The 71,250-nt window shown below is 47.1% G+C and overlaps 1 protein-coding gene across 1 annotated transcript; it reads left to right on the plus strand.

Annotated features, from left to right (window-relative positions):
• Positions 1–8,782: 8,782 nt before the first annotated feature.
• On the plus strand, positions 8,783–43,701 carry LOC116437377 (transitional endoplasmic reticulum ATPase). Its single transcript, XM_032095043.1, has 16 exons — positions 8,783–8,888; positions 11,326–11,498; positions 14,947–15,089; positions 16,613–16,743; positions 18,464–18,595; positions 19,023–19,125; positions 22,871–23,004; positions 23,269–23,404; positions 24,390–24,502; positions 25,047–25,211; positions 25,322–25,444; positions 36,256–36,468; positions 39,430–39,738; positions 41,273–41,428; positions 41,774–41,928; positions 43,304–43,701. The coding sequence occupies exons 2-16, from the start codon at positions 11,332–11,334 to the stop codon at positions 43,407–43,409; spliced, it is 2,286 nt and encodes a 761-aa protein (XP_031950934.1). The 5' UTR covers positions 8,783–8,888; positions 11,326–11,331; the 3' UTR covers positions 43,410–43,701.
• The last annotated feature ends 27,549 nt before the right edge of the window (positions 43,702–71,250 follow it).

A 71,250-nucleotide genomic window follows, 5' to 3' on the forward strand; every position in this document is an offset into this window, starting at 1 on the left:
GTAGATAGCCTGAAGCGTTCCCCTGTCACACAAACACAGCAAAATAAGTAGTGAAAGCTTTGCTCAATCATATAATACCAAGATTTAGAGTTCCTTTGGGAATGTCATCAGATAAGAGACCACATTTTGTTGCAACAGTAGTTAAAGAAGTTAGCAAGATTTTAAGACTTACCTGAGACCTGCACACACCATACAGGCCCCAGGCAAGTAGTAAAGTTAAACACATGAATGAAACCCTCAAAACCCATATTTGCAAAATTTGTCAAGAGACATCCATGAGATGGGTTCAAGCCCTGCCTATAGCCTGCTAAGAATCCGCATACAGCCAAGGCGAAGGGACAACATCAGTCCCTATGAAATATTATATAGCAAGCCATACCAAGTTCCACACATCCCAAAAGAAATTAATATGAAAAATAAAAATGATTTACAGAACTATTTAATAGCTCTGAGTTTCATTTTGCAGAAGCTCCAGAGATTCGTCATGTTTTCCAATAAGATTAAACACACCTGGTCATCTGTTCCGGCCTAGAAATTAGGTCTACATCAAGTAGTGAGACAGTGACCCCTTGCAAGCCAAGTGGAAGGGACCATTCCAAGTTTTGCTGACCACTTTTACTGCAGTCAAAGTTACTAGCAAGAAACCATGAATTCACTACTCCAGAGCGAAGAAAGCTTCTGCTCCCAAAATCACCAAGAAAACAGACTGATACAAATCAGAAAGATGCAGTTTAAACTGTTTTTTACGTTTTCTGTTTACCCAACTAGTAACCATAGTTCAAAGTTCACCCCATAATTTGCATAAAACTGTAGTCCAAAATGTATCCAAAGTTCTTATGTAAACCAAAGTGAGAAAATGGATAAAGATTTAGATGAAATTTAGAAAAAGCCTCAAATTCTACATAAAGTAGCTTCTAGAAATAACACCTTAAAATTTGATCATATTTTTGATACCCTCACCTCATAGTTACCAAACTGGGCCTGAGTAAAAAAAAACATTTACAATAGCTCTAATTGTAGTTATTATCTGCATAATAGAGTGTAGAGCAGCCAGTTGTATAAAACGGTTCTGTGAGTAATATAAAGACTAAACAAAGTAGAATTTTGTTAGTCTCTAAAAGGGTGGAAATGATGCCATGATGATTTTTTGCCTTTTCTTTTATACCCGTTATACCTTTTTTACAACTTCTGTATTCTTAGTGCTTTTTGCCTACATTCTTGGACTTGTTTGTTAAGCTAGAAGACTAAACATTTTAGAAGCTTTGTAGGTAGAGGATAGTGTGCCTCAGACCCCAAGGTCCTCTCCAGAACACATTCTGTAAACTAAGATAGAACCATCCAGGGGAAGGTTCCTTGGGGAGGGGGCTCATTCAAGCCTCTCATTGGGGAATTTTTGATAGATATGCTAATCAGTAAGACCTATAATGTTATACCCGATCTTTTGGGGGTGTGCATTGCGGTGTGCATTTCGGTTCATTCGACCTGGACGTAGTGCACCTAAGGATCCTTAAAATAAATACCAATGTAAAATCCCTCTTTTTCCTTTCTAACCATGTTTGACTCTTGATTTTAAGACCAGGAAAAGGCATCATTGGGACTACAAGCCTGGACCCTTTGAGCTAACCCAGTCAGTCTCCCCATCCCCAGCTGCTGAAGTCTCCCTGCACCAGGTTGGCATGAGGCCTTTAAGGCCTACAAGACTCAAAATTACTCCTGGATAAAGCTGGATTCCCAAAGGAGTGAAACAGACTAGATCTCCTTCTCTGATAGAGCTGAGGCTTTATTTTAATTTTACTGTGCCCTTTTTCCAGAGTGAACATTTGCAGTCATGGCCTTGATGCTGCCTAGAACTGCTGTGAGCCTGTGGGCTATGCCTTGGGTTTGCAGGAGATCAAGGGCAGAGATGTCCTCATTCCTTTGCTGCTGTATGCAGTGGGGCCAGCTCTGTGCTCCCTGCTCCAGGGAGCTGGTGTCAGAGCCAGACCATCTCATAATGCAAAGGGTTTGTCAAATTATCTGTCCTACCTGTGCTTTGTATACTGGTGCTTTACTTGATCACTGTAGTTTGGAGCCCAGAAAAGTGGTTTTGTCTGAAGCACGCAGCTCTAGGTCTGACTTCTATCACCTTGCACTAGCCAGGGAAGGTGACAGTGTTGAGACCTGTGCCTGTGTGTCCCCTCTATCTCCGGCGGGGGGGGGGGGGTAGGGGTCTGTCCTGACCACACTGCATGACTCTGGGCCCCTTTGTGTGACAGTGAGCAAGGGTGAAGGGGCACCTGCTCCCACCTGGTGTTTGGTGCAGCTAATTTTTATATGAGGAAGGTTCCACAGCCACAATAGCCAAGCTTTTGGCAAGCCTTCTCTCCCACAAGAGGGAAGAAATGGTTGGGAACTGCAAGGCAAAGGGTGAGTTGAGGGAGAGGAAATAGGACATGACAGAGAAGTGTGAGGTAGGAGCTGCTGTGGCCTCTGAATGCTGAAGGGGCCTTAAGTGGACTTTGCCCTGCAATTCCTTCAGAAAAAAATATCTCGGACAGTGAGGGATGAACAGAGGGGATTGAAAACCCAGATGTTGGAGGACAATGCTGTCCTAGTTCTGGCCAGGACAGGGTTAATTTTTGCAGTAGTCGGGAGGAAAGTTACTCTATACCACCTCACATCATTGCCGGGGGCCGGGGAAAGGGACTCTTGCTTCCAATAAGGGGTTCCTCCGGGTTGAGAAAACGTGGCAGACTCAATGGTCTGGCATTTGTTTATTGTTGGGGGCTCTCCATGTAAATTGTTTATTTTCTTATATCTTTTGTTATTAATATTGTTGCTGCTACTGTTCAGTTTTCTTATTTCATTGCTGTTTCCAGTAAATTGTTATCTCAACCCTTGATCTTCACCTTTTGTGCCTCCATTTCTCAACTCCATCCCCATGGTTTGGGAGAGTCTAGGTGGGGACACTTAATTGAGGCGTACCATTCCTAAACCACGACAAATGCCTTGCTGGGAGAGGTTTAATTCAGCAGAGACAGACTCCGCTGGGCTGGAAGAGTCCCACAGCTGCTCTTCTTCAGTCCCACCTTACTGCTTGGGCTTTAAAAAAAGGAGGGTAGAAGAGAGGAGGCAGGGATTAAGTACTAGTCAGCTCTTTGGAAGAGAGCACCAGGTAATTAAATTATTCATAAGCATCTAGGAGAAAACAAGGGAGTGCCTGCCAGCACTGGATGGTTGAGAACAAGCATCGTACATTTCTGATTCCTCCTGATATGAGCAGGGCTGGGGCTGTAGATGCAATGCCACTTGGCTGCAGCAATGTTTCTAGCCCTAAGGAAATGCCACCCAGATGGGGATGTGAGAGTCCAAAAAGACCGAGAAGTGCTTGTGGAGGGGTGGCTGGTGATGAAAGAGCTGTGGGATGGCTGTTTCAGGTGGTTCAAGGGGAACTAGAGCTTCAAACCCCTGGTGAAACAGGGTCTGTGCTGGAACGAGTGGCTAGGAACATGAGTCCTGCAGTGGGACCTGGTGGGGTAGTCCAGTCCTGCCTAAAAAATCAATCAGGGAAAAGAAAAACCTGCAAAAAAAACTTGAAGAAAGGAGTCCTGCAGGTACCTTTGGGTGGAGAGGAAGGGCTGGGTCCCTACACACATCCTTTCACTCAGGGGGAAATCAAGCCTCTGGGGCATGTCCCCCCAAAGCCTCGCCGAGGCCGCAGAGACCACCTTCTACGGGTCCAAACCTGCCTCACTGCCCGAGCCTACGCACGCAGTCCAGTCAGCTGAGCCCGGGCGCGCAAAGCGCAGTCGAGCTGCTTCCCGAGCACTCGCCTCCCACCCCTCCTGCTTGGCTGCAATCCTCCCCACACGTTTACCTTTCCTCGAGTGCTAGCCAATCGCTAGGCAAGAGTAGCTCGATAGCTATCGCGGTGGGACTTTCCGCCTGGATTTTCGCGTTGGTGGATTTTTGCCATTGGCTGCTCGACCCATATTGCCCTGTAGAACAGCTACGGCAAGGAAGGCGCTGCAATTGGCTGATGGGTGTCGCTATTGGCTCGTGATGATTGGGAGGGGAGGAGGGAGAGCGTGCGTTCTTTTTTTTCCTCGTCCCCTCGCTTCCACCTTTCCGATTGGCTGACATGGTGGCCGGACGAAATTTCCGATTGGTCAGCGCACGCTGTTGTTAGGCAGGTGAGGCAGCGTGAGGCGGAGTTTTCTCTTCCGATGAGTCGGTTCTGAGGTTCAGTCAGCGTGAAGCGCCTTGACGTACCATCGCTTCTGCGAGTCTGTCTGAGACCTACCATCACCCGTTTTGAGGAGCTGCTGCCGGCCGCCTCGCCTCTTTTCCTCTCAGCGCCATGGCCTCAGGATCCGAGTAAGTGTAGGCCGTCCGCCGGCAGGCCGCGGCCTAGGCCCTGCTGCGGTGGCCATGGGCCCGGCTCGGCCTAGCTCTCCTTACCTCGCCTTCGCGCGGCGCTACCCAGGCTGGGCCCGACGGCGGGCCCAATCTTCCTCTCGATCCCGCTGTGTCATTCAGGTTCTGAGGAAGTGGGGGTGGGGCCGGGAGGGGGATGGGCATAGGCCGCTCTTCGTGTTTGCCCAGCCAGGAGCTTGTCCGCAGCGGGGCCCTGGGTGCTGCCGCCCCTCGTCTGCCGGGCCTCCTCGGAAAGTGTTGAGTAACGGGGGCTGAGGCCTGGCCGGGGCCGTCTCGCCTGGGCTAGGCCTCAGCCAGAGAAGGCTTTGTTTTCCAGAGCCCGGAGCGCTGGGGCGAGCGGCTGGCCGGGACATGAGAGGGAAGAGGCGTGTCCTGGTCTCCTCCCCGCAGGTCCGCAGCGGCCCTCAGATCGGGGCTGGAAGAGACTTGGCATTAGAAGAGGAAGATCTGTTATACTGGACTGGCCCCTGTGGCAGCTGAGGCAATCAGCTATATTTTTGTCTCCAGTGTCTTGCCTCACTGTATTCAGTTCCAGTCTGAGGGTCATATTTTGTGCTCCTCAAAAGTCAGTTGAGTAAATACTGGCCTCTCTGCTCCCAGCCCACGTGTGCAAGTCACTTCACAGTCCCTTGAGAGGAGTAAAAATAAAACCTAAAGCTAATTTCCAAATCTAAGAATACTTCAAGTGACTTGTTGGCTTAGCTAGAGGCTCTTTCAGTCCCTTTAGTGTCTGTGGTTTATCTTCTCCTTTTCTTTTGCAACTTCTGTAATTTAGACCCACTTGGTCTTATTAAGTCAGTTCCAGCAAGGCATGCCAAGAATTTAACGTCAGTGGTAGAGCTTGTGATGGAAGTGATGGTCTCAAAGGTGTATTTTGAGTCTGAGGTGAGCAGTTTTTAAAAAGAAATTTATGTTTTTGCAAAGTTGTTCTCACCACAGAGGAATCAAAAAAAAAAAGTTCCTGTACAACTGAAAACAGTTACTTCTTAGTTACAATTTTTGGGTCAATGCTGTTGGCAGCCATCTTGCTGAATTGAGCTTTAGCACAGAGTATAGCATTGCAAGACCTAATAGAGTGTTTCTGAAGAGATTATTGGATTTGTGTACATACATGTCTGAAACTGTATTTGAGAATTTGGCATCTTGAGCATGGGTATGAACTCTCTGATTGTCATATGGTGTTCCAGTAAGTGGCTGCAATCATCAGATATTCCACTCATTTGCTTCAAGGGATTTTTTTTTTTTAAATACTTACCCAAAGAAAGTAGTTCAGACTGTAATATGGATGTTCAGGGTGGTAAAAAATCACTGACAGATTTTATCTAGGAAGTGAGTTATGAGGGTATTGATAAAAAGGTAGACCAGCATACAGGAGGCATGACTGTTTTCACTTTTGTTACTAAAGCTGGAATAATTTTGAGTCGGTGACTTTTCATTGTATATTTAACATAGATATGCAGGAACAAGTTAGTTCCCTACTTTATGTGGAGCTTTGACGGTTGGTAGTTGTTTTCAGAAGAATCAGTAATTACTTTCTGATCTCACTCTTCATACTGACTACCACAATGCATAGCCTCTGGGTATTATCACATGCTGAACAAGGAGAGCTCTGACACAGAAAAGTGATGAAGTGATGTAATTGTAGAATTACAGAATGGTTCGGGTTAGAAGGGACCTTAACGATCATGTAGTTCCAACCCCTCTGCCATGGGCAGGGACACCTAGACCAGGTTGCTCAATGACCCATCCAGCCTGATCTTGAACACTTCCAGGGCCAAAGGTTGGAACTATATGATCTTTGAGATCCCTTCCAACCCAAACCATTCTATGATTTTATGAACCCCCAGGAGAGATGCAATGATAGCAAATGGTGATAATAATATTCTAAATTGCTATTGGAAGATGGGTAGTGCTTGTCTGTCAAAGTCCTTACTCTTGTCTGCAAGAGAAATAACATCACTTTCCTGTGTAGCTGTCATAATTTCTTAACACCTTTGTCAGCAGAACTGTTAGGTCAGATAACTGAAGCTGACCCCATGCGTTTAGATGCTTACATGCTGTGTTTCTTGGAGAGCTTTATTCCATTCTTAATGCCTCCGAGCTTTTCAATTGCTTTAAGTGCAGCAATGTACTGACAACATTGATCCAGTTTTTGCTTCTTACTTAGGAAACTGCAGATTCAGTTCTTCAGTACTAAAACTTTTTTTCTCACGTTTAGCAGAACTAAGTGGACATCTTGCTGTGCTCTTCGGCACTGCTGTTGGAAGGTATCTGAACTTTTTTTCCAGATATATATAATACAACTTTTGATTTATTGGAAATTTTGGTCCAAAAGCTTCCACTTGCTGACCAGTTCCTCTTCCATTAATTTTTATCTTGTATCCCAGACCATTTTTAGGCTGTACAGCAATTTCTGCATCCTGAGGGACAGCTGCTCAGTTTCAGTGATGATTTATATAGCCAAAGTCTGGCAGTGGTTTCTTATTGAAAGGCCTTTGGATCCACATTTCATGTGCAGAAGGATATGGTTTGCATTTACACTTTGAATAGGTTAAATTGTTTTTCTGGTGTCCCTTAGCTCAAGTTTTAAAATATACATGCTAAATTAATTTCCAGTGTCCAGGAATGTTGAGGCAATGTCCTTACAAGTAGGTGGTTGTTTTTATCCAGTGTTTTAACCACAAGATCCTGTTTGGCCTGATGATGTATTGGTTTCAGTTTTCTTTTGCACTCTCAGTTTTCCTGGAAATCCCGAACCTTTTAGAACTTTACCAGGACCATGTTTTAGGTTGAAGATGGAATGAATTCATGAGTTCCTCCTTGGATGTATCCAATAGCCTTTCTTGTGTCTTCTTTGGGTTTAGAAAATGAATCTGTAACATTTCACATGGTCATTGAAAGGGATGGATGTTGATTTCTCACCTCTTGCATTCTTTAATGAAGAGAGGGAAAAGGTGACTTTTAAAAATGCAGTGATCATGTCAAGTGATGCACTGCTGATACAGTCTGTTTATGCTGTGTAGCTGCTTGCTCTGTCACTTCCATTCAAGGTTTGATTTCTTCTGGTTATTTTGTCCCTAAAACAGCAAAATGGAGCCAAAGTGTACATCCAACACCATTGTCCACAAAGCTTCCTACTCTTTGCTGGTGCTTGCTGCTTGCTTGGGACAGAGGAAGACTTTATTTTTTTTCTTTTTGGTGAGAATCAAACCAAACTGTGCTAAGTTTCTGTTTCGACCTTAGTCACTGGCACATCTGGACTGCTTTGAGAGAGTAGTCAGATGCCCACCAAGGCAAGTTACAGTAATCTGCTGCTATTGTGGCTGGCTAATGTACAACTTCTAAGAGCTCCCTAGGAATCAGTTGGTTCAAGTTCATATTTCTTTTGTAAAGTGAATAATTTGCTATATTAGATTTTGAAGTAAATCAATTAATCTGCCTTTCTTCCATTTCCTTGTTGTTTGGTGTGCTCCATTTTGTCAAGGTAAACGAATTATCTGTCACATATCTTATGGCATAGTAGGCTAGAGCTGCAGTGAGTCCTGTGAAGGTATTATGGAAAGGTGCTTATATCTTAAAAAAAAAAAGTAAACCCCATTTTTCATGAGCACTTGAATATTTCTACTGGCTTGCTAGGTTTAACTAATAGGCTTGGACAGGCTAAACTCTTACAACTCTTCCTGTCGGGGAGCTACAGCACTGTCCTTTAATTCCCCTATTTATCTGGGATTTGACACTAAATAGACTTGAACTTTTGTTTCTGTGGCAGCAGTTATATGTGATTTCAGATGAGTCTGACTAATTCTTTTAGGCAAAGCATCTTAGAGTCAGCAGCATCTCACTAACCACTTCTTTTTATAGATAGATTCATAGCTTGTATCCATTTGAGTAGTAAATTGACTGATGCCAGACCCCCTTTCCAAACCCAGATTGGGTCCCCTTCCAGGTCCCTCCCCCCAGTTTATATACTGGGCATGATGTTCTATGGTGTGGAATATCCCTTTGGCCAGTTCAGATCAACTGTCCCAGCTATGCTCCCTCCTGGCTTGTGCAGCTCCTCACTGGCAGAGCATGAGACACTGAAAAGCCCTTGACTCAGGGTAAGGACTGCTCAGCAACAACCAAAAGATCAGTATGTTATCAGCATTATTCTCATACTAAATCCAAAACACAGCACTGTACCAGCTACTGAGAAGAAAATGAACTCTTATCCCAGATGAAACCAGGACACTTGTAAACAAGTATAGTTTCTAAAAGACAAGACAACAAAGAAACCTGTAGAAAATGGAGAACAAAACAGGGGTGGGTGTGAAAGGGGGAGCAATATCACTTGGACTTGTTAACTTCTGTTTTCTCTCAGCTCTAAAGCCGATGACTTATCAACTGCTATTCTGAAGCAGAAGAACAGGCCTAATCGGTTAATTGTTGACGAAGCCATCAATGAAGACAACAGTGTTGTGTCACTGTCCCAGGTGCGTCACCTATAAAAGCAAAGCATTTCATCTGGCAATTTGCAAGCTGTTGCTGTCTTTTAACTTGAAATGTAATTTTGCAACATGAATATAAGTATTTGTCAGAAGCTGCAGCAGTTACAAGTGAGGGAGTTGGGTTAAATAAATAATCATATATAATAATTATTAATAAATGATAAAATACATTCTGATTGTAACTTTTAGGATTCACTTGAGCTCATGCCCTTAGTCTGGCTTTAGGATTAGATCTTGACTAGTGTAGTGAAAACCCCATCTTTGTAGATCTAGTATATCGCTTCTAAGATGTAATTCTCCGAAGTCAAGTAACTCTCCTTCAAATGCTTGAATTCGTAGAATCATTAAGGTTGGAAAAGACCTCCAAGATTGAGTCCAACCTTTGACGAAACACCACCATGTCAACCAAACCATAGTACTAAGTGCCACATCCAGTTGTTGCTTAAACACTTACGGGATGGTGACTCCACCACTTCCCTGGGCAGTCTGTTCCAATGTTTAACAACCCTTTCCATGAAGAAATTCTTCCTGATGTCCAACCTGAACCTCCCCTGGTGCAGTTTGAGGCCATTTCCTCTTACCCTGTCACTGGTTGCCTGGGAGAAGAGGCCGACCCCCAGCTGTCTGCGACCTCCTTTCAGGGAGTTGTAGAGAGTGATAAGGTCTCCCCTGAGCCTCCTTTTCTCCAGGCTAAACAACTCCAGCTCCCTCAGCCACTCCTCATATCACTGACTCTCTAGACCCTTCACCAACCTTGTTGCCCTTCTCTGGACATGCTCCAGCATCTCAATGTCCTTCTTGTGAGGGGCCCAAAACTGGACACAGTACTAGAGGTATGGCCTCACCAGTGCCAAGTACAGGGGGACGAACACTTCCCTAGTCCTTCTGGCCACACTATTTCTGATACAAGCCAGGATGCCATTGGCCTTCTTGGCCACCTGGTCACATGCTGGCTTGTGTTCAGCTGCTGTTGACCAGCACCCCCAGGTCCTTTTCTGCTGGTCCACTTTCCAGCCACTCTTCCCCAAGCCTGTAGCGCTGCATGGGGTTGTTGTGACCCAAGTGCAGGACCTGGCACTTCATCTTATTGAACCTCTTACTGTTGGCCTCGGCCCATCAATCCAGCCTGTCCAGATTCCTCTGCAGAGCCTTCCTATCTTCCAGCAGATCAACACTCCCACCCAAGTTAGTGTCGTCTGAGAACTTACTGACAGTGCAGTTGATCTCCCCATCCAGATTATCAATAAAGATATTAAACAGGACTGGGCCCAACACTGATCCCTGGGGGAAACCACTGGTGACTGGCTGCCAACTGGATGCAGCACCATTCACCACCTCTCTCTGGGCCAGGCCATCCAGCCACTTCTTAACCCAGCAAAGAGTGCACCTGTCCAAACTGTGGGCTGACAGCTTTTCCAGGAGTATGCTGTGGGAGACAGTGTTAAAGGCTTTACTGAAATCCAGGTAGACAACATCCACAGCCTTTCCCTCATCCACTAGGCAGGTCACCTGGTCAGAAAAGATCAGGTTGGTCAGGAAGGACCTGCCCCTCCTAAATCCATGCTGGCTGGGCCTGATCCCCTCATTGCCCTGTGTCTGCTGTGTGATCACACTCAAGATGATCTGTTCCATAATCTTGCTGGGCACCGAGGTCAGGCTGACAGGCCTGTAGTTCCCCAGATCTTCCTTCCAACCCTTCTTGCAGATGGGTATCCCATTGGCCTGTGGAAGGTATCTTTTCAGCTTTATACCAGCTAGGCTAGTACTTTAATGCCTTAGAAAGCCTTGAGCAGCCCAGAGAGGTAGCACGGGCGATCTAGCACTTTAGTAGCTCTAAAATCGGTACCTGTATCAGCTGCAGAGCAAATACCATCAGCAGAAGCAAAGAGGGAGAAATATAGCTCCCTGCTCGCTCAATTTCCTGCAGTTAGAAGCTTTCAAATGAGACAGACAACCAGAGATGTTCACAGGAAGATAGCTGAGCCAAGAGAGGGTGGGGCCTCCTTAACGATCTCTTTTATTTGGAGAAGGGGAAAGGGGAGGACTGGGGGCGGACCCGGGGTGACCGGCCAATCAGACACTGCTAAAGAGTCTGAGTTACATTTGGTTTTGCCCGCGCTTAGAACAAAGGAGCTCAGAGCACATGGCAAGAGCAAGTGTCTTTGGGAGGGGGAGGGGAAGCTCTGAACAGGCAGCAACATTGGCCAACCTCCAATCCTTTGGGACCTCCCCAGTTAGCCACGACTGCTGATAAATGATAGAGAGCAGCTTGCTGAGCTCTTCCACCAGGTCCATCAGTACCTTCAGGTGAATCTCATCTGGTTCCATAGACTTGTGAGGGTGTAAGGGGCTCAGCAGGTCTCTAACTGCTTCCTTCAATTGTTTTGCCAAAAGTTTGTTCTAATGCCATTATTGGTTACAGGCAAAAATGGATGAACTGCAGCTGTTCAGAGGAGACACTGTCCTGCTAAAAGGAAAGAAGAGAAGAGAAGCAGTCTGCATTGTTCTGTCAGATGATACCTGCTCAGATGAGAAGATTCGCATGAATAGGGTTGTTCGAAACAACTTGAGAGTGCGCTTGGGTGATGTCATCAGGTGAGGACTAGTTTGTTAAATGTTGTGTATCCCTGGGTTGCCTAAATAATTTGTGCCCTGGCTTTGAATTGTTTTGGTCTGTAGCAGAGACAGGGTCCTGCAGGAAGTATTCTTGCATCTTCCAGAGGAGGTCACAGAAATGTTTTCAAGTGTGTCTTACATCAGGGATCTCCGTTAATTTTTGCTTGTGTTTCTGGCTGTATGCATATTCAGATTAATACTAAAAAATTATGCTCAAGATTCTTGAAGACTCTTTGGGACCTTCACAAGCCCTGGTCCTGTCATTAAATTAAGTAGTTGAATTACCCCACTGTTGTTATCTTATTCTTCCCAAATTTACATTATCAAATTAATTCACAAGTTTTTTCCATCTAAATTTTTAATGTTTGCAAGATAACTGTGAAAACTAGTAAGCAACATTGTAATTGATCTTATAGTATGGTTAGCTCAAGCACTGAGCTCCCCTATAACAAACAGAAGTTAAAACTTGAAGCAGTCAAATATCAAGATTAAAAATCCCTGAAGGTTGTTTATATTCCAATTTTTGTTATAAAATAATTTTAAAATTAGGAATGCTTGAAGTGTTGCAGGAATTTTGTACAACACTTGCAGAAGGTAGCGGGAAAGCACTGAAGGATATGTTTTGGCTCACAGGAGGCAGGTTCCATTATATGATGGGAGTGGAAAGAAAAAATATGTCAGCATTTCTTAAACATAAAAATGCTAATTTGCAGGTTTAAATATGTGAGAGCTGACAGTTCTTTCTCCTGAGCATTTTTCTAATCTGGAATATTGTGCATGTTCTGGGAAAATTGGAGCCTGGTTTCTGACACTAGACTTCCTGGGGTGATATCTGAAATAATCTTTAAATACAAAATGTGTTTCATATGAACTGTAGAGGAGAGGAACAAGTCTGTTTCACCCATCTCTCTACCACTAGAAAATGCAAGTTTTAAACATGACTATAGTTGGAACAGAACAGTGCTTTGAGCTAGTCTGTGGATTTAAAATAAAGGTGAATCCTTACTTTAATCCTATATGAGGTTACTGTTGGAGTAATTTCTAGTGTGACAGTTCAACTGGTGCTATCCCCTTCTCTGCTTGGACTGTGTCTGTAGTGGTTTTCAGCCTTTCAGATGTGTTAGTGATTGTCTTGGCTTCATTGCAAGGGTCAGAGAATTTTCACACCTCTTGCCCTCAAAGTTTTTCTTGCTGATCTTTAAGTACTTATTGTGTTAATTTCTTTGGCTTGGTTTCTGCCAAAATTCAGATTCATGCACTAATTGCTTCCTGCTTGTAGTCTGTCAGCTGTTTTCCTTCTGTGGGTCAGTCTGTCTTTTCATTTACCCTTCTGCTATATCCTCACTGTAAAGCACGTAGTTAAAGAATCTCTTAATAGTCTCTAACTATGGCAGCTGGTTAGGGGTCAGTAGCTCTGACTGAGGAAGCTGCAACCGGTCAGGAGAGATGGTCCCAAAAGGAATTGCCTTCCCGAGGCCCCGTGTCTTCCCTCAGCTGCTAGCTAGGAGGGCCCCTGCAGAAGCTGTCAGCTCTTTAGTGATTATCAGCTCGTGATTTCAGCTCAGCTCTGCAGGGCAGCCTCCAGGCCAGACCAGGGAGAGAGGCAAGAGGCTCGTGTAGCTGGTTCTGCATGAAGTAACTTTATTGGTCCGTACTCCGGCGAAGGGAAGGCCAGGGACGAGCAACTCTCTCCCTCGCAGGGGTAGGGGGCCAGCTTTATAGGGATACAGGAGGTGGGTGTCAGAGGGTAAGGGCCAATGGGTTACAAAGGATCTGCATAGGGTCTCCCAGAGGATTCTGGGTTTGTCTTCTTCTCGCTGTAACTGAAGAGTAGCTCCCTTTCCAGGGGAGTTCTGCTGGGAGATTGCTCAATCTCCTTATCTCAGCAGACGTCCCTCCAGGGCAGTGGCTGGGCATACCCTACATCTAACAAACTAGCATATGAAACTTGTGTGCTCAGCTGCAGTTGCATGTAGGCTTTTTTTAGCTGGCAAAGCCAGTTTGAGCTTTCTGCCTCTGCCACAGCTTGATGCTCTGATGTGTTGCTACAGTAGGCTGTTGGCCTACATTGTCAAATAATAGCTGAAATTTTTATTTAAAAAGGGGGAAGGGGCCTTCAGACTTTAACCTAAGTGTTAATTTCCACAAAAAGGGATTGACAGGCACCTGGCTATCCCTGGTTGGTACTGAGAACCTTTGTTCAGAATCAGGTTTATCAGCAACAGGAACTCTATTCTAAGTTATGAGGAAGAGAAGAAGGAACAAAGATTTTCCCTCAGCTCCCTTTCCCTTACAGTTAGTTCAACAGTAGCTCATAGAATCACAGAATGGTTTGGGTTGGAAGGAACCTCAAAGATCATCTAGTTCCAACCCTTCTGCCATAGGCACTAGACCAGGCTGCTCAGAGCCCTATCCAGTTTGGCCTTGAACACTTCCAGGGATGAGGCATCCACAACTTCTCTTGGCAACCTGTGCCAGGGCCTCACCACCTTCACAGTAAAGAATTTCTTCCTATTATCCAATCTAAATAATCTCTCTTTCAGTTTGAAGACATTCCTCTTTGTCCTGTCACTGTATGCCTTTGTAAAAAATCCCTCCAGCCTTCCTGTAGGTTCCCTTCAGGTACCAGAAGGTGCTATAAGGTCTTGCTGGAGCCTTCTCTACTCCAGGCTGAACAGCCCAAACTTTCTCAGCCTCTCTTCATAGGAGAGGGGCTCTAGCCCTCTGATCATCTTTGTGGCCTCCTCTGGGCTTGCTCCAACAGGTCCATGACCTCCTTATGTTGGGAGGGCCAGAGCTGGACACCATATTCCAGGTGGGGTCTCATAAGAGCAGAGAGGGAGAATCCCCTCCTTTGACCTGCTGACCATGCTGCTTTGGATGCAGTCCAGGACACAGTTGGTTTCTGGGATGCAAGTACACATTACCAAGTCATTCATGTCAAGCTTCTCATCCACCAATACCCCTAAGCCCTTCTCAGCAGGGCCGCTCTCAATCCATTCTCCACCCAGCCTGTACTTTTGCTTTGGATTGCCCTGACCCAGGTGCAGGAGCATGTGTTAAAAGTTAGCTCATGACTCTTAGAGGTCTTGAGGCTACATTAGTAGCTTGGGAATGTATCTTGGGGACAGCAAAGGGGAGCTACAGAAGAGCAGTGGGGAGATAGTGTGAAACCCCCCCCCCCCCCCCCCAGCAGTTTTGGATAGGGCTGAGAGGAGTGAAGGAAAGCATGTGTTGTGAAGACTAGCTCTTTGATGGATATGATTTTTGCCTTGACAGCGTTCTTATGCACGTGGGCAGTCTCACCAGGGCTTTGGAGGGTCCTTTCTGGCATTTATACTGGCCTGAGAAGGGACATCACTGCCTTTCCCAAACTTGGGTTTAAGTCCAGCATGATATGGTTAACTTGAGTTTTCTTCTGTTGCAGCATCCAGCCTTGCCCAGATGTGAAATATGGCAAACGTATCCACGTGTTACCAATTGATGACACAGTAGAAGGGATCACAGGGAATCTGTTTGAGGTCTATCTCAAGCCATATTTCCTGGAAGCTTACAGACCCATCAGGAAAGGTAATAGCACCTGTTATTGAAGTCCTGATGGCAGTGAGTGCGAGCTAGTCCTGATACTGAATAAAAAGAATTTCTGGAAGCTTGCACAGATCTCAATGGAGCATTAGACTGACAACTGTAGAGTAAGATTTTGCTGTTGTGGATTTAATTTTTTCCTAAACCTCAGAAGAAAGAGTGACATCTGTTGCTGGCTGGTAGAGCAGCTTGCTAGTTCTCTGTCATGGTTTAATCCCAGCCAGCAACTAAGTACCATGCAGCTGCTCGCTCATACCTCCTCCCTCCTCCTCAGTGGGGAGGAGGATTGGAAAAAAAGTAAAACTCATGGGTTGAGACAAGAACAGTTTAATAATATTAATTATAATAATACTAATAATAATTGGAGGGAGGGAGGGAGGAATAAAACCCAAGAGATACAAGTGATGCACAATAGAATTGCTTACCACTTGCTGACTGATGCCCAGCCCATCCTCAAGATGCAGATATGTGGCTCCTGGCCAATTCCCCCCAGTTTATATACTGGGCATGACATTCTATGGTGTGGAATATCCCTTTGGACAGTTCAGATCAACTGTCCCAGCTATGCTCCCTCCTGGTTTCTTTTGTACAGCTCCTCACTGACAGAGCATGAGACACTGAAAAGCCCTTGACTCAGGGTAAGGACTGCTCAGCAACAACCAAAAGATCAGTGTGTTATCAGCATTATTCTCATACTGAATCCAAAACACAGCACTGTACCGGCTACTGAGAAGAAAATGAACTCTTATCCCAGCCAAAACCAGGACATTCTCTTGTGGTTTTTTGCTATGTGGGAAGGGAGGACATCAGAAAAGGCTTAGGTAGAACTCAGTTTAATGAGATTTTTCTCCTGAGTTGCTACCACTTGATGGGATTGGGGAGTTGGCCACATACTAATCAATGGGTTAGATATACTAGCTGGCACCCTGACTAAATGCACTTTTTCCAAAGTAATTTAATTAATAACTGGGAAAGTGCATAAAAAACAAATATACATTTAGAGTTGTGCTAGTAGCACTTCTGCTGGAATTAATAGGTCCTAATACAATATATACACAAGTTGAATTTATCCAGCTTCTGTAGTCCAGTTTACCCAGGTGCAGTATATATATGGTACTGCACTATGGTATATGGTATATTATTCTGTTTCTGGAGACAACCAGTCTAGTTATTATAACTTCAAAATAAATCTAAATTTAAGTCAAGGCTTTTTGCCATTTTTAGAAATGTTACATTGAAACTGGATAGAAAAGAAACATGATTCCTTGCCTTTGTGTTTTGTATTTAGGCAGAGTATTATTTTTCTATTGTTTGCTGTTTGTTTCTGGATGAAATTTGATGGTGCTCGAGTGGTCACAGTACATGCAGCTCTTGAATTTAAAATGCAGAGCAGTGTTAAAAATGCCAGCAGTGTATACCTGTGTAACCCGCTTCCTTGTCCTCTGGGGTTGATGGTAGTACAAGGGTTGACATTTTGCAGCAGGCTACTGAAATGTGGGGTTTTATAGGTGACATCTTCTTGGTGCGTGGAGGGATGCGTGCAGTGGAGTTCAAAGTGGTGGAGACAGATCCAAGCCCGTACTGCATAGTGGCTCCGGACACAGTGATCCATTGTGAGGGAGAGCCCATCAAACGAGAGGTGAGCAGAATCCTGCTGTACAGTTCTACTGAATCCCCTCTGTCTGAAATCTGTTTTAGTGACACTCCTTAAGAGCAGCAGTGTTTGCAGTTCCTGTTTTGGCATTTCGTGTATTGAATGCAATGATTAAAACCTCTGGTTTCAGGATATGAGCTGCTGCTGAAGATAGAGAAATGTGCTTCCAGTATCCTTCCTCATATGCTGAGATAGCACCAGTGTGTAGGTTTGCTGATGAGATGCCATACTTTGGCAGCAGCTCTTTTGCATCTGCGTCCATATATATCTCATACTGGACTTAGATTCATCTTTTAATTCCAAAGTTCCCCTGATGCATAGCAGGGAGGGCTTACAATGTTGCTAAATTTCATGCCGTGTGAAAAGAAAGCAATTGGTACTTTTTCAGTGAGAAATTTGAAATCTAAATGATGGATTTTTTTTTTTTTTTCTTTTCTCCTCCCTGTCCCTTAAGGTGTCTAGCCTTGAGTGTCCCAAGCTTGAGGCAGCCTGAGTGGATTGTCTGTCAGGGCTTGGCCACCTTACTGTTACAGAGTAGGAAATCTCAGAAATGGGCTAAGGTCATTGTATGCTTCATAAAGAAAGTGCCTTTTTACTGCCTGCAGATCAGGGTGAGTCTTAGTTTGTAGTTAGCTCTGCCTTTTGAAAAATTCACCTCTATTTGACACTTGTGAGGCTGTGTCTGGGCACTAGATGAGTCCAGTTTGGGTTCTTCAGGACACAATAGAGACAGATAGGAGCAAGTTCAGCCAAGGCCATCAAAAATGATGAGGGAGCTGGAGGTCAGAATGAATGAGGAACAGTTGGGAGTGGGTTGATGCAGCACGAAGAAGGGAAGGCAAAGGTTCAGGCTTACCGGCAACTGCCTGATGGGAAGGTGTGCATAATCAGGCTCTCCCAAGAGCTGCACCCAGAGACAGGACTAGAGGCAACACAAGCTGGATCAAGGAAAATTCCCAATGGAAGAAGGTTTTTCCAAACCCTGGAACAAAGCCTGGAGAGGGCAGGAATCTCCAGACCTGGAGACCTTCAGCACTTGATAGGGCTAGACCCTGAGCAACCTGCTTGAAGTGTAGTAGTTCCAGTTTGTGGGACTTGGACTGAGCCCCTCTGAGATTCCAGGCTGTGTTATTTTATTTTAGCATGGCCTAATGTTACAGATAACTAAGGCCAGTAGAAATTTGGACAGCCAAATGAATGGATGCTGTAGAGCTATACTGAAAGAGTTGGTTACAGGTGGTCTTATCTGCACATCTGGATCTTAACATTTTCTGTTAATTTTAGTCAATCCCAAGAGAAAACACTATGTTGGAGAACTGTATGGTAGCTAGGGTATGTCAGGTAGTTAGAAATGCCACTTAGAGTTTAAGGAATAAATATATTTTATACTGGGCTTCATTGTCTTATCATCTTTGCTAGCTAAATCAGAGGGTCACACAACTTGTTTTACACTAGAGTCTGTAGGGGCCCTGGCAGCAGCAGAGGCTGTCATTCAAGAGGGTAGGCTTCAATGAGGCATTTCCCTCTGCATGTCTGGGAAGAGAGAGCTAAGAAACAATTGTAGAAGACACCAGGAAGACTTGAAAATGAGAATCTTAAGACATCAAAGAAATGGCAATGAGCAAAAACCTGGGTTCTGTAGACCAGGATGGATTGTTGAGCTATTGTTTTAACTCAGATGTTTAATCTATTTCCTCCTGGGTAGGATGAAGAGGAGTCACTGAATGAAGTGGGCTATGATGACATTGGTGGCTGCCGGAAGCAGCTGGCTCAAATCAAAGAGATGGTGGAACTTCCCCTCCGACACCCTGCTCTCTTCAAGGCCATAGGGGTGAAGGTACGTCCCCATGTACACCAGGTGGATGAGTGGGCTTGCCCTTGAGGATGACTTGATGTCAGAGGTTCATGAGGTATTGGGAGGGGAATAAGTAATTTGGGGATTTTTGGGGGGGTTTTTGGTTTGCTTATATTTGGGGTTTTTTTAAATGCTGGTGTTAGGAAAGTATTTCCTTACATGTTTTGGACACATTAAAGTACTGACAACTTGCAAAGCAGAGTGATGCTTTGAATCAGCACTGCTAGTTACTGGCAAGCTTTTTGTTGTGTGTTGTGTGAAGTAGTAAGGGTATTGATAGCAGTGCTGACATGGCAGCTGTTGCATGAGTTTGCATCACAATTTCAGACTGGCGTTATCAAATGCTTACAGATTTGCTGTGAATCTACTTAGGCATTCAGATACTCACCACCCTTGCCTTTGTCCTCAGCCTCCCCGTGGGATCCTGCTGTATGGTCCTCCTGGCACTGGTAAAACACTGATTGCCCGAGCGGTGGCCAATGAAACAGGGGCTTTCTTCTTCCTGATCAATGGTAAGTTTTGTGGCTGCTTTGGCCCCAGATCTGATGTGTGCTCATTTGTCCATCTTATGGTAAGGAATGGTGTTAATAGGGCTTGTAGAGCCACTTGTCTCCCTGACATCCTTCCTTACCTCTTTGAAGTGTGCATCTGGGGACACTTGGAGGCCATTTGTGTGGAAGTGTCTGTAGTGGCACTTCCCTTAAGCTTGACTGTTTTGTAGCAGGCTCGTTGGAAAGACAGCTTTGTAATACAGGGACCTGGAGTCTGTCTGGCTGAGTGTTCATTTATGTTGGTGAGGGCAGAGCTGGGAGTGGTGAGATTATTCTATGAATATGGGTGCAGGACACTTGTTTCTGTTGCTGCCAGCATGTTCCATTCAGAAAAGAAGCTGATCTGCTGTGGATTTGTTTTTCCCTCAAGTAAAGCACAAGACCTGTTCTGTTTAATATAACATTAATTGTGAGGAACTGTCCTGAAAGCTATGAGTACCTTGGGACTTAGTTACAACTGACAGAACCTCCTATTGATCACTCTTCACCTGTAACAGTTGAGGTGGATAATGGTTTATGTCCTGTAAGGATCAGACTGTGACTTCCTCAGTGCTTTTCTGTGCCATTTTACATTCAGTGTTGGAATAACTGAACATTTGTACTTAAGGAGTGACACTTCTGATTTCAACCACTTAGACCCATGAAGGTGAAAGCAAAGACGTATATAGCACAGTATAGCAGTGAACAGCAGTAGGGAAGGGACTTGCTTTGTATCTCAAGATATCAGATATAAATTGACTGTTTTTAACCATATGTTGTCCTTGTCATATACTTTCTAAGTGTGTGGAAGGTGATACTGCATGCTAATGAGCTGGACATTTCTTTAGATACTTGTATTTCTATTGCATAATAAAAATAACATTGTCAGAGTTAGCAATGCATTCTGTCTGCTAGTCCCAAGCATGGAGCTGCAGTGTTATAGACAAAGCTGGTATGAATTGGTGAGTTGCCTGTAATGAAACAGTACCTGCCCGTACCAGTGGCTCTACAGCTTGCCCGCTTCAGTCAGCGGGCAGCCTTGCACTTCCAAGGGTCAGGTTTCTTTTTCTTATGATGCCTTTTCCTGGTCTTAAAATCAAGAGTCAGACATGGTTAGAAGGTGAAAAGGGATTTTACCTTGGTATTTATTTTAAGGATCCTTAGGTATACTACATCCAGGTCGAATGCACCTCAATGCCCACTGCAATGTGCACACACCAAAAATCTGGTATAACATTATAGGTCTTACTGATTAGCATATCTATCAAAAATTCCCCAATGAGAGGCTCGAATGAGCCCCACTCCCCAAGGAACCTTCCCCTGGATGGTTCTATCTTAGTTTACAAAATGTGTTCTGGAGAGGACCTTGGGGTCTGGGGCACACTGATCCCTAACTACGAAGCTTCTAAAATGTTTAGTCTCCTAGCTGAACAAACAAGTCCAAGAATGTAGGCAAAAAGCACTAAGAGTACAGAAGTTGTAAAAAGGTATAACAGGAGTATAAAAGAAAAGACAAAAAATCTTCATGGTATCATGTAGTGGTTTGGTCCAAAATACTCATTACTTATTTACCCTCTGTGAGATAAGAATTAGGAGAAAACAAAGCAGGCACAAAACTTAAAAGGATATAAAGAAGTTTATTAACAGACCTAAAAGAAAGGAAACAAAAGGGAAAATAAAAACAAACCACACCTTCAGAACACTTCTCCTCCCCCCACCTTTCTCCCTTCTCCAAGTGACAATGTAAAAAGACAACCCTTGAGATGTTCAGTCTGTTTACCACTTCCATAATAACCTTGTTCAGTTCATTTAGGGAGAGGAGTCTCTTGCTCATGCTAGGGAGACATCTCCACAAGAAGTTCTCTCATGGCTCAGTATCGCAACGAGACAGCTGCCCATGTTGGTTCTCTGCTCGCATGTGAGAGTCCCTTCCCCCAACTTACAGCTTTCCCCATAACTGCTTTCGAGGGTCCAATCTTGAGCTACTGGGGTACCATTTTAAGGTTGAGCTGTTCAAAACCAAAAGTTCTCTTCACCCATCTCTGGGAGCATCTTCATCTCTAAGACTATCTCTGGGAGTATTTCTAGGAACAGAGGTCTTCTTCCAATTGGAGCAAGTGTCCTCATCACTTCCATCTCTCCCTGTTCAAATTTCTCATCAAATTACAGCTGCTTCAGCATTTGCTTATTTCAGCACAGGTGCTTTTGCTCACAAGTACAAGTTGAACACTCCACCCCCCATGGTTTCATGAAATTACAACGGGTACTCTGATATATTATAGTCCATCACCACCATAGCTTTACAACAGAATTTCAGCTTTAAGCATCTCCTCTTTCTCCTCCCTCAGGTTTTCAGCTCTTCTTTCTTTACTTAATGTCTGCAGCACTTTACAGCACTAAAAGGGTTAATCTCACCCAGCCCTGCAGCTGAAGTAAACTTATTGCTGTTGATCACATGATCTTGGCGGGGGGGAGGGGGGGGAGGGACCAGGCCACGATGTCTGCACATAACAGGGCTGGGCTGAGCCCAGCTGGAAGCAAGACAGTGCTTTCCTGGAGTTTGTCCATTCTTAAATGTGGACCACAGAGGCGGTCAAAATTTTAAGTGGCTTAAAAAATTGTCAATATTCAAACTAGCCAGTTGATAGATTCTGTCAGGTCATAGAGGAAGCTGTAAGCACCTCTTTGCAAGAAAATCACTTCTGGGACTATGCTTGCTAACCCATGGCACATCACTTGGATCCTTTAGAAGCATACTTTTTCTTCATTACCACTGCCTTCAGCATGATGGAAAATCTGTAAAAACAGAATAAATCTGTGAGCCTGCACTAGTGTTCAGCAGTTGTAGGAGATCTCAGAGGAATGCTGCCCTTCCTCCTGGGATTAATGTACTTACACATTTTTATTATTTATTCTTTGAGAGGAGATGGGGTTTGGGGTGTTGTTTTTTGGTGGTGGCTTGTTGGTTTTGGTTGGTTGGTTAGTTGGTGTGTGAATCAATACAGACAGGCATCCAGGGCAACTACAAACCCATGGCTAAAACATAGAGTAAATTTATTTCCATTACCTCGCTAACTGAGGGATTCCTGAAGCAATACCTGGGCAGGGGCACACAAGCAGAGACATGGGCACTGTTATTAGTTCATGCCAGAGGATCACTAGCTACTGTTCACACAGGCTTATCAAGGGTTATTTCCAGCTGCAAAGTCACTTGAGCACTCACCAGTGTTTTGCTTTTTAACCCATTCCTCCCAACAGTTGGGTTTTTTTGGAACTCATTTATAAAATCTTATAGAGGTAAATATATACCTGTGTAATGCATGCTGAAGACAGCTTTGGTATCTTACAGCTTTTTCTTTCCCTACCCTGCTAATTTGTCACCATATAATTTGATTGCTTCCCTTGCAAGCATTAACTGTGTGTGGTGGCACGTTACAGAGAAGCTCACCAAGTGTGAAATAGGGTAAGGGAAGAGGCAGCTAAAGGTAGCTCATCGGCTAGTGTTGCATTCTGTTAGCGTAAACTGAAAACAGCAAAATTATGATAGAAAGTAATTCTGCATGCTGGTCTTGCCTGTTCAGATGCGAATTTAATGAACTTGGTTGATAGTATTTTCTTTGGCTTGAAATATAGATACATGTGAACCTTGTACTAAAAAAAATTCAGCTGCATGTTTTGGGGGCTAGATGCCCCTCTTCTGGGTGCTACAGTGTTGCTATTTTTTTAGGTCCCGAGATCATGAGCAAGCTGGCTGGTGAGTCTGAGAGCAACCTGAGGAAAGCCTTTGAAGAAGCAGAGAAGAATGCTCCTGCCATCATCTTCATTGATGAACTGGATGCCATTGCTCCTAAAAGAGAGAAGGTAAAGAAAGCCTTTAGAAGATAAAGGAGTACATCCTTTTTGGTAGCAGCTGGCATGAGTCTCTGCATTTGACTACAGAGTAAAGCAGTATTTAACTTAATGCTTAAAAGCAGTTGGATGTCAGAATTTGGGTATCAGAAGAATCTGATGTAGTTCACAATGTTTCTTAACAGCTCATGTCTGTTGTATCTGTCTGCTCTGGTGCAGTACTAGCTCCTGTGCTGTGTTTTAGAGCTTTTGGTCTAATTATTTCTTTCTCCACAGACACACGGAGAGGTGGAACGTCGCATTGTGTCTCAGCTGCTGACTCTTATGGATGGACTGAAACAGAGAGCACATGTGATTGTTATGGCAGCCACCAACAGACCTAACAGCATTGACCCAGCTCTCAGGCGATTTGGTAACCATGATTGCCATCTCTTTTTTTGTGTATCAGATACTTTGTTATGGGCTGTGCTTCAGGGGCCTTGGAAAGATTGAGTAGAAATTAATATTAAACATCTTATGTGTTATATAAACTTCTCTCCAGCTACTTGTTTGGAATTAATTTCTAGATTTCAGCCTTTAGTATCATTTTTGTGCTTTATTAGATTAGAACTTGTAGAAATAATGAAATACTTAGAGGGTAGCACATTTTTTCACTTCATCAATTAGGTGAGGCTATTTCAGGACTAAATGCTTAAGGAGTTGTTCGTGCCTTAGGTTGCAGGAGGCTCTGAATTGTCCCATTTATCTTTTATTGATGAGAAGTCTGGTAGTTTCTGAGATTCAGGTTTTCAAAACTTTGCAGTGTAAATGAATGTCTGTTGTATGACCAGTTGGTAAAATCAAATTTGCAGGAAAAATGGCCTCTTAATGGTCTAATGAGGCGTTTGAATGCACAGCTATAGCTGGAAGAAAATTATAGATGTACATGCCCTAGTTAATATTGCAGTAATACATGAGTTTCCTGCCTCCTCAGATATTGGGGCAGTTCATGTTTTTCACCACTTGGGTACTGCTGTGAAAGTTTTGAAAAATTTAATCTCTCAGTATTTGTGGACACAAAGGTAGGAATAAATAAAAATGTCCCATGGTGTGTTGGTTAGGATAGCATATTTTCCTATAAATGAGGCTTGGAAAAAACAGAAATTCTCTGTGTTTATATAATCCTGAACTCTACTTAATGCAGTAGTCTCACTTTCCCTAAATGGCTATAAGCCTTTCTGCCTTCTCTGATCTGACTCTGCTACTGTGCTGATTGATGCTGCAGAGAAACCCAAAGCTCTGGCATTTTCTGAAATTGTTTGTGGCTTGTCATCATGTTCCTGTGTCAGAGGAAGGCAGCAACTGCAGCTCCTTTAGTTTGCAGAATCAGCAACTCAACATGTGCTTGTACTCCCCAGGTCGTTTTGACAGAGAGGTAGATATTGGTATCCCAGATGCCACCGGGCGCCTGGAAATCCTGCAGATTCACACAAAAAATATGAAACTGGCTGATGATGTGGATCTGGAACAGGTGAGTAGCATGCTATTAGAAAAGCTTGTCTCTGTTTAGGACAGCAGGAAACTGGGCAAATATGTGATCTCTGGGCTTCCTTCTAACTAGCTTACCAGTGACCAAAAATCCTCACTTGCTAGTTAGGAACACTGGGGCTAAGTGAAACAAATGTGTATCAGTCCAGTCTGGAAGTGCCTTGCCACTGTCCCGTGTTTGTTTGCTGTGGCATTCTCTTTAAAAATAAAGCAAGCCTGAAACAGCACTCACAGAGCTGGCTGAACATTGTGGTAATCTCTGTCCTGAATGAAGAACTGCAGCCCTCAGGGTTATCTTTCTGCGCACTATCTATTCCAGTTGCAACTTTGTTCTCAAGTAGGAGGTGGAACAGCAGTGTCTTTGGCTGCTAAATGTGATAGCACTCATCTTGAATTTGCAGCAAAGCACTAATGTTTCTGTCCTTCAGAGTTTTGTTGCACCTCTGAATGAGGGACCAGAGCATGCATTGCCCTTGCAGAGCGCTTGCTTGTATTCCTGAGAGTCATAATCAGTGCTCTGCTTTCAGGTGGCAAACGAGACCCATGGCCATGTTGGTGCTGACTTGGCTGCTCTTTGCTCAGAAGCTGCTCTTCAGGCTATCAGAAAGAAGATGGATCTCATAGACCTAGAAGATGAAACCATCGATGCTGAAGTGATGAACTCGCTGGCTGTGACCATGGATGACTTCAGGGTAATGCAGGAGTGCCCTTCTTTCTTTTGTGTGCAATGTCTAATTGCTTATCTGAAGCAAGTGAACATAAAAAGTTAGAATTGATATAATGCTGTTTCTTCTAATGACAGTGGGCTCTGAGCCAGAGCAACCCATCCGCTCTTCGGGAGACTGTGGTGGAGGTGCCACAAGTTACCTGGGAAGATATTGGTGGTCTAGAAGATGTAAAAAGAGAACTCCAGGAACTTGTACAGGTAAGGGTTTCCAACAGATTTTTGCCTAGTCAGCTTGAAAAATAGTAATTGTCATGGTTTAGGAATGGTATTCCCCAATTTAGTGTTCCCACTGAAACACTCCAAACCACATGCCACTCACTCACTCCCCCCTCCCCTGTGGCAGGATGGAGAGGAGAATTGGAGGCACAAAAGGTAAATATCATGGTTTGAGATAAGAACAATTTACTGGAAACAGCAATGAGATAAGAAAATGAACAGTATTAATAACAGTGTACAAAACATGCAAATGATTCACACGTGAGTGCTCACCATGCAGAACATGATGTTACCCCTGATTGCTTGCTTCATGCTACCCGACCAGAAGGGACCCCCTCCCTTTGCCCCCTGCATGACATGAGGTGGTACCCTGTCCTGGCCGGAACCAGGACAATAATAAAATTCAGAACCTCTGCACATTCCTGTTTGGGCTGTGACCAGGGTAAATGCAAAGTTTATATGGTATTTTCGTGTAATGGACTGAAAATATCATGCTGTTCCATCTTAGAGAACCTGGGGAGAGGGAGGTGCTGGGAAGCAGCATTAGACTTTCCTGAGCTGAGTCTACAGGGACATCTTTGGTGGGTGTTGTGCTACATGCAGGAACAGCAGCAGTTCTGCTTCTCTTAAGTGGAGACTAGCAGTAGCACTCCTGCCAAGAATCCTGTTATGTGATGGCTTTAATATGCTAGAAAGTAGATGAAGATTCTCATGCAGAGAGCCTCTGAAGTTTGACTTTGCATCAGTGTTAGCATAGATAGAGGTGAGAAGTAATTGTGAAGCCTACTATGAAAGGAGAAGCTGGAACAAAGTCATGAACGGTCTGTGGAATTGGTGTGGTTTGGGTTTGATACATTCCTGCTTTCAGTTGCACTGTAGAAACAACCCGTCTGTGAATAAAAGAATCTACTTTTCAATCTAACTTCTGGCATTAAAATCATCACCTATCTCTGATCGTGTTGGAAGGATAAATGCTTACATCAGACATCTTGACTGTCTTTGGAGGGCAGAGAAAATAGGTTAGATAATGAGCTAGCTGTTATTTGCTTTTGCAGGGCAGATTGAAGTTGGGGTTAAATGTGCTGGAAAACTACCTGAACTGGTACTTAGTTCATAGGCTTTACAATTTAGCTGTGATGCTTTTTAAACCAGTGCCCATTTAAAAACACCAGTGGCACTGAGCAGGCAGACTCTTGTGTTTAACCCACCAGAAATCAAAATTATTTGGGTTGGAAGGGACCTCAAACATCATTCCAACCCCCCTGCCATGGTGTAGTGGGTTGACCCTGGCTGGATGCCAGGCACCCACCAAAGCCGCTCTCTCACTTCCCTCCACAGCTGGACAGAGGAGAGAAAATTTAACAAAGGGTTCATGAGTTGAGATAAGGACTGGGAGAGATCACTCATCAAATACCATCGTGGGCAAAACAGGCTCTAATTAGAGTATGAATTGAATTTATTACTAACAAAATCAGAGCAGGACAATGAGAAGTAAAATAAACCCTTAAAAAACCACCTTCCCCCCACCTCTCCCTCCTTTCCAGCTCTACCTCCTACCCCAGCAGTGCAAGGAGACAGAGAATGGGGGTTTTGGTCAGTCCATTACCCATGGTTTCTTCCACTGTTCATGGAGAGGTGTCGTTCCCTTGCTGCACCGTGGGGTCCCTCGCCACGGGAGACAGTTCTCCATGAACTTCTTCAACATGAGTCCATCCCATGGGCAACAGTTCTCCTCAAACTGCTGTAGCATGGGTCACTCTTGCATGAGGTGCAGTCTTTCAAGGACAGGCTGCTCCAGCAAGGACTCCTCTCTCCATGGGTCTCCCATGGGGTCACAGCCTCCTCTCAGGCATCCACCTGCTCTGGCATGGGTGTCCTCCATGGGCTGCAGGTGGATCTCTGCATCCCCATTGATCTCCATGGGCTGCAGGGGGACAGCCTGTTTCACCATGGTCTTCACCCACAGGATGCAGAGGAATCTCAGCTCTGGTGCCTGGAGCACCTCTTCCCCCTCCTTCTCCACTGACCTTGGTGTCTGCAGAGTTGTTCTTCTCACATATTCTCACCCTGCTCTTCTCTGGCTGCAATTACATCTGCGCAATAGCTTTACTTTCTTCTTAAATATGTTATCATGGAAGTGTTACCACCATTTCTAATTGGGCCGGCCTTGACCAGCAGTGTGTCCCTCTTTGGAGCCACCAGGGATTGGGTCTGCCAGACATGGAGCAGCTTCTCACAGAAGCCACCCCTGTAGCCCCCCTGCTACCAAAACCGGGCCATGCAAACCCAATACATGTGGGCAGGGACACCTTCCACTAGACCAGGTTGCTCAGAGCCCGATCCTGCCTGGCCTTGGATACTTCCAGGGATGGGACATCCACAACTTCTCTCGGCAACCTATGCCAGTGCCTCACCACACTCACAGTAAAGAATTTTTTCCCAATATCCAATCTAAATCTACCCTCCTTCAGTGTGAAGCCATTCCCCCTTGTCTTATCACTACATGTACTTGTAAGAAGTCCCTCTCTGGCTTTCTTGTAGGCACCCTTTAGGTACCGGAAGGCTGCTCTATGATCTCCCCATAACCTTTTCCAGGCTGAACAGCCCCAACTCTCTCAGCCTCTCTTCATAGGAGAGGTGCTCCAGCCCTCTGATCAGCTCCCTGCTGGGCTTGCATCCAGCAGGTCTACATCCTTCTTATTTTGAGGGCCCTAGAACTGGATGCAGTACTCCAGGTAGGGTCACACAAGAGCAGAGCAAGGGGGCAGAGTCGCAGAATGGTTGAGATTGGAAGAGACTGCAGTGGATCATTAGGTCCAACCCCCCTGCTCAAGCAGGGTTATGCCAGAGCACATGGCACAGAATTGCATCCAGATGGTTCTTGAATATCTCCAGTGAGGAAGACTCCACAACCTCTCTGGCCAATCTGTTCCAATGCTCAGTCACCTGCACAGTAAAGAAGTTCTTCCTCATGTTCAGGTGAAACTTCCTGTGCATCAGTTTCTGCCCGTTGCCTCTCGTCCTATTGCTTGGCACCACTGAGAAGAGCCTGGTCCATCCTCTTGATGATCCTCTCTTCAGATACAGATACACATGGATGAGGTCCCCTCTCAGTTGTCTCTTGAGGCTGAACAGGCCCAGCTCCTTCAGCCTTCCCTCATAAGAGAGATGCTCCAGTCCCTTAATCATCTTTGTTACCCTCCACTGGACCCGCTCCAGAAGCTTCATGACTCTCTTGTACTGAGGAGCCCAGAATGGGACACAGCACTCCAGATGCAGCCTCACCAGGGCTGAGTAGAAAGGCAGGACCAACTCGACCTATTGGCAATGCTTTTCCTAATGTACCCCAGGATCCCATTGGCCTTCTTGGCCACAAGGGCACTGCTGGCTCATGGACAGCTTGTTGTCTGCCAGGACCCCCAGGTCCTTCTCTGCAGAGCTGCTTTCTAGCAGGTCACCCCCAGCCTGTACCGGTGCCTGAGGTTATTCTTCCCCAGGTGAAGGCCCCTGTGTTTGCCTTTGTTGAACTTCAGACAGTTCTTCTCTGTCCATCTCTCCAACCTGTTGTGATGCCTTAGGTTTTAACTTTTATATTTTTCAAATCCTGTACTGCCTAGTGTGTAACTCTGAAGTTTCGTGTGGCCTGTTAACTACTGTTCTCTCATGCTGGTTAGACATAACAAAGCCTCTCTAGGTTTGCTCTTCAAGGGCACCTTGATTGTCCCAGGTCCCAAAATGTGTAAACTAAAAGCCTTTGAAGAGGAGGGGCAAACTTGGGGTAATTACATTATTAACTAAAGTTATAATTGGAGAATTAACCCTGATATGCAAATGGGCCAAACTTATAAAAATGTGAAGAATCCATGACCCAGCATTCATCTTGGGTGGAGCCCCTTGTAGCCTTTTGACTGCCCAGGGTGTACCTTTGAAGGCTCTTCAAATAAATACCTACTTTTATTCTCTTATTCTTGTCTAGCCTCTGTTTTCAGGTAGCCTCTCCAGGCATCAGTCGAGGTCCTTCTGAATGCCTGCACAGCACTCTGGGGTATTGGCCACTCCTCCCAGCTTTGTGTTGTCAGCGAACTGGCTAAGGAGGCATCTACCCCTTCATCCAAGTTATTGGTGAACAATTTAAACAATACTGGGCCCAGTATTGAACCTTGGGGGATGCCACTAGTGACAGGCCTCCAACTAGACCCTGTGCCCCTGATTATGACCCTCTGGGATCTGCCATTTAGCCAGTTCTCCATGCACCTCTCTGTCTACTCATCCAGTCCACACTTCCTGAGTTTGCCTATGAGGATGCTGTGAGAGACAGTGCTGAAAGCCTTGCTGAAGTCCAGGTAGACAATATCCACTGCTCTCCCCTCATCCATCCATGTAGTTGTTTCATTGTAGAAGGCAATCAGGTCAGTCAAGCATGATTTCCTTTTAGTGAATCCATGCTGACTACTCCTGATCACCTTCTTGTCATCCACGTGGATAGAGATGGCCTCCAGAATGAGGCACTCCATCACCTTTCCAGGGATTGAGGTGAGGTGGACTGGCTTGTAGTTCCCTGGGTCCTCCTTCTTTCCCCTTTTGAAGACCAGGGTGACATTTGCTTTCTTCTAGTCCTCAGGCATCTCTCCTGATCACCATGACCTTTCAAAGATGATCGTGAGTGGCCTCATTATGGTGTCCATCAGCTCTCTTAGCACTCGTGGATACATCCTGTCAGGGCCCATGGACTTGTGGATGTCAAGTTTGTTTAGGTGTTCTCTGACCCAACCCTCCTTGACCAAGGGAAAGTTGTCCTTCCAACATTCCTTTACCCTGGTCTCCTGGGTCAGAGATCCCTGAGGGCTGGTATTGTCAGTGAAGACTGATGCAAAGAAGATGTTCAGTAACTCTGCCTTCTCTGCTTCCTCTGTCACCAGGGTCCCCTCTCCATTTACTAATGGTCCCACATTATCCTTAGTTTTCCTTTTGTTACTGATATATTGGAAGAAGCCCTTCTTGTTGTCCTTAACATCCTTGGCCAGCTTTACTTCCAGGTGGGCATTGGCCTTCCTTGTTGTCGGTGATTGAATCACGGACCCAGACCGGCAGGGAATCTGAATCGTTTATTCAAAGGAATGAGCTGGTTTTATACACTTTTCCAAGGCACAGTATTTCCTTATATGGTGTGACCTATCCTGTGTTGCCACATCAGCAACACACTTCCTAAATGTCCTTTTATGGGATGATCATTCGCTGTTCATGCGTCTGTCAGCTCCCGGTAGGGGTCTGCCGTGTGACACCTCCTCCCCCCAGGGTCTGATGGAGACAAGCCTCTCTGTGCTGCCATGTGCTCCTTTGTTCTGCCATGTGCCTCTGCAGGCAGGTTTTACAGCTCACAACCCAATTCTCTCTTATAATTCCCCATACCTTGTCTCGTTTCTACTTACTCTGACAACCTCTTTATATTCATTCCAAGTGGCCTGACCCTGCTTCCATCTCCTATGTGTTTCCTGCTTTTGCTTGGGTCCCCCTTTGCCTGATTTCTTGCTCATTGGGATGTACCATTCTTGAGCTGGGAGGAAGTGGTGCTTGAATATTGACCAAGTCTCTTGGACTCCTCTGCAGGACTTATTCCCATGGGACTCTTCCAAGAAGATCCCTGAAGAGGCTAAAGTTAGCTCTCCTGAAGTCCATGGTTACAATCTTACTTGCTGCCCTGCTTCCTCCTCACCCAATACTGAACTCCACAATCTCATGGTCACTACAGCCAAGGCTGCCCCCAACCTTTACATCTCCAAAAAGGCCTTCCCTGTTTGTTAGTATGAGGTCAAGCAGCGCATCATTCTGTTACCAAAAATTTGGTAAAATAAAAAACTCCTTAACACCAATGTAGCATTAAGAAGCAGGCGTTCTTTATTTGGCCGGATGCATGAGGGGATAGCTCCTCCTAAAGTTGTGCATGCTGAATACAGGAAAGTTTCTGTTTATATACTGTATTTTACATACATATTCATTGATTGTCCCAGAATAAACATGCATACGATAATAATTGCCCTGAAACCATTAACATATTTTCTTTCTCCTTTATGCATGTGTTCTTCTGTCCTGGGGGTCTCTTTGGTGGTCCCTAGTGGTTGGGGACCCCAATGTAACACCTGACCTGGTCGAGTTGTCAAGGCACTGGGGCTGGTGAACTTCCAGTTCTCCTTCTTACACAATGGGCATTGTGCAGTTCCGTAGGCCAGTGGGTTTTGGAGAACAAGCATTGTGTTAGCTCACCAGGTGTAGACAATTTATCATCTGGTAACATTCCCCCTTTTGAGGCTTGTGAAGCTTATCTTTTCAAGCCTTTATAAGCCTCACTTTGATTTTTAATAACATCATATAAGTTCCTTGTGTTGCATTAGCAATCATGTTTTTTATGCAACTTAAAGCAAGCATCATAATCACAATTATTACTATGATAACAATTATGCTTTGCAAAAGTGAGACCAACCAACCAGAGAAAATCCAAATCCTTTAAATATTTTATTTAACCAGTTACTTTCTAATTTTGTTCTTAATTCTCTGCTAGATGCAGCAACTGATTTTATCCTCTCTATCTGATCATCCAATTTAGCAGTCACATTCAGAATGTGCACACAATTATTGTTGTTTAAATTCAAGTATCCACATACTCCATGTAGTAGCAACAGATCTAAAGCAAATCTGTTTTGTAAGGTCATTTTAGTCTTGCCTTGCAATTGTTCATTTATTTCAGCAAACCCCAATTGAGTTGTATTTGCTAAAGCTTCCATTTGCAGAGTCAATTTATGTATAGCTAGTCTGTTCCTAAAGGTAAACGTTTGAGGAGTAAAGATGGATTTTTATATCCATTCCACTATAGTTTTCGTATCCTTCTCACATGTGTTCCCAGATTTTTGTCAAATTGCTGACTAAAGTTCCCCACAAAACTGGATTTTCTGCAAAGGTTGGTATTGGCAAACAAGCTGTTATAGAAGTTACATTCTGTAATCTGACTTTAGAACCGTATTACCCTTCTCAGAATTTAAGATCATAATTTCTATTATTATTATAAATATGCAATTATTTATCTTTATCTAGGTCCAATAAATAGTATCCCCCTAGAAAATCATATTCTATACCTGAAACTATAGGATATATATAAAAAAAACCTCCATGGTGTTAGTCAGTCTTGTTTCTGCTGTGTTTAATGTGTGGTTGTTGGTTTTACCCGCATGTGATGAACCCAGGGTTCAATTTCTTTTACCTTGAGCACAGTGTAGGTTACCAGGAGGACTGGATACAGTCCCTTCCACTTCTCCTGGATTGGTCCAAAATTCCAGGTTCTGATGCACACTGTATTTCCTGGTTGGAAAGGATGTACAGGCGAGCCTAGCCCCAATGATCTATTGCCAATGATGTACCTTTTAAAACTTAAAAGAGTTAGTTCCAGTGCTATTAAATATTAATTTCAGCAAAACTTTTGAGACTTCTCTAGCCTTGTTGGTGCAACATGGGAAAGCTTCTGGCCATCCAGAAAAAGCATCTACCAATACCAAAATGTACTGGTCCCCATTCTGCCTGGGCAGTTCTGCACAATCAGTTTGCCAATAATCACCTAGTGAATTCTCCTATTTTACTACCCCGGAGGCAGCTTTCTTCCATCCTTGGGAGTATTTTGCAAAATAAATCACACATTTTTCAACAACTGGTCTATTAATTTTTGTCATCTTTGTGCTTACTATATTTCTTTGTAAACTAATTACCATATTCTCTATTTCCTAGTGTGTTTCCTGATGTTTTAGTTCTGTTATACATTAATTGTAGAGGTACAATTACCTGCCCACATGAGGTTACCAATCACCTGCTGGGATTTCCCGTAGCTTCTAATGATGGGGCTAACTGCCTGTCCTGATTACTATAATTTGAGTTTTGTTCCCAGACATTCAACTTTTTGCTAGGTATTAGTGCAAGGATTCCTTTTTCAGCAACCTCTTTAGTTGTTTTGTCAGCTAATTGATTCCCTATGTTAACTGAGGAGTCTCCAAACTGATGGGTTTTACAAGGGCATCATGGCCACTTCTTCCGGCTTTTGCACACTTTGTAGTAGTTGACTGATTTCTTCTTTGTACCTAATAGGAGCCCCTCTGTGCCGATAACAGTTCCTTTTTCTTCCATATAGTTTCATAGGTGTGTATTATTCCAAAAACATATTTTAAATCAGTTCATATGTTTGCCCTTTTTCCTTCAGTGATTTCTAGCACTCGTAAGGTCATTAATTCTGCTTTTTGTGCTGATATGTTAAAAGGTAAAGCCTGGGCTTCTATTACCTGGGTCGAGGTTCCCTCTGCATACCCAGCTGCCCATTTTTCGTTTCATACCATGCAGCTCCCACCGGTGTATAGGTCCAGTTCTGGGTCCTGGATGGGATTGCTCTTGAGATCCGGTTTGCCAGAACACACTTGTCCAATGGCTACCAGGCAGTCATGGTACAAAGGTCTCTGGGCTTCTTCTGAAGCCTGGAGAAACATGGCTGGGTTTAAAGTAGTCATTACCTTAAGCAGCTCAACATTGTCTTGCTCCAATAGGGCAACCTGGTATTTCAGCATCCTGCTGGTGATATCCAATATCCTCCTTTTTGTTCCAAACCAGCTATTACCATGTGGGACATATCAGCTTTTGTGTTTCTCTGCAGCTACCACCACTCTCAGGTATCTGGGTCATCCTTTACTCACATTGTCCAATTGTTTGGACAGGCTGCCTCTATGACCCCAAATGCTACACCAGTCCCCCTAGTGCCAGGTGCATCCTTTCATGCCCAAATAACTCAAATGGTTTGGTTTGAATGTGAGAGTCCCAATGCAGGGGTTGTCATTAAGGTTCTTTTAGGGCTTCAAAGGCCCTCTGACTCTCAGGAGTCCATACTAAGTGTTTTTCGGTGGAGGATCATACAAGGGTTTTGCCAGTACCCCATAATTGTCAATCCATAACTGACACCATCCGGCCATACCTAAGAAGGCTCGTAGTCCTTGGCTCCGGAGTCTGACAAACAGCTTCTTTTCAGCTGCTTTCCAAGCTTCTTTTTCCCTGCAAGATCTCAAAACTACAATATATTACTGCTTTGCTTGAAGCCTTACCCAGCTCCTCTTTGGCTTGGAGGGCACCAAACCTGTTTGTTAATGGCAAGTCTTCAGGAGGAACAAGAGCATTCCTCCTTGTACAGAGTGGTTAGTTTCCAGCCTTCTTTTGACTTTTGATTTCTTGAGACATGGTGCAGAGCCTGCGTGCATCTCTGATGTAGAGGGGGGCTGAGGCTCCTGAGTCTGTAGGGTCTCTGACAATATCCTATCTCTTTCTCATCTTCATGAATGCTGTGCAGTCTGCTTACTTCCTCACGTAACTCTTTGACCTGGTGACATAGGTCTTTGACAGGGACACACCTGCAGAGGAGATGACTCAGCCTCAGCTTCCCAGACAGGCATCAGGCACTCCTTACAACCAGAGGCCTGCAGAGCTACATCTACTATCAGAAGGTCTATCACTGGTGCAGCAACTCCAACAGCCACTGGGGAATGAGCTCTATGGTGTGTCATCACCATAACATTGGGAGCTCACGCTACTAAGACTGAGAAAGAAGGGGCTTCCTTTGCCCCTTGGCATTAACTGCTGCTCCTATTTGCTGCTCTCTGGTACTGCTGCTATGTTGGCCCTCCTATAGAGAGGAGCCCTTCCTTGTCAACTGCAGTGCAAACTTTGGCTGACATGCCATGGCCCGTTTGCCCCCTCTGTTTGCTGTGGTGCTGGTCACTTGTGCTCCCTGGGGGCTCCTGCACCTGAGCTGTTCACCTCTTATGAGTGACAGTTAGACTGAGCTTAAATCAGCTGCCATCACTCCTGGCCCTGCCCATGCTGAGTCAGCTGCTCTTGTGCAAGCTCCACATGGGTCTTGATGCTCTCCTGGGGTTACCTTGGCTTTAGAAAACTCACTGTTTGCTGCAATCTCCTGCTCTGCTTCAGGATATTTCTGCACAAGAGCTGTTTGCTCCCTCAACCTGCTAGCCGTGCTTTGATGCAGCCCAGGACACAGTTGGTTTCTGGGCTGTGAGTGTAGATTGCCGGCTCATGTTGAGCTTCTCATCAACCACCACCCCCGAGTTCTTCTCAGCAGGGCTGCTCTCAATCCATTCTCTGCCCAGCCTGTACTTGTGCTTGGGATTGCCCCGACCCAGGTGCAGGACCTTGCACTTGGCCTTGTTGAACTTCATGAGGTTTGCATAGACCCACCTCTCAAGCCTGTACAGGTCCCTCTGGATGCCATTCCTTCCCTTCAGTGTGTTGACCGCACCACACAGCTCAGTATCATTGGCAAACTTGCTGAGGGTACACTCGATCCCACTGTCCATGTCACTGACACAGATGTTAAATAGTGCTGGTCCCAACACTGATCCCTGAGGACACTGCTTTTCACTGGTCTCCACTTGGACATTGAGCTGTTGACCACACTCTTTGAGTGTGACCATCCAGCCAATTCCTTATCCACTGAGTGGTCCACCCATCAAATCCCCATCTTTCTAGTTTAGAGACCAGGATGTCATGCGGGACAGTGTCAAATGCTTTGCACAAGTCATCTCAGGTAGTGCTTCTGGTAGGAGCAGAAACAAAACTGGTCTAGTGGAAGGCGTCCCTGCCCATGGACTAGATGATTTTTGAAGGTCCCTTCCAACCCAAAAAATTATGTGATTCTAAGATATAGTCCTGTTCTGGCTCATCATGAGAGGTTTTTATTTGTTTGTTTTGTTCTCTTTCAGTATCCTGTGGAACACCCAGACAAATTCCTCAAATTTGGCATGACCCCATCAAAAGGGGTTCTGTTCTATGGGCCACCTGGTTGTGGTAAGACACTCCTGGCCAAAGCCATTGCTAATGAATGCCAGGCAAACTTCATTTCCATTAAGGGGCCGGAATTGCTCACCATGTGGTTTGGTGAGTCTGAAGCCAACGTGCGCGAGATCTTTGACAAAGTAAGTGTTTCTTCTACTCCTTGTGCTATGTTTGTGCTGAGGTATTCCCAAACCCTCTACTGCACCTGCCTTACTGGCCTGGTTCTTGTTTGTGTTTTGTTTTCCCTGATTGCACTAAGAGCAGAGGCCGCTTTTCTGATGTTAGGGTATGAATTATCTTTGGCAGTATAGGTATTTAGATGGCTTTCTCCTACTGCAATTTGTATCTGTTGTTACAGGATTATAAATGCCCCAGTGTCTTAGCAGTGAGGCTAGCATTAGGATGGCATAGATGTTCTCTGCATCCCTGAAAACTTATTTCAACACCTCATTAGCCATCACCTTCTACAGATTTTTAAAGCATGCTATGGGTTCTTTTTCTGCAGTTGGACTAAATGATCATTGTAGGTCACTTCAAACTGAAATTATTCTATTCTATTCTTGCAATATATATGGCTTGCAAAGGAGCTCACTTCCACTGCCCAGTTTCCCCATAGATAGTGTGACCTCCTGTCCCAGGAGGTTATCTGCGTGGATTATCTTGGGAATCCTCACTCCTGTGGTCAGGGAAGGTGCTGAAAGAGCAAAGTTGGAAAGAGAGTGAGAGAGAAAAATTTAGATTGAGAGGGAACCTCAGAGGCTATCTGGTCCAGCTGTCTGTCCAGAGCAGGGAGGTAGCTTGGAAATTCAATCAGATTGCTCAGGGCTGTCTTGGTTTGAAAGACAGGTGTCTACCAAGGAAGGTGGGAACCTCCCTTGGAATGGAAAATATGACCCACTTCCCTCCGAATTATTATAACTTTGAAATTAAGGGGCTTTCAGGCAAAGATATGAGAAAAAGGATAACAGTTCTTTACTAGTATGTATAACAAGGCAAACAAACAACAACAACGGCAGCAACAACAAACAAAACCAGAAACTCAGTAACAGCCTTCTCTCGTCTGTCAAGCACTTTCCCCTTTGGTGTAGTTACGGTCACAGCCGGCAGGGGCACTGTTGACTCCCAGCCAGGCAGGGCAGGTGCGATAATTCCCCTGCGGCTGCAGTGGGTGCTGTGGCGCGAGCTCAGCTGTCTCTCTCACGTGGGTAATGGCGGGCACAGCTGGCGGAAGAGATGGAAAAGGGATTTCTTTTACAAACTCACGCGAAGGCAGTCAGTCCCGGTGCCACTCCGGATAGCGAAATGAGCTGTAGCAGGAACCTTGGAAGCAGCAAGCTGGAACAGCAGAAGCGAGCAGACCCGGGGTAGCAAACAAAATGTATCAGAAACTCTGCAGTTGTAGCAGGAGCCGCGGGGTGTCCCGGTAGGCACGGTGCTGGGTTACAGTGTAGCAAAAAACCCAGAGCAGTGGCAGAAAAACGGCGGGGTTGGGCAGCGGCAGCTGGGCTCCCGAACGCAGCCGGGAGAGGTTCCCTCAGAGGGGGAGGGGCTCGGTGTCCCGCGTTTTCCCCTAAGGCACCCGAGTAGATGGTGAGGGTCCTTTCCAGTGAGTTAGGGTATTAATAAGGTCACAGTGCAATGGCCGCTCGTACGAGCAAAAGCCTCACGGTAGGAGAGAACAGTAACGGGCTGGATTTGGCAGTGGCAGCGATAAGCAGTAGCTCGACCGTTCCCTCCGATCCCGAGAGAGAGGAGCTGAGCCCAGCCCCTCATCCCCAGGCCAAAATCACGGTATCTCTGCCCTTCCCAAGAGAAAACCCCTCAGGTAAGAGAGTAGCCAGCTGCACCCTTCCCCCTCCTCCTCCCAGCCACATCTTTTGTTCTCTTAAGTATCGGTAGTTATTGTCTCTTAGCAACAAATGGGACAAAATTCCCTGAAAGAAAGAAAAAAAAAAAAAAAAAAAGGAAAAATCCTAACCTCCAACAAGGGCCTTGTGTTCTGAACGTGTGCTAAGGATGGAGAATCACTGACTTCTCTGGGCCTTGTGCTAGTGTTTGAGCTCTCACACTGAGAAGAATTTTTTCCCCCTTATTTCTAACTGGGATTTTCTTTGCAGCCATTTGTGTCTCTGGTCTTTCATCCTTTTGCTGTGCATTTTGAAGAAGGATATAGCTCCCTTTTCTCTATAACTCTACATATTAGGTAGCTGAAGACAGATTGGATTTCCCCCTTTCATTTGATATTTCTTACCTACTGATACTCAAGTGCCTAAATAACCAATTGATGTCCCCAGATCCTGGAGAGAGAGTTCTGGTCTGGGCAAATTGGCTCCAGCTTTTCCTCTAGGCATTGGAGTTACCACCCTTCTGCCTGGTTTACAGTCCTCTTAGGTTTGGGGAAATGCAGCTGCTTGTTCAGGAGAATTTAATTGAATGTGTCAGGAAAACAAATCCACAAACACCAGAGGTTTATGTCCAAAAAGGAGACAGAGGAGTCCTGTTACTTTGTTCGAATAAAGGGAGAGGCCATGGGGCATTTCCCCTGGGGTCTCTCAAATTTTTGGAGGGCACAGCCTCCTATTTATCCTAACTTCCCGACCACATTTCCCTCTCTCTTTCCCCATTGGCTGAGGTACTTGAGAGGTACAGACTTCCCAAAACGCCTAATACTTAAGACTCCCTTCTAATGTATAACACCCCCCCCCCTTTATTTTAATTCTTATGGTTCTTCTCATTGTTTCTTTCATATCTCAATATCCAATTTCATTTATTAGCAGACCTATAGTTTATTTGTAAAGACAAATCTCTTTCCATTCATCAATCAGTGGAATCCTTCCCATTGTTTCTTTTATCTCTCAGTACTAGTTTTATCTTCCAGCAGGCCCATGGCTTATTTGTAAAGACAAGTCCCTCATTCCTTTCAAGTGTTTGTGTGGCAGGAGTGGTTCTATAGCAACTCCTCCAAGCTGTCCTTTCGGCAGCAGAGCTCTGGTGTACTCCTCTAAGCTGCTTTAAATGTAGGGTAGGCTTAGTGTGAAGTCAATGTGCTCCTCACCTAGTGGTATTAACATGGAGTAATTGTTCCCATTTGCTTTTTGCAGGCTCGCCAAGCAGCCCCGTGTGTGCTCTTCTTTGATGAGCTGGACTCCATTGCCAAGGCCCGAGGTGGGAATATCGGCGACGGTGGCGGTGCTGCAGATCGTGTCATCAACCAGATCCTAACTGAGATGGATGGAATGTCCACCAAGAAAAATGTCTTCATCATCGGTGCCACCAACAGGCCAGACATCATTGACCCAGCCATCCTGCGCCCCGGCCGCCTGGATCAGCTCATCTACATCCCCCTGCCTGATGAAAAGTCCCGGGTTGCAATTCTTAAGGCCAATCTGAGGAAATCACCAGTTGCCAAGGTAGGACCTGTGCTTTGACTGTGTCTGGCTTTGGTTTGCTATAGGCTGCACATGCTCCTCACAAGCTGGGGATAGAGCAGAGGGCTTGTGACTGCTCCATGCAATCCAGAGCTGGGAAACCTTCAGTCCCTGAAGGATGGAAGTGAAGTAGTAGGGGGAGGCTTGAGCTCTGAGACTAGGTATTAATGAAGCTAGGTGTTGGTGTGCAAGCACAGCAGGTCTTTGTCACATGGTGGAGTTCTGCCCACAGCGTGGGAATAGGAAAGCCTGTTATGGCAAGATGGAAAAGATTCTTGTATTCTGAAAGAAAAGTAAATGTAGAAAACAGGTGGGAAATGGAAATTGAAGAGGAACTACTGAAGTTAATTGTTGCTGAACTGAATTGTTGCAAGAGCTATGTTCCTTGCCTAGGAAGCAGGCAATAATGAAACTGATAGTTAATCAGAGAAAAGCAGATGTCAAGTGAGAGCTCAAGTTATTTTATGCCAAGCTTACCTTTTTAGGTGTTGTTGGGAAGGAAAGCGTCAAAGGAGGTTGCAGTACTACTCCCTCAGTTGAAGGGAAGGAGCAGAAGGTTGGTTGTCTTGGTCTGCCTGTGTGTCATTCTTATTTCTAGTCTGGCAGTGTTTCATTTGACTCCTAATGCTGAGACCTGAGTAAATCATATCCTAAATCTACAAGACAACCTGCCTCTTCTTGAGGGTAAAAAATGCAGAGGCATTTTCCCCCCTCTACTCCACTCTTGTGAGACCCCACCTGGAGTACTGTGTCCAGCTCTGGGGCCCCCAGCACAGGAAGGACATGGACCTGTTGGAGTGAGTCCAGAGGAGGCCACGAAGATACTCAGGGGGCTGGAGCCCCTCTGCTATGAAGACAGGCTGAGAGACCTAAGGCTGTTCAGCCTGGAGAAGAGAAGGATCTGGGGAGACTTCATTGCAGCCTTCCAGTACCTAAAAGGGGCTTACAGGAAAGATGGGGAGGGATTCTTTGTCAGGGTGTGTAGTGATGGGACAAGTGTAAATGGCTTCACACTGACAGAGGGCAGGGTTAGATGGGATACTGGGAAGAAATCTTTTACTGTGAGGGTGGTGAGGCCCTGGCACAGGTTGCTGAGAGAAGTTGTGGATGCCCCATCCCTGGAAGTGTTCAAGGCCAGACTGGATAGGGCTCTGAGAAGCCTAGTCTAGTGGAAGGTGTCCCTGCCCATGGCAGGGGGGTTGGAACTAGATGATCTTTGAGGTCCCTTCCAACCCAAACCATTCTGTGATTTACAGTTGCTTCCCAGGGTCTCGCTGGGTGTGTGGGGAGTATGGCCTGCCTTTATATGTGGTTAACTTTTCCCAAAACCAAGAACCTTAACAGCTCATCTTTTCAAAATTGGCCAAAGTTAAGGCAGCACCTTTATACCATGAGATCTAAAGACACTTTTTTGTCACCTGAGGGTGTAAGGTATGAAGGACAGGCCTCTCTTGGGGGTTGTTTTTTGTTTGTTTTGTTGTTGTTTTTGTTTTGTTTGGTTTTTTTTTTCCACTAGGATGTTGACCTGGATTTCCTAGCTAAGATGACCAATGGCTTTTCGGGGGCTGACCTGACAGAAATTTGCCAGCGTGCCTGCAAACTGGCCATCCGCGAATCCATTGAGAGTGAGATCAGGCGAGAGCGTGAGAGGCAGACCAACCCTTCTGCCATGGTGAGTGGGATACTCCCAGCTTTCCCCATTTATGACACAGGCAGCCTACCTCTGTCTGTGGGTGAGGCAGGATGCATTCCTCTTCATAATCCTCGGGTGGGGATGAGTGGGGTCTCAGCACAGAGCATGGAATGGGAGCATGAGGCCCTCCTGAGGTACCTCACTGTCAGCATTGCTCAGAAGGCTGGCCCCTGCTGCAGCCCTGACTTAGTCTGCCACAGTGTCTCTCTCTAGCTCCAACTTTGGTGGGTGTTGGAACCTCCTGATCTAGCGGGAGGTTGTGGGTGGCTGTTGGGCCACAGAGCTTGGGCATGCAGCTCACCTGGTCCCTCTGTCCTGCTGCAGGAAGTGGAGGAGGATGACCCAGTTCCCGAGATCCGCAGGGATCACTTTGAGGAGGCCATGCGCTTTGCTCGCCGCTCTGTCAGTGACAACGACATCAGGAAATATGAGATGTTTGCGCAGACCCTACAGCAGAGCCGTGGCTTTGGCAGCTTCAGGTAACCATGGGAAGAGCAGTGTGGCTCAGTTAACCCCAGAACAGAGTATTGAGGCATCTTTCTGCTGGATTCTGGGTAACAAATTCCCTCTTCCACTGCGTTTTCCCATTCTCCCCAGCATGTACAGCAGCAAGCTGAGTGTGTGGCAGGTGTAGGCTGTGCTGCAGGTTGGTTGCAGCTGCTCTGTTAGTGCTCCTGAAGTCTAACAACTCTTTTTCCTTTAACACAAGTTTCTTGGTTTAAGACAATTTAAGGGGGACACTAAAATGAGTTACCTCCCCTTATAGCTTTAAATAATCCCTTTCTACCAATAAGGAGAGATGAATATGAGTAGATATAAGTGAAAAAATAAGTTTACTAAAAAAACAAAACAGCAACAGGCAAAAAATAACGGTGATAAACACTAGTTACAAAGTTGCTAAATCTCACAGAGTCCCCAGGAAGAAAGAGAAACTCAAAATGGTGGAGTAACCCCCCTGAAGATGGTGCCCTCTACAGATGACCACATGTGGGGAAACAAAGGCAAAATGGTTTAACCTCCACCCATAAATGGAGAGGAGGTCCCCTTAATTGTCTCATGGCAGAGAGTCCTCTCTCTGGGCCATGTGTTTGAGAGAGAGGACAAAGAAATCAACATGGCAAACAAGCCTCCACAGTTCCAAAGCTCCCTCCCCCCTCAAACAAACAGCAGGAGCAGGGGAAAACAAAACCTGGGAAAACTTTCTGTCCAAAAAGAGTCAATGCTGCCAGGGAGCTGATATAGGCTCTCGTGGTGGCTCAGCAGGCTTTCTCTCTCTCTCTCTCTCTCTCTCTGCCTCTTCCTTGGCCAGCTGGATCCAGCCAGTGTCAGCACTGCAGCCTCCAAGCCGCTGGTGTTGGTGCTGCTGCCTCAGGTCCCTGTTCTGATGGATGGGGGAGAAAAAAAACTGACTTCTGAGCACCGAAGAATGGTGGCCCAACCCCAACTGGCAAAATTCACTCTGAAACAGTTTTTGATTGCGAAATGGAGCTTCTCATGTTGCTACTGTTGCCAGTAGAGGCAAGAGAGAGCTCTGCCTTTCATGCCTTGACCTTAAAAAGCCCAGGCATCCCTCAGCCCCACAGTTCCATTTCTGGCTGCAGGGTTTTAAAGAGACAGTAACAATCTTTGGACACAGATAGATATAGAATACAATAATATTTTGGGTTACCCAGGACAAGTGACAGCCAGTAGCCGTATAAGCCTTTTGCATGATCTGCTGTAAGGTTTCAACCCATTCCTCCTGCCCGTCCTACTTGTCACTGGGGTTTGGTGCGGAGGGAGGGGATGGTGCTGAGCTGCAAGGAGGCTTTTGAACAACATCTCTTCTCTCCTGTCCTGCGCTGCTGCATGCAGGTTCCCGTCAGGCAACCAGGGCGGTGCCGGTCCGAGCCAAGGCACAGGAGGTGGCAGCGGGGGCAATGTGTACAGCGAAGACAATGATGATGATCTCTACGGTTAATTCTCAGCTTAGTGGACCAGCTCCACATCAGGCCACATTGTACAGCAAAAAAATCCAATGTTCAGTGGACTCTTAGCTTTTTCATTCTTCAGTCAGAACAGTGTAGCTGCACACCAGACTTTGTACAGGGAATATTTTCTGCAAACACAAATCCAGAGTGGTGTTCAGTTGGGAGGCAAACAGTGAATTAACAAGGAGGGGAACTGACTTAATTTCTGAGAAATTTCTGTTCTAGTTTATGTGGCAGAATCAGCAGCTTTAGTAAAGAATACAATGCTAGCCTGTATAAAAAAAATCCCACAAAAATGATAAAAAATAATAAAAATCCCACAACACTCCTTTGTGTGTGACTGGTGCACTGTAGTTTGTGCTGTCCCTGTAAACTCCATGTCTCACATGCTATCTGAGCACTCCTCAATCTGGTGGAGCCCATCTGTATGCATGCTTCCCTGGTGTGTTCGAGGTTGCCCTTCATTGTTATGTCTCTTAGCACAAGTTAACAGAAGAAATTGGTTTGGCAGTCTGTCTCTCCCCTGCTTCAATTTGGTAGGAAGCACCAACTAAGATAGCCTGATAGCAGGTATCTCTTGCTTCTCTGATGCTGGCCCTGAGCTGTCGGGTCTCCTGCTGCTTTGGCTCCTCTGCAGCAAAGGATTTCTGTAATCCTGGCTCTATCTGCCCTGCCTGAAGGTAGGTACAAGGGGGCTCTTGGGCTGTCTCTGAAGTTTGTGGTGCAGCATGATCCCACTATTAGGAAAGGGGATGCTGCAACACTGTTAATCAGGCTCGGTGGAGAGATTTTCCCCCTTCCCCTGCAATATTTCATACATACCTTTGGGGTTCTAATGACAGGCATGGCTCTCTGCTGCCAGCCTGCTCCTTGTTTTGCCTCATACTCTGTAGTTGGGTTCTGATCATAGTTCTTATCCTTCCTTTCTGGTTCCAGGTTGCTGCCTTGCTCCTTGGTTTATTTTCCCTTCTCTGAACTGTACTGCTGTACTTCAGTGTTTTATATGAGAGAAGCCCTGGGTCTGGTCTCATCATGCACACAGGAGCAGTGTGGCATGCTGGATATGACCCAGCTGTGAACTGAAGGGGAGAGCCTGTTCGAGACAATGGCCATAAGATGCACAGAGTGGTCATATGCTATTGACTTGGAGAGGGTGCAGGAACTGAGGATTTCTGCAAAGTTTAAATGTTAAGAAGGGTGCCCCAGGCTTTTGGGGCTGAGCCACGCTGAAGAGGGCAACCTCCCCTGTGGCAGGAGTTATGTGGGGCCTGAGCAATGTGAGTTTCAGCCCCAAAGCTTGGCAGACCTAGAAGGACTTCATCAACCTGGCTAGATTTAAGGGGAGAGGGGAGACATGCAAGAGTCTTGTCTCAAAATGGTAGAAGGATGTGACTATCCATGAGAGGGGGACTAGTGCATAGCAATGGGGAAAAAGACCACCTGCTGTGGTAGAATGTGTAAGCCCCTGGGAAGTGGGGGTAACCCCTTCTCAGGTCCTCTGTCCTGCTTAAGAGCTATCTGCCCACCAACACCATTCTTGCCCTGTCCTTATACCACCTCTGTTCTGCCTTGCAGAGAAAATGCTGGCCATCGTCTATGGCAGCAGGGTTAAGGATGGCCTGTCCCTCTCAGGCTGGCAGTTCCCTTTCTGGGGATAACTAGCTGTCTCGGTTTGAAAGACAGGTGTCTGCCAAGGAAGGCAGGAGTCTCCCTTGAAATGAAAAAAAAAATTGCAACCCCCTTCCCTCCTAATTTTTATAATTTTGAAATTAAGGGGGCTTTCAGGCAAAGATATGAGGAATAGGAATAACAGTTCTTTACTATTATATATATATGTGTGTGTATAACAAGGCAAACAAACAACAATATCTATGGCAGTAACAGCAAACAGAACCACAAACCCAGTGCCAGCCTTCTCAGCTGTCAGGCCCTTTCCCCTTTGGTGCAGTTACTGTTGCAGCTGGCAGGGGTGCTGGCGGCTCCTGGTGAGCAGGGCAGGTGTGATGGTTCCCTCGTGTCTGCAGGGGGCACTCCGGAGCAAGCTCGGGGAGCACGCAGCAATGGCAGCTTGGGATCCCGGGAAGGGATGGAACAAAGGCTTCACAAACCCCTGGGCAGCTGCTCCCAGTGTCTGGCCAGACCCTCGGGAACAGCAGGCTGGAACAGCAGGGACAAGCAAAAATCCCGGGTGGCAGACGAGATGTATCAAACTCCGGAGCTGCGGTGGGAAGCCCCCGGAGGTCTCAGCAGGCAGGACATGCGTGGCTACAGAGTAGCGAAGGCTCGAAGCAACAGCGGGGGCAGGGTAGCCGCAGCCCGGCTCCCAGAGGGGCAGGGAAAGGCGGGCTTGGTAATCCCGGGGTTTCTCTGGTAGAAGGAAGGCAGCCAAAAAAGCAGAAACCTGCCATGCTGACGAATTCCTTCCAGCCTCTCTCTCTGTCCAAACACTGGGAACTCACAGCCCAGAAGCCCAGGTGAAAGAGAGTAGCCAGATGGACCCCTCTCTCCCGGTGACCAGGTCTTTTGTTTTTCTTAACCACCCAGTAATTTGTCCCCATGGAAACATGTATGGGGAAAATTCTTTAAGAGAAAAAGAAAACAGAAGGAGAACTCCTCAAACCCCAACCTTATCCACCCTGAATTTTTCCCATACTGACATGTTACATGAAACTTAACCCTTTTAACCATATACATCCATGCATCACCCGAATTATATACATATATACATGCTGATACTGATACAAGTACAGAGCCATGGGTAGTTCACCCTAAAACAAGGTCCCCTTGAGGTATGCATCGGGTCTCTCCATCCTTTTGCATCACCCACCAGGTGCAACCTGGTCCCTGAGTGAAGACAACCCCACGGATAGGTTTGTGTTTTCTCGAGGCAGAATTAACCCAAACAGTTTTTCCAAGCATACCTCTCACGTGCACCACTGGAACCTTATCTCCGTTGTTTGTAGGGGTTCGGATTGGGCAGGGCCTGCTCGGCTGGTGGAGCCTCGGGTGTTAACTAACCAGGTGGCTCCTGCTAAATGCACCACTCAGTTTTTGAAAGTCCTCCCACCCAGTGCTTTCAAGGTGGTTTTAAGCAATCCATTACACCGCTCAACCTTCCCAGCTGCTGGTGCATGGTAAGGGATGTGGTACACCCACTCAATGCCATGTTCTCTAGCCCAGGTGTTTGTAAGGCTGTTCTTGAAATGAGTCCCATTGTCAGACTCAATTCTTTCAGGGGTGCCATGCCTCCAAAGGACTTGCTTTTCAAGGCCCAGGATGGTGTTCTGGGCAGTAGTATGAGGCACAGGGTAGGTCTCCAGCCATTCTGTGGTGGCTTCTACCATTGTGAGCACATAGCGCTTGCTTTGGCGTGTTTGAGGCAGTGTGATGTAATCAATCTGCCAGGCCTCTCCATACTTGTATTTGGACCATCACCCACCATACCATAGGGGCTTCACCCAATTGACCTGCTTGATCGCAGCACGTCTCACAGTCATGGATAACCTGGGAGATACTGTCCATGGTTAGATCCACCCCTCGATCTCATGCCCACTTATAGGTGGCATCTCTGCCCTGATGACCTGAGGCATCATGGGCCCATCGAGCTAAGAACAACTCTCCTTTATGTTGCCAATCCAAGTCTATCTGAGACACCTCTATTTTCGCAGCCTGATCTACCTGTTTGTTGTTATGATGTTCTTCATTAGCCCGACTCTTGGGGACATGAGCATCTACATGGCGGACTTTCACAGGTAGCTTCTCTACCCAAGTAGCAATGCCTTTCCAGTCATCAGCAGCCCAAATCGGTTTTCCTCTACGCTGCCAACTGGCCTTTTTAGTGGGGGGGGGGGGGGGGTTCCGAGTGCAGGGGAGCCGGCCGAAGTCACGATACAAACACCGATACGATTTGAGCATCGTGCTTCCTTTATTGTTTACTTACACTCACTTATATCCACTTTACAAAGATTCACGCCCTATTCCCACGGAACAGCCTCTAAGCAGTGGGGGAGTCGACCAGTGTATAACTTTTCCCAAGGCTGCCTGCTGCCAGGTGTCTTTCTGGCCTATCTGCAGCCTGAGGCCCCTTCAGGGGTTCTTCTGCAGCAGCCCTGGGGTGCCCAGACTGCCCAGACTGTCCTGGGGTATCGTATGCCCCTGTTCCACAAGGAATCCCTCTACACATCCCCCGTTTTCTTTTTGGGCAACCCAGGCCTGGTCGATGATCTTTCGCAGCCCCGCTTTAAGGCAAGAAAAAATACACCCAAATACTATTAAGCCTAATATAACTACAAATAGCAATCGGCAGCCTTCTACTACCAAGGTACGCAGCCATCCGGTGATACCCAGACCCTTAAGCCAATCTCCAATAGGGTCGTCTGTCTCCCGAAGGTTGTGTAGGCCCCTCTGGAGGTCGGAGAGGTGCTTGTGAATTGAGACAGAGTGGTCAGAAAGATTCATACAGCACATACCTTGGAAATCTTCACAGCCGTGGCCGTGGGCTAATAGTAGAAAATCAATGGCTGCCCTATTTTGTAATACTTCATGCCTAACACTAGTAACATCTGCGCTTAGCTTGTCAAGCATCTGCGAAGTTATGTTTAGCTCATCCCTCGCCCAGCAAGCAAGTTTATGCAATATTGTGTGAGCCCTGGCTGCTGAAGCACCAGGTAAAAACATGGATGCTAGCCAAACTATACCACGACTCCAAAAGATGGGCTCTTCATTTCTTTTACATTTGAGCTCATGGATTGAACGCCACATCCTGGTTTCAGTGCGATGGGTGATATTTAAGAGTTGATTCAGACTTGGATGGAACAGGGTGAGTTTCCCTAAGTAGCACGGTCCCCCACGTGGGCTGGCAGGAATCCCATTCCACGCGCGGTATCCGCATATTAAGAACGTACCACTGGGGATGCATTTCGGGGCTTGACCCGTGAGGTTGATTCGGTAGTAAATTGCTTTGGACTCGTGGTTTCTCAGAAACCAGTTTGCAAGAGGGTCAATAGTGGCCCAAAGGCGTTTATTAACATTTAATTGACTGGTAGTGGGAGGCTCAAATGTCATGTAACCATCCCCAGTTTGGTTTGTGGAACCCAGTAGATCTAACTGTTCTGGTGTCCCCATGGTGACATTGATGCTTTTCAAGAATGCACCTTGCCAGCAGGCACGCTGCTGCGCAGGCTTGAGTCCGATCAGCCCTGAACACTTGCCATTGTTTGTGGCGTTCCCTATCAGGGAGCTGTTGTCTAGCATCCCTCGGAAGTCTTGTGGGTTAAAATATGGTACCCAATTAAGCAGGTGCGAAATGGGTCCCCTGGCGTGGCCAGGCTCAGACACATGGAGTCTTGCCCCGTTAAATCAGCTAGGGTGACCCACATGTTTTGTCTCTTTTGGATTGCTGTCAGCATTGCGTGGGACCCAGTTTGGCTGCTTACGAGAAGCAAACCTCTCAGAATGTTTGCGGGCTCAGAGCTGCTTTGTCACTTCCCAGCGCTTGGGGGCGACCACATGCTGCCGCGGGACAAAAACCCGTGTGCTACTCTCTCACCCTAACACTGCCACACTCCATACTGCCTTCATTCAATCTAAATGGGCAGACAGCTGATCGAAGATGTCCGCCAATGCCCTTGTGTCTTGGTTTTGAAAGACAGGTGTCTGCTAAGGAAGGCAGAAGCCTCCCTTGAAGTGGCAGATATAACCCCTTTCCCTCCGAGTTATTATAATTTTGAAATCAAGGGCCTTTAGGCAAAGATGTGGGAAATAGGAATAACAGTTCTTTACTATTATATATATAACCAAACAAAACAACAATAACTATGGCAGTAACAGCAAACAATCACAAATCCAGTCCCAGCCTTCTCAGCTGTCAGGCCCCTTCCCCTTGGGTGCAGTTCTACTTGCAGCCAGCAGAGGCGCTGGCGGCTCCCAGTGAGCAGGGCAGGCGCAATGGTTTCCCCGCGGCTGCAGGGGGCGCTCCGGAGTGAGCTCGGGGAGCAGGCGGCACTGGTGGCCTGGGATCCCGGGGAAGGATGGAACAAGGGCTTCACAAACCGCTGGGCAGCTGGCCCCGGTGTCCGGCCGGACTTTCGGGAACAGCAGGCTGGAGCGGCAGGCTGGAGCGGCAGGGACGAGCACAAATCCCGGAGGCCAGACGAGATGTATCCAAATGGGGAACCCCCCGGAGGTCTAGGCAGGCAGGGCAAGCACGGCTACAATGTAGCGAAGGCTCAAAGCAGCAGCAGGGCAGGGCGGCCACAGCCCGGCCTCCAGCAGGGCAGGGAAAGCGGCTTTGGGATCCCGGCGTTGTTTCCAGCAGAAAGAAAAACGGCCGAAAAAAAAGAACCAGCAGCTCCTTTCTCTGCAGCTTCTCTCTCTGAACTCTGAGAGCGAACTGACCCCACACCCAGGTGAAACAAAGGAGTAGCCAGGCCCACCCCACCCCCAATGGGCAGCTCTTTTGTCTTTCTAAGTACAGCCATTTGTCCCCTAGCAACATGCATATGGGAAAAAATTCCTTTAACAGGAAAAAAACTAGGACTAAACTAAAACCCCAACACCTTGTCTCAAGACAGTCAAAAAACAATTCCCCACTCTACCTCTGTCTGGTGCTATACCCAAGAATTTACGCAACTCCCCTTCTTTGTTCCGCCTTCGATCACGGTCCGCACAAAGCAGGCACGTGTACCACCCGCTTTCTAACGTTAGCTCCCAGAGCAGGAACTGTGAAGGGGTTAACAACAATTGTGCGATGCTGATGCAATCATTAGGATACAGGACATCTGGCACTGGGTCAGTCCTCACCATCCGGGCTGATGGAGGCAATGGCTGTACCCCTCCTCGCGGGAAGGGAGGGACCGTAGTCACTGTGCCCGGTTCTCCCGACGGGAACGTAGGAGTTCTGGTGGCTATCTTGACCAGTGGGGCCATGGGACGCAACAGTGCTGATGGTGTGGTTTCGCAAGCCTTAGACTCCAGTGCGTCCTGCCATGTAGACAATTCAGCAAGTTTCTCGATTACTTCATGCATCATCTCTCGGTTGTTCTCTTCCTCTTGGGGCTGACCCCTGGCTGGCTCTGGCTCTGCGGGCGACAAAGCCGTAGAGGCTGCTTCCCCGTCGGACGATGATCCACTGCCTGGCAGAGGGGGGTGGCACGCCGTCGCTTTCAGCCGGGAGCTAGGACTGCTCGTTTCTCCTCTGCTCGCCTGCGCCCCGCCCCCTGAGTCGGGAGCCTGCACTTCCGCCTTTGCAGCCATTTCTCCCTCAGACATTGGAGGGGTAACTTCTTTTCCCGCCGCGTCCAGCAACTCCCGCAGGGAATGCAAGGGTGCTGTTGTTCCCTTAATCGGTCTGCCCGCGGTCAGCCCAAAGAATTGCTCAACCCTGGAATCTGCCCTGGCCTCCGGCCACTGCTCCGTAAGACCCACGTCACCTTCCTTTCCGGAGCCGCTACCCCCTAAAGCCTCCATGGCCGCCGCGGCCACTGTCCTTTCTGCTTTCATCTCTGCGAGAGTTAGTCACTGCTCTCCAAGTTAATCCGAAAGCTTTAGCTTCTTTACCTTCTTTTCCACCCTCAATCATGGACAGCCACAATTCATTCCCAACTTCCCACCACGCTTCAGTCAAAAACAAGAGCGAAGTGTATCTCAAAAATCCATGTTCCCGGGCCCACGTAACGTGGGCATTAAGATCACGATCCTTTACAGTCTCACCTCTCTTAGAAAGGATACTGGCTAGGAGGCAAGTTCCAGCCTCATACTCCATAGCTCCTCACCTGCGGGAGCTCACTCGGACGTGCGAGCTACGGTCTCTGGCTTCACTCGGCTTTGAGACCTGGTCTCCGGCTTCAGTTGGCTTTGAGACCACCCGCTCCGGCTCCCCAGGGTCCACCACCGATACGATGATTCGGAGTCTTACCACATTCAAGCGAACCTGCATTAAGTGCAAGAATCACTTGGGTCCCTGTTGAGGCACCAGGTTTAGCAGGGGGGGGGTTCCGAACGCAGGGGAGCCGGCCGAAGTCATGATATGAACACCGATATGATTTGAGCATCGTGCTTCCTTTATTGTTTACTTACACTCACTTATATCTACTTTACAAAGATTCATGCCCTATTCCCATGGGACAGCCACTAAGCAGCAGGGGAGCCAACCACTGTATAACTTTTCCCAAGGCTGTTCAAGGCTGCCTGCTGCCAGGTGTCTTTCTGGCCTATCTGCAGCCTGAGGCCCCTTCAGGGGTTCTTCTGCAGCAGCCCTGGGGTGCCCAGACTGCCCAGACTGTCCTGGGGTATCATATGCCCCTGTTCCACAAGGAATCCCTCTACAGGCCTTCTTCCACCTTTCCAGCCAACCCCACAGAGAATTGGCTACCATCCATGAATCAGTGTAGAGGTAGAGCTTTGGCCACTTCTCTCTTTCAGCTATGTCCAGAGCTAATTGGACAGCTTTGAGCTCAGCAAATTGGCTCGATCCACCTTCTCCTTCAGTAGCCTGTGCAACTTGTTGTGTGGGGCTCCATACAGCAGCTTTCCATTTCTGGCTAGCGCCTACAATTTGGCAGGAACCATCAGTGAAGAGGGCATATTGTCTTTCACTCTTTGGTAGCTCGTTATATGGTGGGGCTTCTTTGGCACGTGTCACCCGCTCCTCTTCTTCTTCTGAAGATAACCCAAAAGTCTCACCTTCTGGCCAATTTGTAATTATTTCCAAGCTCCCAGGGCGACTTGGGTTTCCAATTTGGGCGCGCTGCGTGATGAGGGCGATCCATTTGCTCCAAGTAACGTCGGTGGCATGATGCATGGAAGGAACCTTTCCTTTGAACATCCACCCCAGCACCAGTAGTCGGGGTGCCAGGAGGAGTTGTGCTTCAGTGCCGATTACTTCTGAGGCAGCTTGGACTCCTTCATAAGCTGCCAAGATTTCTTTCTCTGTGGGAGTGTAGTTGGCTTCAGATCCTCTATAGCTTCGGCTCCAGAATCCCAGTGGTCGGCCCCGAGTCTCGCCAGGCACCTTCTGCCAGAGGCTCCAGGACAGACCATTGTTCCCGGCTGCAGAGTAGAGCACGTTCTTCACCTCTGGTCCTCTCCTGACTGGGCCCAGGGCTACAGCATGAGTGATTTCCTGCTTGATCTGGGTGAAGGCTTGCTGCTGTTCAGGGCCCCAGTGGAAATCGTTCTTCTTGCGGGTAACCAGGTAGAGAGGACTCACGATCTGGCTGTACTCGGGAATGTGCATTCTCCAAAAACCTATGGCGCCTAGGAAAGCTTGTGTTTCCTTCTTGTTGGTCAGTGGAGGCATCACAGTGATCTTATTGATGACCTCAGTGGGAATCTGACGTCGTCCATCTTGCCACTTTACTCCCAGGAACTGGATCTCTCGAGCAGGTCCCTTGACTTTGCTCTTCTTGATGGCGAAACCAGCTTCCAGGAGAATTTGAATTATTCTCTCTCCTTTCTCAAACACTTCGGTTGCGGTGTTCCCCCACACAATGATATCATCAATGTACTGCAGATGTTCTGGAGCCTCACTCTTTTCCAGTGCAGCCTGGATCAGTCCATGGCAGATGGTGGGACTGTGCTTCCACCCCTGGGGCAGCTGGTTCCAGGTGTACTGCATGCCCCTCCAGGTGAAGACAAACTGAGGCTTGCACTCTGCTGCCAGAGGAATGCAGAAAAATGCATTAGCAATGTCAATAGTGGCGTACCACTTTGCTGCTTTGGACTCCAGCTCATACTGGAGCTCCAACATGTCTGGCACAGCAGCGCTTAATGGTGGAGTCACTTCATTCAAGGCACGATAGACCACAGTCAATCTCCATTCCTCGTCAGACTTGCGCACAGGCCAGATGGGGCTGTTGAAGGGTGAGTGGGTCTTGCTGACCACCCCTTGGCTCTCCAGCTCACAGTTCATCTTGTGGATGGGGATCACAGCATCTCGATTTGTCCGATACTGCCGGCGGTGCACTGTCGAGGTGGCAATTGGCACTCGTTGCTCTTCCACTTTCAGGAGCCCAACTGCAGAAGGATTCTCTGATAGTCCAGGCAGGGTGTTCAATTGCCGAATGCCCTCTGCCTCCACAGCAGCAATCCCAAACGCCCACCTGAGTCCTTTCGGGTCTTTGTAATAGCCGTTCCGGAGGAAGTCTATGCCCAGAATACACGGGGCCTCTGGGCCAGTCACAATTGGATGCTTTTGCCACTCCGTCCCAGTCAGGCTCACCTCAGCTTCCAACAGGGTCAACTACTGTGATCCCCCAGTCACCCCAGCGATGGAAACAGGTTCTGCCTCCACATGTCCCAATGGCATTAAAGCACACTGTGACCCAGTATCAACCAACGCATCATATTTTTGTGGCTCTGATGTGCCAGGCCATCGGATCCACACCGTCCAAAAAAACCGGTTCTCCTGTGCCTCTTCCTGGCTATAGGCAGGGCCCCTCTAGCCCTGGTTATCATTCTTTCCCTGGGCGTACATGCTAGAGATCCCTTCAAGGGGATCCAACATATCATCCTCCCTTCTGTAATACCTGGCAGCTCAGTCACGGGAGGCTGAGGCTACTTTCACCTTAGTGGAACCCCCTCGGTTAGTGTCTCCCTCCTTGAGTTCACGCACCCATGCTGCGAGGACAGAGGTGGGTTTCCCATCCCACCTTCTCATGTCTTCCCCATGGTCGCACAGAAAAAAACACAGCTTAGCTCGTGGGGTGTACCCTCTCTCTCTATCCGGGGTACATCGGGCTCTGACTTGGGGGCCTGTGACTCGCACTGGTGCCACACTGATCTTCCTCAACTCCTCCCTCACCCCCCTAATCTCTTTAAATTCCTCTTTGAGGTCCTTAACCACAGCAGATATATGAGCTTTCAGCGGGCCACTGACCATACTCTCACAATTTCTGAGCTTGTTGGCAACGGAACCCACTGTTTCTCGGTTGTCCTCGGCATCAATCGTTGCAATGAAGGAGGTGTATTGCTGTGGCCCTAGCTTTGCCAGGTTCCACAACATCTGCCCTGTGCACTTGACCTTGTCGGGGTCATTATCATGCTGTCCATCCCTCCCAAAGAGTACCTCTAATACCGCCACTTGTCTTAGCTCTTGGATCCCTTCCTCAAGTGTCTTCCATTGCATTCTATGATGGTACTCCTGCATTCTCTCTTTGTGAATGAGCCTTTCTCTCACACTCATTAAAAGCCGCTCCCAGAGAGAAAGGGGCTCTGGCTCCCTCACGAATATCTGATCCACACCCGAGTCCGGGGTCAGGGATCCCAGATACCTTGCCTCACCACTATCCAGTTGCACGCTTCTGCCCGTAAGGTCCCAAACCCGAAGCAGCCAGGTTGTATAAGGCTCACGCCCCCATCGCACAATGTCTTTTCACATACCACGGAGACTGTCGTACCACAGGGACTCAGTGATGATTTCAGGTTCTGACTCCCCTGCTGCTTGCGAGGGCCCTGGTTTCCCATCATCATTAACTGGGCGTACTGATTTGGTCTTACACTTCCTCCTTTGCACAGGGGCGACTGCTGCTGGCTGTGATTGTCCTTGTGGTTCAGCTGAAGCCTGGACGGTTGTAACATCCGTGGGTTCTGCTGCTGCACCATCAGACTCTGCCCCTTCGGGGCAGGGAGAGGGTTTCCCACTTGCTGGGGAGGTGTATTGCCTCAGCACCTGGCACATCTCGCACACCTCCTTCACCAGTGCCCCCACGAAATCTGGGTGGTTTATTTCTGAGGTGGGCTGTTGGGCAGTGTCAGGCTGTGGGGCAGGGTCTCTAGTGTCTGGGGCCATGTCAGGTTCTGGGGCAGGATCAGTCTCTGGGGTAGGATCTCTAGTCTCTGGGGTAGGATCTCTAGTCTCTGGGGCCAGTGTCTGGGTAGTTATCCAAGTCAATCTCAACTTATCTCTGAGTGCTAAATAGAGTAGGCCTACCAGCACCACTTGGTTAGTATCCCGAGGAAATCTAAATCCTTCGAAAATTGGTGGGGTGGGCCCAAAGAACTGGTTGAAGGGTTGGGAGAAAACTTCCCCTGGTGTCATTTCCTCACAGAAGGTACCATTTTTAACATAACCCCAAAAACATGCACTTAGTGTGTGATAGCCCTTTATCCATGTGCCCACATTCCGGAAGAAGTTAAAAGCCCATGAATTCCTCACCTACTTGACCCATAACGCAAGCTGGATAACAGCAATGGTAGCCTTAGTCAGAGGACCCATGTTTAGGTAAGGAGCTGCAAAGGGGAAGAATATAGCCACGACCACCTGCCACCCGAACCAGGGTAAACTAGACCACATAGTGCTGCCTAACAAGGTTCCTATATCCAGCACACAAAATTAAGTTATCCAGGAACTGTTATTCCTATTTCACCCCTTTCTCTTAATGCCCTCAGGCCCCACGTTGGGCACCAAGATCTGTCTTCGTTTGAAAGACAGGTGTCTGCCAAGGAAGGCAGGAATCTCCCTTGAAATGAAAAAGAAAATTGCAACCCCCTTCCCTCCGAATTATTATAATTTTGAAATCAAGGGGCTTTCAGGAAAAGATATGAGGAATAGGAATAACAGTTCTTTACTATTATATATATATATATATATGTGTGTGTGTATAACAAGGCAAACAAACAACAGTATCTATGGCAGTAACAGCAAACAGAACCACAAACCCAGTGCCAGCCTTCTCGGCTGTTGGGCCCCTTTTTTCCCCTTTGGTGCAGTTACTGTCGCAGCTGGCAGGGGTGCTGGCGGCTCCTGGTGAGCAGGGCAGGTGCGATGGTTCCCTCGTGGCTGCAGGAGGAGCTCCGGAGCGAGCTCAGGAAGCACACAGCAATGGCAGCTTGGGATCCTGGGAAGAGATGGAACAAAGGCTTCACAAACCCCTAGACAGCCGCTCCCAGTGTCTGGCCAGACCCTCGGGAACAGCAGGCTGGAACAGCAGGGACGAGCAAAAATCCCGGGTGGCAGACAAGATGTATCGAACTCCGGAGCTGCGGTGGGAAGCCCCTGGAGGTCTCAGCAGGCAGGACATGCGTGGCTACAGAGTAGCAAAGGCTCAAAGCAACAGCAGGGACAGGGCAGCCACAGCCCGGCTCCCAGCGGGGCAGGGAAAGGCAGGCTTGGGAATCCCGGGGTTTCTCTGGTAGAAGGAAGGCAGCCAAAAAAGCAGAAACCTGCCATGCTGACGAATTCCTTCCAGCCTCTCTCTCCGTCCAAAAGCTGGGAACTCACAGCCCAGAAGCCCAGGTGAAAGAGAGTAGCCAGATGGACCCCTCCCTCTGTGGCCAGGTCTTTTGTTTTTCTTAAGCACCCAGTAATTTGTCCCCCTGGAAACATGTATGGGGAAAATTCTTTAAGAGAAAAAGAAAACAGGAGAACTCCTCAAACCCCAGCACTAGCACCTGAAAACCTTTACTCCAGGGCTGCTTCCCTGCCTGTACTTTTCTCTGCTGCTCTGTGCTCCTCCAAGCAGGGTGGATGCAGGTACTGGCTTTGCTTTCATTATGTCCTACCTGTTCATCAGTGCAAGCCCAAGAGAGGCAGCTCCAGCCAGGGGAGGTACCAGCAACCTGGGAAGGTTCTCCACCCCTGCTGGGAACTCTCTAGGACTCTTCCAAAAGCCTTCCTCAGCTCTGGTAATGGGTGAATTTCTTCCTGCCAGTTTGGGGATGTGACCATTCAGCAAGCCCCCAGCAGATCTACCCTGGCATCTCTGCTGTGGAGGCTGGGACAAGCAATGTATAGGAGAGTAGGGTGTATGTGTCCCAGCTCCCCAAAGCCTTTCCTGCTACCTCTCATAATTGCAAATGCTAATTAAATCCATCACAAGGGCTGGAAACCCTAATCTTTTTTCCCTGCCATCTCTGGGACATGGTTCCATGGTTCCTCATGGGGACAGCACCCACAGTGGCACTGAGAGCATCCGCCCTGCACTGGAGCTGTGTAAAACTGTTGAGGGGCTGAGGGTGTCCCCCAAATCAACACCTGCATCTATCAGGGAGCTTGGCTAGGGTCTCCCTCACCCCCAGTATCTCCACCACCAGCAGCCCCAAGGACTATTTGGCCCCAGTCCATGCTCTTTTCCAGGGGCCACCCCTGCAGCAGACCCCTGGGAGCGGCATGGGCAAGAGCCTTCCCACAGCACACTCCTCCCCTTCCCAGGATCTTGCTGGGGAGACTGGGCAGCCCCAAAGGTGCTGATAGGAGGAAGGTGCTGTCAGCTGGAGCTTGTCCTGCATGGAGCAAGATTAGTGAGGTGAGCAGCTGAGGGAAGCCCTTTCTTCACTGCAGTGGTTGGCATCTTCTCGTGCCCCCTGGGGTTCCCCATGTGGCCCCAGAGCTACATCTCCCTGTCCTTGTGTGTCCCGTGTCCATCCCCTGCCCCCAGCCTTACAGCCAGGCTCCACAGAGGGCCATGTGTAGCCTAGCCATGGTGTATACAGAATGGAGGATTGCATCCCCCTGCCCCAGCCAAGGCATTGGCATTAAAGGTTGGTCCCTGACCCTAGAGATTGGGGCCCTGCAGCACCCCAATCTCCTGCCTGCAGAGGGCAGTGAGCCATGTGCCCCATTTGGGGTTTGGCAGCCTCTGCCCAGGCCTCTCCCTGTGGATACAAATATGCTGCTAGCAAGAATTTTTCTTGCTTCTTTCCAGTCCTGTGAGATATTTTTCTCACTCACGGAAGATATTAGTAGAGTTCTATAAACTATGAACACCTGCGACCATGCAAACCTTTGTTTATAGTACAGTAGAAAAATATTTTAACACTGGATGTTTTAGGATTTTAGCCAATTACCCCAAGGGGTGGCTGATCCTTTGACCAATTAGACTATGAAGAAAAAAGTCTATAAAAGAGTTGTAAAGTAATTAAATAAATGAATCTTGCTGCACAATTCCTGCCTCCTGGATCTCTCTTCTCCTCCCTACCACTGCAGGATACCACGACACCTCCCAAGCACAATGCCCATGGGATTTTGTTCAAACCATCTGCCCTTACAGCTGCTCTTGCTTGGTGCCTTATGGGCAAACATTTTTCCTGGTATCAGTGGGGAATGTCCCTGGGTACATGTGCTGCTGCCTCTTACCCAGCCCCAGGGCCACCTTTTCTTTTTCAAGAGCTGAGCACCAGCATCTCTCCAGCCCCCTCAGGCAGTCTCTGCCAGCAAGGAGCCCCCTTCACTGTCCCGTCCCTGGCTCCACCACACCACCATTCCTAGACTCTCCTCAGCTGGCCCCCACTCCTGCTGCCTGTGTCAGCCACATCATGGGAGCCCCAAGGGGATGCAGAACCCCCATGGGGTTGCCCTGGTACCAGTGAGAGACAAGCCCCTTCCCTGGCCCTGCTTCCTGCACCCAGGCCAGGGCAAGCACAGCTCAAGCATCTCCCATCACAACACACCCCAAAGAGGTATATTTTTAAAAATACTTTATTTTTTCTCTCAATACTGACATTTAAAAAATACAAAAAAAATCCCCTTACTATAAAACATTCAGGTTTCATTAAAACTGAGAAAAACAAAGCAGCTTGTATCTGTGAACTTTGTCTTCTCCCTCCAGGTTTCTCTATGTCAAACTCCACCAGGACCAGTGGAGTGAACCAGTGGCATTCAAACCAGGTGATAAATTAAACAGTGCCTAATGAAGTCTCCTCACCCTGTGCCAAGTTGTGGCAGCAGCCAGCCTCCCTGCTCTGTACAGTGCAATATACAGCTGTACACCTACCCCCTGATGGACACCCCATGCTTGCCCTTCCTCCCCTGTCCAAAAGGACCCCCTGTTTCAAGTCAGTGATTCCTCCTTAAAAAAAAAGGATTCCTGGCAGAATATTCCAGAGGTTTTCTCTGTGGTACTGTAGTGGAAGAATACAAAGGTCGGTCAAATGTGCCTCCTACTCTGTAGGAGCCCATCCCAGGAAAAAAAAAATGGCACAAGGCAGAGTGGGCCAAGAAAGGTAAGAACTATAAAAAATCTCCCAATGGAAATACAAAGGTTTTTTTAAAAATACAGCATTTAAAAACAAAGCCAGATTTCCTCATGCACCTCCCAGCTCCACCTTAACACCTGGAAATGCCTCCTGAATTAATTGTTCCTGTTGAAAAATATATATGTGCATTTCTCTTCCTAGTAAAATCCTGAAGGTTGAATACAAACACTATTGAAAAACCACAGCTCTGCTCACATTTGGCTCTACTTTTGCACCCATGCTTTTGGTATGTATGTACGTATGCACGTATGCACACACGCACACACACACACACACAGTGCGCCACTCCAGGAACCCCAAAACAGGCAGATAAAAAACCTTATGGAGTTTATCCAATGAGCTCTCTCTATATGTGTATAATTTAAAAAAATCCCAAAACACAGCAATGCAAACTCAACACATCTGAACAAGAAAGCTCCACCCTGGGCTTTACCTCTTCCTCCTGCTGGCTGGGGCTCTGCAGGCAACAAGTGCAGGCAAGTGCTGCCCAGCTGGCCTCAGACACTGGGAACAGCCCCAGCCCTGTGAAGAGGCAGGAGGCTGGCCAGGGCCATCCCCAAGTGCTTTGCACTCCATTGTTTGGCACAGCTGAGGCTTGGTTGTGGGCTTGGCACAGGAGAATGGACCATGGTTGGACCTGGTACAGTGGTCCCAGGTTAGAAACAGTCCAGCTCCAGGGTGGGACCACTGTGGGCAGGAATGATCGATTTGCCCTAAGTGCATGGGACAGTCTCCTCAGCATCACAGTACAGCTGGGACCCCAAACAGCAGCAAGCATCAGAGGGGAAGATAAAACTTACAGTGGAGATGTGGTATCCTGTGGAGCCCTATTTACACTGTGCTGAACCCCAACAAGTCCAGGCACCAAAGCTGGGATTCCTCTGCAGCCTGTGGTGAAGACCATGGTGAAGCAAGCTGTCCCCCTGCAGCCCATGGAAATCCATGGGGATGCAGAGATCCACCTGCAGCCTGGGGAGAAGATCCACACTGGAGCAGGTGGATGCCTGAGAGGAGGCTGTGACCCCATGGGAGACCTGTGGAGAGAGGGGCCCATGCTGGAGCAGCCTGTCCTTGAAGGACTGCACCCAGTGGAAAAGTGACCCATTGTAGCAGGTTGACCTTGGCTGGGTGTCAGGTGCCCATTAAGCCACTCTATCATTCCCTTTCCCAATGGGACAGGGGAGAGAATAAGATGGAGAACAACCAGCAGGGTGAGATAAGGCAGTTTTATTACTGTGAAAGGAAAGAAATGAGAGTCTGCGGACACATAAACTAAGGGAAAAAGAAAAGGTCAATCTCTACTTCCCATCAGCAGCAATGTTCAGACACTTCCTGGGAAGCAAGGGCTGCAGCACGTGTAATGGTTCCTCTGGAAGGCAAACATTGAAGAATCACGAATGCCCTGCCTTCCTCCTCTCTCCCTTAGCTTTGTATATCTGAGCTGACGTCATATGGTATGGAATATCCCTTTGGTTAATTTGGGTCAGCTGGCCTGGTTGTGTCCCCTCCCAGGATCTTGCTCACTCCCATCCCTTTGATGGAGGAAGGAATGTTAGAGGGACAGCGCTGCTTGGCAGTAGCCAAAACACTGGTCTGTTATCAACACCCGTCCAGCTACTAATGCAAAGCACAGCACTGTGAGAGCTGTGAACTTTACCTCAGTCAGACCCAATACAACCTCCACCCCTTATTCCATACCATTTGCATCATACTCGGATCCCATATAATCTATATATCTTCCAACTCTTCCATTATATGTATTTCTCATTACTGGAATCCTTTCTTACCCACGCATACAGCTTAAACTACATCCTTAAACCATCTCTATACCAAACATACATTTTTTCATTAACTACTATCGCCAGTCCTTTCACATCCCTCCAGGTCTCCATTCCAGCAGGATGAGGGGTTAGGACAGGAGGAGTAGTACACTTGATGGTTGGGCACCGACACCATCCCGGCTCATCATCACATTCTCCTTGCTCCTCGCAAAATTTCCTTCTTCATCAGTTCATGTCACTCCTGCTACTTTACCTCCTGCAATATACAACTTACACCATAGATTGTTCTTACCCCAAGGTTAAATCTCCTTGAGGCACACACTGGGTCTCCCACTGGATCACAGCCTCCTCCAGGCATCCACCTGCTCCAGTGTGGGCACCTCCCCCATGGTCTGCGGGTAGATCTCTGCATCCCCTGTGGACCTATGGGCTGCAGAGAGACAACCTGCTTCACCATGGTCATCACCATGGCCTGCAGAGGAATCTCGGCTCCAGTGCCTGGAGCACCTCCTCCCCCTCCTTCTCCACTGACCTTGTGTTGAAGAATGGTTAGAGGATCAGGGGCATGGGTCATTGATAGAATTATGGGATCAATAAAAGAATTGTACAAGCAAAAGGCCTGCAAGCAAAGGTTTGTGTGAGAAACTGCCTGCATGAGAAAGCACCTGTGTGAGAAACAGGCCTGAGAACAAAAAGGGAGTTTTGAGGATGTGCAGCTGTGCAGATAAGATGTACTGACCATGAGAAGGGAGGGTGAACTCTGAATTCTTTAATCATAACATAACTAGTAGAAGCTTGCCAATGTAGTCTAATTATGTAGAAGCAGAAATGCGCTTTGATAGGTTTAAGCCAATTAAGAGTTAACAAGCTGGTATACTATATAAGTGCCTCTGGATTGCTAATAAACGGAGCTTGCTTTTATCAATCACATTGGTTGTCTGCAATGTCTTCCCCCGCCGAAGTCGTTGAACTTTTTCAACAACCTTGGTGTCCCCATGTTGTTTCCCTCACATGTTCTCACCGCCTCCTCTTCTCTGGCTAGAAAAAAACTGTGTCCCCACTTTGTTTTGATTTTCTTCTTAAATATGTTATCACAGAGGTGTTACCACCATCTCTAATTGGCCCAGGCTTGGCCAGTGGTGTGTCCATCTTCAGAGCCATCGGGGATTGGCTCTGCCAGACATGGTGGAAGCATCTATCAGCTTCTCACAGAAGTCACCTCTGTGCCCCCCCTGCTACCAAAAACCAGGCCATGCAAAACCAACATACCCAGTTGGCTGCACCAGTTTGAGGAGGACAGTTGTTGCCTGTGGGATGGACTCACGTGGGAGAAGTTCGCAGAGAATTGTCTCCCATGGGAGGGACCCCACGGGAGAATGACTCCTCTCCCTGAGCATTTGAAGAAATCACAGGTGATCAACTGACTGTAACCCCCATTCCCTGTCTCCCTGCACTGTTGGTGGGAGGAGGTAGAGCTGGAAGGAGGGAGGGGTGGGGGGAAGGTGTTTTTAAAGGTTTCTTTTACTTCTCATTATCCTGCTCAGATTTTGTTAGTAATAAACTTAATTCATATCTCTAAGTTGAGCCTGTTTTGCGTGTGACAGTATTCGATAAGTGATCTCTCCTGGTCTTTATCTCAACCCATGAACTGAATCGCCCCAAACCGGGCCAAGAGACACTTCAGAGACAAGAGTCCAAGAAGTGGGTATTTGCTTTATTTGGCGCTGGGTGCGTGGGGGATTGCTCCTCCAAACACACACACACAGCACTTCCTACAACACAATATTATGGGTAAAATTCATGAATAGTCATCACATTCCTTGGGATAGGAGTGGTTATACAAATTAGTTCTCGGAAGTCATTAATATCATTAGCATATGTGTCACACATGCCTGGTATGTCCTGGTGGTCACACTGGGGAAGGCTCCTCTTCTCCCTCAGGGGTCTTTCTGATGAAGGCTAGTAGTCTTCATCACAATGCACTTTTCACCTTTCTTTCTGGAGCATGCATAGTCCTTTGTAGAATGATTCAGCAGTTTCTGTGTTGGTTTCAAGTAAATTCTTGTTCTTCTTATCTTGACAAGATTAAGGTGAATCCTGCTTCTTAGGTCTTGTGATCAACATTTGCTGTCTCCCAATAGTTAACTGTGCTTACATGAGTTAACTATTGATCAATCTTATCAGAACTCTTCCCTATATTTTCTCTCCCCTGTTCAGTTTGCCAAGGGGAGTGAGAGAGCAGCTTTAGTGGATGCCTGGCATCCGGTCAGCATCAACCCACGACAGCACAGCCCATGTCTCATCCCCGCCACCAACAGCCCCCACAAGGCTACGCTGGCATGGGACAACAGTGCAGCTGCGGCACAGCACCCAGCTTTCTTGAAAGCTGAGGCCTCAGATGGGCTGGTCCCCATCGCCGGTCCCCATTACAAAGCCAAGAGCAGGTGCCAGTGGTGCCACCCTGCTGTACCCCAGCCCCTGGCAGCAGCCAGGGCGGTGGGTGCCACGGCAGCTGCATGCCGGCTTGCATTGGCAAGCCATGTGATGCGGGAATGCAGCAGGATAATCTTCAGGCTTTCGGCAAGGGAAAAATGCTGAGGAAGAGAACTTGAGAGCAATGCTTGGGGGAGGGAGGGAGTGGCAGGGGTATAGCCTCAAGCTTCCCAAGTAGTGGGCTGGCACAGGCTCATCCCTGCTCAGCACGCAATACACTCACCCCTCCGATCCAAGTCTGGGGGGGGCCCAGCCCTCCCATTCTCCCCCTCACCAAACACTCTACAAAGGAAGAGGAGGAGGATGCAACTTGCTGTTTCTGAGATATATGGTAGGATATTCTGCATCCCCCTCCCCAGGAAAAGCCTCTGGTGGTAGAGCAGCAACAGGCACCAGGAGAAACATCACTTCTCATGCTGTCCACTGGCTCAGGGCTCGTGGCTGCAGCTTTTGCAGCTGAACCAGGGCTTTACACCAGAGCAATCACAGTGGGACCTGTGTGTCGGAGACTGAATGTTATAATTTATGGCTTAAATAACTTCATTAAGGACCTTTGCCTATTGTAGCAAAACTGTATTACAAAAGCTGCAGAGAAGACCACCACACCCTGAATAGGCCTGACTGAGGCCCTGAACTGCTCGAATGGAGATAAGACAAATTCAGGTCTCGGGAAAGAAGAAATACATTCAAAGAGGGATCAAGCTTAGCACCTTCGGAATGGAGACCATAGCCCCAGGGTTATCAGCTGCCAGGCTTGCACAGACCCTCACAACAAAGGGTGGGGGAAGGAGGACAGGTTTTGGGTGTGTGGTGAAAAAGCCTCTGGTCAGAGGCAGTTAACACCCATCCTCCACTGTGCAGAGGAACTCAGCTGTGGGGCCCCTTCACCCCGGGAAAAGCTGCATCCATGCGAAGGACAGCAGTCATGGCCCATCAAAAGTCCACCCCAAAGGGGTCCCCAGACCCTGAACCAGAGCACTACAACATGATGCAACAGATCCAGAGTCTTTCAAGGGACAGTGTCAAACCTAGCCCCGTCAGGAGGCACGTGGGCGTTCCCACCTGCCCAAATGTATTCATTGGATTCTGTTATGAATGTATTGTGATGTTGGCTTTTTGCATGTTACATAATGTTAGAAAAACTTTACCTAGGTTCTGTAATGTAATACATGATATAGAATGTCTATTGTTTATGTAGTCAATTTAGAAAAGATAGGCAGAGAAAGTCTTCACATTCCTGGAGTATCTTATCAGAGAAGAAGAAAATCAGAAACCAGAGAGAAGAATTTATGGAGGGAGCAGAGACATAATAGAGCCAAGGAGGAAGATAAGGCTGATGGGATGATACATAGAAACTCCAAAGAATTTATGAATCATGCATGATTGTGATGAATATGCAATAAGATGTACTTTTAAAGACGATCTTTTGGATATAGAGATGTGCCTTTGGCTCTCTGCCAAAGCACCCAGCGGTAATACCCTTTTTGCTATTGTCACCTAATTGTCCCTTTTATTAAACTTTTTAAAAATTTTGCAAAAGTGAACCTCGTTTTTCACAATTGGTGGCCCGTACGGGGAAAAAGAACTCGCCTCTGAGATCACCCGGGGAACCCAGAGCGGGGGGCACCCCCTCCTGCTTTTGGCGGCTTCCCTTTGTGTTTCCCGACGTGGGTCGGGGGGTTTGCAGGTCAAACACCTGGAGGACAAAAGAGGAGACAATAAAGCAAAAAGAAAGGAAAGAAAAGGCTCCCTAAGATACCACGGTAGTTGAGCACGTAAAAATCTTGTGCACGAAGACTCAGAGAAAGGTATTTTTTTTCCCTCTTTTTCTTGGGGGGGAGCGGATACGGGGGATGAAAGCGTGTGTATGAGATGCAGGCTGGTTACCCCCAGACCTGCGAAGCGAGTGAGGAGCTTCTGAGGCTGCATTTCTGCTCTCCCGCGAGGGAAGCAGTCAGTAAAGAGGCAAAGTGAAAGATAAAAGGAGTGAAAGAACCACCGGTTTAACTGGGACTGGGTTTCAGGGGAGGGATTGGATCCCTTGAAGAAAGGGAGCCAAGAGTTTCCTAGTACAAACCACGAGGAAACGAGACAAAAAGTAAGAGGGCCCCTAAAAATTTGCCAGGTTGAGGATTGAATCCAAGAAATTTGGGGTTTAGGACAGCAAAATTGAGGATTGAATCCAATAAATTTGGGCTTAATTCTGCCAAATTGAGGATTGAATCCAAGAAATTTGGGGTTTGAGACTGTCGAATTGAGGATTGGATCCAAGAAATTTGGACTTAATTCTGCGAAATTGAGGATTAACCCAAGAAACCTGGAACATTGGGCCCATGGGTGAATATTAGCCAACTATTTAAAATTAAAAGGGACTTTAATCTTGTGTGGTTGTGACTGATAGTGCTTGAGAAAGAGAAATTGGAACAATAAAAAGGAGTGAGTGAGAATGAATAAAAATGTATGTAATAGAAATGTTAAACCTTGAAATATAACTTTATTTTCTGGAGGGAGGCATATTGCATTAAGAGGAGGGAACTTCTGTATTCGAGGTGAGGAAAGGGGAAAGAGAAGGTGGGGTCCGGATTGTTAAAAAAAAACCAAAACGTGGGAAACAAAGGCCTGGGAAGGGTAGATAAAAATCTGAGAAAATGGGACATAAAACCAGTAAGCAATAATCAGGAAATAAAAAAAGGAACAGAGGCGTGCCAGCAGAGATACCCCAGGAAAGCCCTCTGGGAGTTATGTTAGCTAACTGGAATACTAACCCAAGTACAAGAAAAAAGAGCAAAGTCAAAATGATACAGTTTTGTATGTTTGATTGGGCCGAGAAGGAAATAAGATCTGACCATGTTTTCTGGCCCAGATATGGTTCTTTTGAAGTTTGGATCTGTCAGGCTTTACAAGTATTTGCAAATCCAAAAGAACCCTTTAACACAGAAGAAGGCAAGTATGCTTCATGCTGGGTGGGAAACATAGAGCCTAAGGGGTTAAGAATTTTTAAGTTGTCAGAGACCCCAGAAAAGGAGCAAAGGGAAAACAAGAAAGAGAAGGACTGGGACCCCCTGGAAGCATTGCCCTCTCCATTCCCGCTTGTGTCCCCTTCAAGCCCAGGGTCCTGTTGCGCCACTTGCAGCTGCACCGCCGGTCTTGGGGCCCGAGGTCCCGCCTGTCCTGGCTCATATGGCACCACCCACGGCTCCACCACTTGTCCCAGCGGCGGCAGCTCCGCTGGTAGCCCCGGCATTCCCGCCGCCCCCTTCAGCCCCTGCGGGTCCTGTGGCAGCCCAGCCCGCCGCTTTTGGGGTTCCCCCCTCCCCTACCCCGGCTCCGGCCTCGGTCCCGGCTCCGTCCCCGGTTCCAATGCCCGCGGCCGTTACATCAGCTCCTGCCGCTGCTGCATTGCCTGCCACGGCTCCGCCGGTAGCCCTGGTGTTCCCGCCTCCCCCTCCAGCCCCCGCGGGTCCAGTGGCAGCCCAGCCCGCCGCTTTTGGTGTCCTGCCCGTCCCTAGTCCAGGTATCTGTTCCGCGGCAGCCCGGCCCGCCACTTTTGGGGCTCCCCCCGCCCTTGCCCCAGGTGGCGGCCCCCATCCCGGCTCCAGCCCCGCTTCCGATGTCCGCGGCCATTCCACCAGCCCCTGCCCCCGCTGTTTTGTCTGCCACAGCTCCATTAAACCTGGCTTCGGCCCCGCGGGCTGCGCTGGGTCCGCCGGCAGCACAGAGTCCTACCGCCATGACTGCTGTGGGCCACGTGCAGAGAGTCCACGCTAAACTCTGGTATCTGCCAGAAGAACTTGTCCCCTTGGCGGTTCCGGTGGCAGTCCCTGCCTACGCCCCCCCACTCCTGGGGGAATCAGCTTCTGAGAGGACTCCTACCCCTACTCCCACCCCCTCGCCTGCGTCACCGTTCCCCTGGCAACGACCGCTTCTGCTGTTCCTCTTAGGGAGAAAGCAACGCACCAAAGTACAGAACAGCCTCTCCCCCCCCGACACCCCCCCAAAACAGGAAAGAAGTATCATAAGAGAAAAAGGACACAAGAATTGGGATGGGGAGGTCCGTTTGTTCCCTTTAAGGGAAGTTCCAATGGGAGCTGGGGGAACAGGATTTGTAAACGTCCCCCTCACTTCTTCAGAGGTTAGAAATTTTAAAAAAGAGATCAAAGGATTATTGGACAATCCTATAGGTACAGCTGAACAATTAGATCAATTTTTAGGTCCAAACATTTTCACTTGGGAAGAGATGCAAGCAATAATGAAAATATTATTTTCTCAAGAAGAACGAGAAATGATTAGAGTTGTGGGTATGAGAATTTGGGAAAGAGAAAACCAGCAGGGACTGCCCGGAGACCAGAAGATGCCACTGACACCCCCTGCTTGGAATCACAATGAAGAGGCTGGGCGAAGGAATATGAATAGTTACTGTAATTTAATAATCAAAGGAATAAACGAGGCAGCACCTCGAGGGCAGAATTTAAAAAAGGCTTTTGAAGGACAACAGGGAAAGGAAGAGTCTCCAACTGAATGGTTAGAGAGACTTAGGAGAAACATGAAACAATTTTCTGGGATAGATCCTGAGACAGTAGCTGGGCAGGCTCTACTAAGAGTCAATTTTGTCACTCATGCTTGGCCTGATATTAGGAAGAAACTAGAAAAATTGGAAGACTGTCACGAAAGATCATTAAATGATTTATTAAAAGAGTCTCAAAATGTTTATGTCAGGAGAGATGAAGAAAAAGCCAAAGTAGAAGCTAAAATTATGGTAGCCACTATGAGAGAAAGTAACTTTCAAAGGAATCTGAGGTCTCCAGATACCACTCCTAGAAATTTGGGCTTTAGAAAAGGGGAAAAGGGAAAAAACAAGACCCCAGTACAAACAAAAACCCAGGAGCATTCTAAAACTGCTTGCTATTACTGTGGAGAAGAAGGGCATTTTGGAAGAGAATGCCCTCACTTAAGGAAGGACGTGAAAATCTTCCAAGAAATAGGCCCAGATGAGGAATAGGGATGTCACCGGCTCTATTTTCTGGGGGACGAATACCATCTAGAGCCTGTGATAACTTTAAAAGTCGGTCCCCAGGAGGAGGAGTTAGAATTTGTGGTTGATACAGGGGCCAAAAGAACCTGCCTAGTGAATACTCCAAAAGGTTGTAGTATAAGTAAAGATACCATAAAAGTAACAGGGGCAAAAGGAGAAAGTTTTACAGTTCCTGTCATAAAAGATGTGGTAATTGAAGGGGAAACTAGAATTTGGATGGGGGATGTTTTATTAGTCCCTGGGGCAGGTAGCAATTTATTAGGGAGGGATTTACAGGTGGAGTTGGGAATAGGAGTTATACCAGAAGAAGGGAAAACGGCGGCTAAAATTTTAAAACTTGGTTAAGAAGATGAAAAGAAAATTAACAAGGAAGTTTGGGCTGGGGAAGGGAATAGGGGAGTACTAGGACTGGATATTGACCCCATAAGGGTCATGATTGAGAGAGAAGAATGTCCCATACATGTACGTCAGTACCCTATATCCTTAGAAGGACGAGAAGGCTTGAAACCAGTAATAGAGGGACTAATAAAGGATGGGACATTAGAACCTTGTATGTCTCCTCATAATACCCCTATTCTACCAGTAAAAAAGCCTGATGGGGCTTATAGATTAGTGCAAGACTTACGGGAAGTTAATAAGAGGACTCGGGCTCGTTATCTTGTGGTACCCAATCCCTATATTCTCCTGAGTAAAGTCCCACCCCAGCATCAGTGGTTTAGTGTAGTGGATTTAAAAGATGCCTTCTGGACCTGCCCACTGGCTGAAGAAAGCCGAGATATTTTCGTTCTTGAATGGGAGGATCCAAATACCGGGAGAAGGCAGCAACTGAGATGGACAAGATTACCACAGGGATTTACAGAATCTCCAAACCTATTTGGACAAGTTTTAGAAACACTATTACAAACTTTCCCTACTCCACCAGGAATACAAATCATCCAGTATGTGGATGACCTCTTATTATCTGGGGAAGCTGAAGTCAGAGAAGCAATGATAAAACTTCTGAATTTTCTTGGAGAAAAGGGGTTAAGAGTATCAAAAGGGAAACTGCAATTTGTAGAATCAGAAGTAAAATATCTTGGTCACTTAATAAGCAAGGGAAGTCGAAAATTAAACCCCGAGAGAATCAAAGGGATTCTATCCCTTCCCCCTCCCTCTTCAAAGAGAGAAATTAGAAAGCTACTTGGATTATTGGGATATTGTAGACTATGGATCAAAGGATATACACAAGCTGTAAAATTTCTGTATGAAAAGTTGACAGAAGGAGATGATATAAAATGGACTAAAGAAGATAATGGTAAATTGGAGAAATTGAAATTAAAACTCACCTCAGTACCAGCTTTAAGCTTACCCTCATTAGAAAAACCCTTCCATCTGTATGTGAACGTGGAAAGTGGAGTAGCTCATGGAGTTCTGGTCCAGGAGTGGGGAGGAGTGAAGAGACCAATAGCTTACTTGTCAAAGATGTTAGATCCAGTAAGCCATGGCTGGCCAATATGTATTCAAGCTATAGCAGCTACTGCAATCTTGGTAGAAGAAAGTCATAAGCTTAATTCTGGGAACAAGTTAATAGTGTGCACACCTCATGCAGTTCGAAATGTGCTAAACCAGAAAGCTGAAAAATGGTTAACAGATTCTAGGATGCTAAAATATGAAGCAATTCTGATAGATAGTGATGATTTGATATTAGAAGTGAACAAGAGTCTGAATCCAGCTCAATTTTTATATAGAAAAGCAAAAAGATAACCTGAGACATAACTGCTTAGAAATTATCCAATACCAAACAAAAGTTCGAGAAGATCTCAAGGAACAAGCCCTTTCAGAAGGAGAAATAATATATGTGGATGGTTCTTCCAGATGTGTACAAGGAAAAAGAATGTCAGGGTATGCTTTAGTTGATGGGGGGACTATGCAAACCATTGAAAAAGGAAAATTACCCTCAAACTGGTCAGCTCAGACTTATATGCCCTAAAAAGGGCACTGGAATATTTAGCACACAAGAAGGGCACTATATATACTGATTCAAGGTATGCTTTTAGAGTAGTACATACCTTTGGAAAAAAATTGGGAAGAAAGGGGATTACGTAATTGTATTGGGTTGACCCTGAGTTAATGGACAGTCTTTGAGACCAATGACGCTTCTCACAATTTACATATTTAAACCGCACAGAAAGGCGGGACTTCCCTTTTTTTGTCGGAGCTCGCCTGCTGGAAGGTGAGGGGGGGGGCTCCGAGCTTCCCGGCCCCGCTGGGCCGGGCCGGGGCCACTGCCCCTTCCCCCCTTTCCCAACACTGTGGCACGGACCCTGGGTCGCTGGGGGGGCTGGGGGAGACTGTCCCAGAGCCACAGGCAGCTAAAACCAGCCATGGACTGCTCACAGCTAAACCCATCCAGCGCGGCTTCTGGGGACAGGCTGGTCCTTCTCCTCTCCATGCGGAGCCGGCGGAGTCAACGGGAGCCGGCAGAGCCTCCTGTCTGCAGCCAGCACACTTCGTGCTGAACTGGACACCATGCAGCCAGCAGCACAAAGGGAGCGAGGCTTTCTCCACCGTAAA

This window comes from Corvus moneduloides, chromosome W (genome assembly GCF_009650955.1).
Source record: "Corvus moneduloides isolate bCorMon1 chromosome W, bCorMon1.pri, whole genome shotgun sequence".
Taxonomy (NCBI): domain Eukaryota; kingdom Metazoa; phylum Chordata; class Aves; order Passeriformes; family Corvidae; genus Corvus; species Corvus moneduloides.

What these genes read in the sequence shown, in the direction of transcription:
- LOC116437377 (XM_032095043.1), top strand. Translation starts at nt 11,332, where the DNA reads ATGGATGAACTGCAGCTGTTCAGAGGAGACACTGTCCTGCTAAAAGGA. An exon ending in TCAAGGCCATAGGGGTGAAG is followed by an intron (nt 18,596 to 19,022) that starts GTACGTCCCCAT and finishes CTTTGTCCTCAG; the next exon opens with CCTCCCCGTGGGATCCTGCT. An exon ending in TGCGCGAGATCTTTGACAAA is followed by an intron (nt 36,469 to 39,429) that starts GTAAGTGTTTCT and finishes TGCTTTTTGCAG; the next exon opens with GCTCGCCAAGCAGCCCCGTG.